Here is a 70,691-nt window from a genome sequence, read left to right on the forward strand (position 1 = left end):
TAATAATAAATATTCAAATTAAAAAAATTAATAATATAAATAATGACTGGATTATTTAGCACAATTAATTTTGTTAGTGAAATGTTACGACGATTCTAACACTTTATTATTTTGTAATTATCTTGTAATATGTATAAACTTTTATTATGTCATCCTAAAATGATTTTTGAACTAATCTTGAAGATTTTAACTATTTATTTATGTTGTTAAATTATTTAAAAATTATTTGTTTCGATATTTATTTCATAGGTTATATATTTAGAAAATACTAAAAGAAAGGCTACAAGCTTCTATCTTCATGGAGAATTAGGATTTTTTTAACATTCTTATTAAAAAATATTAAATTTGTAAAATTTAAGACTTTTATATTCAGTATTTTTTAAGTTATAATAAAGATTATTTTTAAATATATAATTTAAATTAATAAAAAAATAATATAATACGGTACAACACTAAATATAATATAATTAAAAATTAATACAGTACAATGTATCACCAAATAATATATAACATAATCATAATACAATATTAATACAACACAATATAATATAATATATTATGTCAAACGCACAATATATATATATAGATACACACGCATGCACACACGCACCTATAGGGTCAACCAAGTCGATCAAGGTCAAGGGTCTTTGGTCTTTTTATTATGCATAAATGTCTACAAACTTGAGAAAATTTCAAAAGAGAAGAACAAGACCCAAGTTGGAATGTTGAACTTTTGAAGATCTCCATTAAAGTGCTCACAACCATTCAATCTGTGGACTTTTTGTCCAATAGCTTTATGAAGCTTCTACGTTAAAAGACACTCTGGATTTTCCAACTTCCACAATGGGTTTGATGGAAAAGTTTCAATAACATGTGAAAGCTTTTTGTTGATAATATTGTTGGATGGTAACATCTGTCTAAATATATACAACTATAAGCTAGTTTGAGGTCTGTCAGAGTATAATGAAAAAAATCTATATTAATAAAAGTTAAATGATCGATTCCTCTTATAATTATTCACAAGAAATGTCATTAAATTAAGATGAATAAACTCTTATTTCGATAGAATTACAATTTTTTCTTAATCTAAACTCTCGTGAATTTTACAAGATATTGTGTCACGCGTATAATTATAAAAGTCTATGATAAAGATCTGATTACTTTTTACATCCATATATTTTAACCACCAATCACCAATTTATATTTTACCAAAGACTCTTGAAGAAAGTAAAATCAAATAAGAATTCTAATCATCTTACCCAAAACAAAAGAAAAACTTTTCAGAAAATAAAATATAGATGATTGAAACCCATTTGATATAGATCCCACCCTAATACTGCTATCCCAACCTGTATCAGTCAGTTAATTACGGCCAACAGAATCGAAGCCTTAATTTTCTAATAATGTACCATTGGAATATTGACTAATGAGGCCAACTGCCATATTATTGCCAAATGATGAGGCGTTATAAGCAAATTTAATGCAATCATACGGTATGTTCCATCTATTAACTATTATCACTATCAATAATTCTAGATGTGTATAAAATTGTAAGCTATTACGGAGCATGACATGACGCCATGATAAATCTCGAATACACCTCGTTTTCCCAAGTCATCTTCTCATTTGGGTATGTTATTTTGACATTTGAATGAACGTCAAAATTGAAGCAAGACTTGGCAGATTTAAAAATACAAAGTAATGTATTATATCATAATGTACAGTGTTACAAAGCTATTAACAATGAATAATGCCTAACAAAAGAATTAGGAAGTCACCCCGGTGAATCCTGGGAGCTTCATTACAAGCTCGAAATATGGTCAGAACTGATATCTGATCCGACCGTCGAACTCTTGATTCGGTATGCAAATGACTCGGCCAGTTCACTGGCGTGCCTAACGCTAAGGCGTGTTCCCTGTTGCCCAACAACTGTGGCTGCTATTCTAGCTGCTAATGCACCCATTCCTTTTAGGTCTGATACACCTCGTAATATACCGTACAAAATACCAGATGCGTATGCATCACCAGCACCACAAGTGTCCACAGGGACACATGGAGAAGGAGGAATATATACAGCTTCTCCTTTGACACCTATGTAAGAGCCTCTTGCCCCATCTGTGACTGAAACTAAGGGAACAAAGTGGCTTAAGTACCTTGTGGTTGACTCTGGGCTTTCCTTTGAAGAGAAGTGGCAAAAAGCTCTGGCTTCGTCACTGTTTGCAAACACGATGTCGGCATAGTTTCCAACAATTTCCCTGAGTGAAATCAGGACAAAAAAAATATTTAGCATATATTATATCTGATGAATGAAACCAAAGGAACTTCATACTATTGAGATCCTTCATTTCCTTCATATTGATAAACACAAGTCATCATCACATTGAATCAATTTAACATGCGCATCAAATACCTGGTATAAATGAATTACACAAACAGGACTATTCTGAAGGGAATGAAATTCAACCATATCAATACTCTCAAAACGTATATTGACATCTACCTTGACTGAATCTTGTTCCACCTCAATGCTATTAAGCCAAAAATATAGAATTGAGGATGTAAAAGGAAGTCCGAGGGATGAAGACACAATGGCCAAATGAAATGGAAACTGAGTCGTTTCACATTCCCTATGCATGTTTTTCTCTCTAAGACATGCAGTTTTTACTTTTTCTCTCACCTTATTCAGGGACGAGTCTCTAAGACAAGAAAACATTAAGATTCTGAAAAAGAAAGCCGCTCCATTGTTCTTCTTTATACACTTCTATTACCTAATGCTTGGACAAATGTGACATGAAGTTTCCTAGTAAATCAGAAAATCTACTTTGTTTGACGCAGCTGTTTTTGATAGCTTATTTAACTTCACGGATTCTATTAAAAACAAAATTTACCTTGGGGATATAAAAAACTCACATTGAAACAATTTTATGGAGGATACAAATTCAGTTAAACTCAAGTACAACAATCAAAACCATGTAATATTCATACCAGAAGTCATCATAATGTCTCTCAATGCACGTCACATCTGATGCTGTTACTGCAACCAGAGCGCCACTTCTGTGAGCTACTTCACAAGCTTTTGTAATTGTTCTAATTGTATCAGGAAGTTCAAACAAATAGCCTTCAACAATAAATATATTTGTCTTGGAAATAAGGTTAACCAAGCAGGGATCATAGTTGATAGTCGATGATGTACCCTGACACATTCAAAGAGCCAAATATATTAATATCTGATAGTACTAACACCATACACCATATAAGCATGCTACACAGAAGTATTAATTAGTACAAGAACTCATTGTTATTTATGTGGAAAAATTGCTAAGTGCCCTTAAAAAGTAGCAAATAGTTTACAATTTTCACAGACAACTAATGTAATTTACTTTATCACCAGCTCATTGGTGATGTAGGTAAGATGTTAAAAGAACATATTAGGGAAGAGAGATACCACAGAAGTTAAGAATAAATACTAACACCAAGTAGGAATGTATAGTGTTTATAGATATATATATATATATATATCTAAGTGTTAGTGGGTCCTTTCCCCACAAGAAGTAAAATTCCTTTGAACTTTGTGAGCTTCTTGTTACTCAAAAGCCCCTAACAAATTACAAACCAAACAGTTTATCAACAGAGAGCTTATGCAAGCCTACTACACAATAAAGAATCCAACTTCAATTAATAATTCTTATGTGGAAGGGAAAAATAATATTAAATAATGAAGAAGTACCAGATGCTATTGTCATTCGACATAAAAGCAAAGAAAATTATGCATGAAGTCATAAACCAATAGTTCTGCAAAAATCTAACTAGTTAAGGTTTGATAGCACCCATGAAATATAAATGTTGCTTAACTTGTTCTCTTCATAAAGATAATGTTTAAGAAAAGTGCAAATTTTAAACATGAAAAGACATTAATTTTTATTTCTAATACTTCTTTGAAAGCTGACCTGGTATGCAAGCATCGCGCGTTGAGCATCTGGAGTAGTGAGAACTATCACTGTTCCTGTTGTGCCGTCCTTGATGGGTTCAGAGCAAAATGCCACATTCGCCCGACGCAATTTTTCCCTGTAAAACAAATTAAAGACAGTAGATTTTAACCTAAATCACAGAACTGCAGTAGCAATGAAAGAAAAGGAAAAATAAAGAAAAGAAGAATATCAATTCTAAAGGATCAAATAGTTCAATGTTTAATACTAAACACGAATGTTAAATCAAACAAAGAAATGTTTTAGGACCCAGATGGAGTTACAACACCAGTATCATAACAGGAAGACTTTTAATTAATTGGGAATCAGTATAAAATGATAGATCATTTCGAGTCTCAAGCATCAATTAACTGAATGATTACTTTTTCAGCTTGATTCCCTCTTTAGCCTTATTAGAACTTCAAAAAAATTCTTCTCAGTAATTATCAATTGGAAGTTTTTTGCTTTGTTTCCCTTTGCAGAGGGCACCATATTTTAGTACCATTTTTTGTTCTCAATAATCCTCATGAGCTAGGAATTTCTATTGGCAAAAATTGGCAGAGCTTAGTATTGTCTTCTGTTCAAATTATTATTCTAGCAAGAGAGAAAAAGCAAGGGAAGAATAGTGAACTCTGCATCAAACTCAGTCTGGCATTGAGTTCAGATTATAAGTTGAAGTTACAGCTAAAAACAGCAAAATATATAGCATAACATAACTAGTTGACAACCAAATAGTTATAGTGGCAAGAGCAACCTAAGATCATGAGTGGAGGGCGGCAAATTTATGCCTCCCTAATATTTACAACACACAATGAAATTGCATAGCCCCAAAAGAGTTGCCCAAGCTACCAAACAATGGGTTTGTCAAGCTTTGCAAAATCATGCATCAATTTCCAGATGTATTTCTTATTCTTTTGAAAACCATACCTCTAATGCCTAAACAGAAAATTTCCTATTCTTTAGAACACAGTAGATGCCTAACAGTACTTCAGTCTTCCATTCAAGATTGAACTACCACCAACTATTTCTTTCTTAATCATGATTCCGTACCAAGAAAATTCTTTTAAACCTGCACAAGCCACTTTAATAAAGACATTATATATACACAATGGCGACTGCTACTACCATCTTGAATCCCCAGATTCTGGCATTGCCATAAGCATGGCATCCTGATAAAGGGAATAATAACATTGGACTCTACAAGCCATCTAAAGATGCGAATGAAAAAAATTACTTGTTATTTCTCTAGGCTGATGAGTACCCACAAAACACAAAAGATAAACATCGACCAGATGAGGTTATGAAAGTCAAACTGCAAATGCTTTATCTTAATTGCTCCTGACACAACTATAACTCTGAAGGTATCCAATACAAATTTATTCAAACTGAAGGGACTCTGAATCCCTTATTAACATCTTTCCTAAGAAGAAATTAAACCGCCACAACCTCACTACAGAAAGAAGTTTTCCACAAGCTCTTGTAATTAAGTTTTTTAAATAAAAAAAAATCACCAATTCAGCATATTCAAAACAATGCCTAACCTGTAGAAGCCACCCAATGGATCGCTCCCGACGCTGCCCGTCATGGCTACATTTAAAGCTGGGCCACCAATGGGCTTTCCCCCAAGCCTTGCCAAGGCCACCAGACTGTTGGAAAGAGATCCACCAGCAGCAGCCTTATAGCTGCAACCATCCATAGCACGCAAAACCCTGCCCCTCTCTTCATGATTTACAAGCTTCCTCGTTCCCTTCTCTAATCCCAGTCTCTCCAAAAAATCATCGTCAACCATGCCAGAAAAATCTACCTAAAAATACCAGTACAGACACGGAATGCCAAGATAAAATGATTATTATGTATAATACTATAACATCACATGTATATGTATCAAAGTTGGAGATAATTCTCCAATAAATGTGGGAACTATTCAACGGGTATAAGAAATATTGGCACAGAGCCTTCTGGTGAACTGCAACATTTTTATCTCATGCGGCATTTACATCAGCATCAAATAAAAATAACATGAATTTCTGGACCAATTAAACACCTGAGAATCAAACAGTTACAACCCCAAAGAAAAAAATGACAATTCCTTCACATGAATGGAGGTACTACTACAAAATTCAACCATTTTAATGTAAACAAGCACATTCCATGCATAAGATTCTAATAATAAAACCTTCTCGTGAACCCCATCATTATCTTAAACTTAGAACACCCCGGTTTGATATCCGTACTCTACACAAAGTTACTCACAAATGAATCATACCCAAACTATACCACTTAATATCCAAAATGCTCAATGTAGCAACTCAATTCAAATGATGACTCCAAAGACCAATTGTAATGCGAAATCAGCAACCCTTCGCCCATACCACATGGGGGAAAAAAAAAAAATAGAAAGCTTACCAAAGGCGCGAATATAAGAAGAACCAAGATTTGTAATTTGTAAACTTTATAAATATTCTAAATAGCTAGAGCATATAATATTTTTCACAAACAATTTGATTATTATACAGAACTAACAATCCAGCACAAAAGTTCAAAATTTTTATCTGTTATGTAGTACAATTTCTCCTACACGAATTCAAACGAAAATCCAAGCTTTTCATTTGACAAGAAACAAGATTCAAACTTCATAAAAAAAAAAAAAAGAAGCAAAATTACCATAGCCTGGCCCAGGCCTAAGACATCCCATCTCTCAGGCAAGACAGAAGCAGACCCACTGATCTCTTCATCATATTCGTCTCCATCATCATCAGCCTCGCTCTCATCTCCAGCTTCATCATCTTCCTCATAATTATCTCTCCCCAAATCCCCTCCCCCACCATTACTAGCCCAACAAACGGATAAAGACGACGACGACGACGACGGCGACACCCATAAAAACCCACCTCCCTTTTTCCCCATAAAGCCACCCCTCACCCGTTCTTTGCCAAGAGAAAATTTTCGAAAGACTAGTGCTTGGAGCTTTGTGCGGTGAGGATGGTGGTGATATAAAGAAGAGGGAGGATGATGAAGAGGGAATGTAGGAGAGGAAACAGGAAGAAGAGAGAGAGCCATTTTAGTGATTCTTCTGCGAAGTATTCTTGGATGTAGATTTCGTGTGCGTTATACGTTTGATGATTGACTGCTTCTTTTGGCTTCTCGCTTATGGTGGAGAAGCGTGCATGCCCATCCACAAAAACTTAACGTTCAGTTTGAGCCTTGAGAACCAAAAACAGAAACTACACGCCCTCTCTGTTTTGCGGCATTGAATTTTCAAATGGAGGAAAGGAGGAGGATAACGAAACTCTCTCTCTCTCTCTCTCTCTCTCTCTCTCTCTCTTTCGCTTCCTTAGCGTAAATCAATGCTGTCTATACGTGCCGGCTATTTATATTCTATTTTTCATTTTTTGGGAGAAAAAAAAAAGAGACAAGAATAAGGTGAAAATTAAGATGAAGAATTTTAATTTACCGGATTTATTTATTTATTTGCTAGTTAATAGGATATATTTTATTTCAGGTGGATTTATTTATTTATTAAAAAATACTGGATTTTTTTCATTTTATTTTTTATTCTTTGAATAGAAACAAATTTAAGTTTTTAAGTCTCTATAATGTTTGCAAAGTAAAATATTTTCAGAAACAAGTAAATTATTTTTATTTCCAATCATTTTTTGATGTCCTGCATGGATTCATCAACATCTTTTTCTTTCCTTTTTTTTTTTATCAACATAGTCTCTTTTCTTAGGTAGCGTTAATTTTTTTTTATCTAAAATCTAACTAAACTGGAATTAATTTGAATTCTGAATAAAATTAAATGTCTGAATCTAAATAACATGTTCTTTTTTTGTCTGAATCACTAAAAATATGTATGAATTTTTTTTTTAATTTAACAAAATTTGAAAACTACTATTTTTACATCTATACCCTTATAAATTATAATTGTCAAACAATTTATAACATCTCAAATAACATAAATAATATTTTCATAACATAATCATGCTCAATTGAATATAGCCTTTTAATATTTTAAATTAGTATATGTCAATCAATTCTATTGTTGTTTATGATGTTTTATCTGAAAAATATTCATTAAAAATTATAAAGATAAATAATACTAATTTGAAAAAAAAATATTCTAGCACTATATTATCATGAGTTATAAAGATGAGTAATAATGCTAATTACTAAACTTATTTGGGTATAGATGAAACTTAATTAATAAAATAATGATATTTTAGAGAATAAATTTTAATGATGCTATTTAAATTTTTTAGATTAAGAAAAAAGCTAAATATATTAGCTTAATAACTCAATAATTTAATTATTGAAAATTTTCGTTAAGTTGAAAAAAATTAACGAATTTACTGACTTAACTGATTATAATTAAGTCAATTAAGTTATTAAGTCAGACAAAATAAATAGCCCCTTAGTATCTACTTACTGAAGGCCTTTTGCTTATTTTTATTCTTTTTCTACTGATTGTTGGAAATTTATTGTATTGTATTCCTAAAGCAGAGTGTATGTATGTATTGTGAAGCAACTATTTAACTTTCCTACTCTTTATTTTTTCAATACAAATTAGAGAATATCACTATTACCATATCTAAATATCATAGAATTTATCAATAGTTTTTTTATTCTATCAGATTATAGTCAAATTAGAATCAAATTCGACTATACCTAGATGCTAAGCATATGTTAAGGAAGCAGAGAATATCGAATATATATATATATATATATATATATATATATGAGGAGCATGGGGTTTTAGAGGAATTTATTCATCATACTTTTCTTCGGCACCAATTGAAATAATAAGGATTCTTAATTTCATTCATCAAAGATACTTAATTGAAGTTTATATATATATATTTTTTAAAAGTTTGTCAGAACTCTTTTTAGATTTCTATTAAGTAGTAGTAAAATAGAAAAAGAAATAGTTGTTATTGAACAGATAAAACTTCTCCCATGAACTTCGAAAATAATTTGAAATTGATGAGATACTTAAATAACTAGAATAAAGTTATATTAGTATAAAAGGATTTTGATGATATTTGCTCTACAAAAATTTATATATAAGTGGATTAATTTCTTATAATTTTTTTGTGTGAGTTTATTTTCTTATAAATTTTGTGCTGGACTTTTGATTTTAAGCTTCTTCATTGAACTTTAATCGTAAATTTATGTTAACATAAACTTTGAAAAGAACTTTCATTAGAGGTTTTTTGAAAAGTCAAATAGATTTTTTAATTAAAATTATTTTTTAGTTAAATGATAATTATTTCTTCTCCTTACTCTTAAAAGATGGAAAGATCGTGAGTTTTCTCACTTTTATCGTATATTACGACATTTCATTTTTAATATATTTATGCACTTAATTTTAATTGTGAATTTATGACATGATATATATTTCTATAATATTAAAAGAAAACATATTTCACATTTTTAGTCGCAATAAATAGAAATAAGTTTGAAGTAGAAAATTAGTATATGTAGCTAATTTGGATTTATCAAGGTAACTTGACTTTTTCCTTTTCTCGATTGGAAAGGAGATCAGATAATTAAAAAGAAAAGAAAATTAGAAAATAAAAAAGGAAAAGGCACGAAGCAACCCATGGCGATGGGAATGGAACTTGGACACATCACCGCCACAAATCACCGGGTAATCTAAGCCGTCGCTTATACCGAGAAGACTTTTCTTGATTATTTATTTATTATTAAACTTTGTAATGAAAGCTTCACCAAAAAATAAAAAAAAAATAGATGGTGACAATTTGATTCTTCGCCGTCGCACTAAATAGAGGAGAAAATTAATTTTTTTTCTTCGTTTTTATAATTTATTAAAAAACGAGAGTTGATTAACTGTGACAAGTTAACTAAAGAAATCTTCCTTTAGTAAATCATTTATTAAGAAAAATTGATTGAAAGTGAAAAATAATAATAATAATAACTTAACACACACACACATCATTATACCTACAATAATCGGTCATATTATTAGTATTCATAATAAAAGAAAGTATTTGTCTATTTATATAATAGGTCGTATGGTAAGATATAAATTGGGTGAATTTGTGGCTATTGTTAATTTCTGTAGACATGTAAAAAATAATAATAGATCCCATCTGTTAATGAAGTGAATATAAATTCATTTGTAAGAGGTGATACTTATGATAAAAGAAAATAAAGAAGGTAGAAATATCTGCTTTAGCCTTTTGGTAGGTTAGGTTAATATATAAGAATGTCTGCTCGCAAAGCTTGGACGGTAATTGATGGGCTTGGTGGACTCTTTCGTATCCTGACCGGATCATTTAAGCCCGTAGCAGCTAGTGGACCCACGTGGCTCCCCTTGAATGGCCCACTTGTGCATATATGTTCTCGACCATGCCTCCCAACAAATCGTGATCTTGCTAATGTATTTACGATTCTGAAGAAGCTTCCTCATCTCTTCCCCACCTAGGCTAATATTTTAGAAAGATTTCATTTTGTAAGGAGAAAAAAAAAAAAAAAACCTAAAATAACAAAATTGTTACTTTTTATTTTATTTATTTTCTTAAAATATGGAGGGGTGAGCAAAGACCCATCAATATTTAACCTCCTATTTCATTTAGAAGTTAAGATTCGAATTCCTTAAAATTTTAACCAACTAAATAAAAGTACTTAATTAAATATCAAGGATGAGAAAATTAATTTTAAATTAACTGGAGGCTTGGCCGTAAAGTTAATAACGTACTTATGAGTACTATTACGGTGCTAAGAAAACATTAAAATTTGATTGCTTCTGGTTAATCGATGTGGATTTAATGACAAATTAGGATAAATTACTGTTGATTTTATTCTATCAACGAAAATATTGATCTTAGCCCACAAATTTTCACACTCACACATAAATATATTAGAGATACTCTATTAATCATACAATAAGAAATTATATTATGATAAATATAAATTTATTTTAAAAAATTATTATATAAGTAGTGATGATATTAAATTTAATTCCGCTTATCGTATATGTATTAATTAATTATATTATCTCGGATATAATATAAAATTATTTTTGTCACGCAACTCACACCCGTACGTCCCCATCATCCCAAGCCACATGTACGTTCTAGATTCAAAAAACTGCGACACAGCAATACATAGAGCTCACCCAATACAAGCCGACCAATCAAAATCTGTATTGTTTTCATTTGATTCAAAGCTCTTCACGAGCACTGTCTTCTCGCCAGAATTAACGAGACGGTGGTGGAAGAAAGAGAAATAAACAAAATTCAGGTGCGCGATCGATCGCAGCTCTATAAATTTTTATATTAATTTTTGCTTCGTCATTTTGTGTTTTACTAAATCTGAAAACTTATTCTTATTTCTCTCGTTTTATTTTGTTCCACTATTTTTACAGAATTTTGGAGGTAATTCGCATTACATTTGTAAGAGCTTTATTGTGAAATTTCTGTAAAATCTAATGAATTATGAGTTATTTTTTTCAAATTTTATTTAAAACTGTAAAATTCTGTGGGACTTTTACTGCAATTGAAGCAGATTTGAGCCGTTTGATCCCTTCTTGCTGATTGTTCGGAAGCTGTGAATAAAATCTCGTTTCTTTTATTATTAATTTTTTTTCTAAGGTGAAGTAAGTAAGTCTCGAATTAGATTCACTTGAATTTGACTTGTTTGAATTTATTATGGTTATTTTATTTTTCTCCTATTTGCAGGTATTTGAATTGGAGTAATTTTGTGAGGTTTTGAGTATTTTAGTATCAATGGACCATGCTGAACTTACCACAGAGCAGGTTAGTGATGTGATTTAATCTGTTGATTTGCTTGCTTTATTATCGTCAATGATTGCACATTACCATACTATAGGCATTTACATTTTTTATGTGTTCTGATTTTGTCAGAACGAACCAAATGTGCTCTTTTTTTTTCTAATTATAACATTTTATCTACACTCTTGTGAAATCAAATTATCAGCTGTCTAGTACAAGTGAGTAGGTGATTGACAAACATTAGTCACCAATTTAAAGTGGGTACGTACCGAACGGTTTAGTTGTTGTGCTTTCAGATAAGCAGAAGCACAAAAAGGCTTCTTTATAAAAGGAAAGCGTGAGTAACAAGTAAAAGATGGTTTGTAGTTGTGTTCATTACAAACTGTTTTCTTTCTGGGAACATGAAGTATTGGAAGTTGGCTTAATCTGGTAAATGTATGTGTTGTTGTTACTAGTTAGTTTTAGTTGGTGTTTGTTCAGAAATGAAAGTGAAAGGAAATGGTAGATTAGTCCTGCTCAATAATGCTAGTGTGTTTACTTGATGATGGCTAATGTAGCCGGATTCTATTTGCCGCTATGTTTAGTTTTTCTTGACTTTTGATTATTGTATTTTTGTTGAAATATTGTGTGATTTTGAAAAAAAAAATGTTTTCTTGTTACAACGGATTTAATTTAGTCAATCTGGATTTTGGTTAACATCTTCTTTTGTTCCATAGGTTCTGAAGAGGGACATCCCATGGGAGACTTACATGACAACGAAGCTGATTTCAGGAACAGGGCTTCAGCTGTTAAGACGATATGATAACAGATCAGAAAGTCACCGGGCTCAATTGCTGGATGATGTAATGTTGCGTGGCTCTTATATGTTCCATTCGTTTAAAATGTACCAGAAAGCTAATTTTGATGCCTGTTACAACTTTAGTAGAAGATTGATATGACTTACCATTTTAAATAGTCAGTAATGTTATTGACGAGTTAATTGACTCTTACAGGATGGTCCATCTTATGTCCGGGTGTTTGTTAGCATTTTAAGAGACATATATAAGGAAGAAACAGTGGAATATGTTCTGGCTTTAATTGATGAGATGCTGACAGGTAAGAGGAATGATTATGGTCTTTTGGATAGAATATGCATACTAGACAATTTACCTCTTTTCATTTCCTTTGTCAGCCAATCCAAAGAGAGCCAGATTATTCCATGATAAATCTCTTGCAAGTGAAGATACTTACGAACCTTTCTTAAGTTAAGCACTTATGCAAAATTGTTAGAATTTGAAATCATTGATCCTTTTACAGTTCATATCTTATCTTCTTTTCTTAACTAAAACGATATGTTATCTTTTCCAATTTCAGATTGCTGTGGAAAGGTAATTGGTTCATACAAGAAAAGAGCTGTAAGATATTAGCTTCGATTGTAAGGTACTTAAAACATGATCCATTTGCTCAAAGGTGCAATAGTTTGGAGGTTGGTATATTTTGTTACATTCAGTTACTGATTGTGCAATATTTTCCGTAATCATAGTGCTAGGCCAAAACCACAGGATCGCTTTTTTGCTAATGGGGAAGCCTCAAATTCAAAAAGCAAATCCACTACCATTGATGATGTTTTAAAATTATTGGTTGAATGGCTTTGTGCACAGGTTAGTATGTGGCTAGTTCCATACTTTGTCTTTCCTTCTCTCTTTCTTTCTTTCTGAAAAATTTGGGCCTCGGTTAGTGTTGGTTAAGGAACTATCAGGAAATTGAAAGCCTTCTTTAATGATGCATAAAAGAAGTTTGACGGAAAAATTGACTTAGTGTGCAAAAAATTTGAACATAAGGTTTTTAAATTCTTTATGGTGTTTATTTGGAACCTTCACCAGTGACTTGCCTTTTTAATAATATTATGTTGCATAGCCTGTCCAGACACTAGTTTTCTTTTCAATTTCCATTTTTTGTTTTGTTTTGTTTAGTAGTTAGGGGCATTCTCAGGCTTGGTATGGACTTTACAGAAATCACTGGGTCTTTAAGAATAGGAGAACAAGAATTTTATACACGTTGATATAGTGCTCGAAATTTGAGTGGTATAGATGTTCAGATTCTGAGCTCATTTAGGATCTTCTAATAATCCTGATCCTAGGTGTGATATTGAGAGTCTATCCTTCCTCTTTTTTTTTTTCCTTAGCCTTTCGCATCAAGTTTTTGCTCTTAAATATCAAATTGATCATGGACAAACCTTAATTCAACAGTCCTATCTTTCTGCCAAATCTTGTTTTTTTCCTTCTTAATTGATGTTGGAATATCAATCCTAAAGTCAGGTTTAATTGCCTGCATATTTCTTCTTGTTTTCAGCTCTTTGATTCTCATATTCTACATCTATTATCCCTAGCCCATTGAATGGTTGTTGTATTTTTGCTGGAACCGTTGTACTCTTTTATTTATTTATTTTTCTCTAATTAAAGTAATGTTGACATTTTACCACTCTTTTATAACTCTGGACTAGTTGAGAAATGCTTTTCTACGTAGAGTGCTTTGAAGTCTTGCATTTTCCTTTTAATGAATGCTCCATTTGTGTTTTTACAATTACATTTTCAATATCAGTTGTTAGGTATGTTTTTCGGTGATGGTATTGTCATACATGATAGTCCTGATGCCCTACATTGTGTGTAGCTGAAGAAGCCTTCCCATCCTAGTCGTGGCGTTCCAGTTGCTATCAATTGCCTTGCAGCATTACTGAAGGAACCTATGGTGAGATCTTCCTTTGTTCAAGCAGATGGGGTGAAGTTGTTGACCCCTTTAATTTCACCTGCATCCACACAGCAATCTATCCAGGTAATATTTCATATTCTAGATAGCTAATTTATATGTAGTTCAACACATAAGTGGGCACCCAATCCTGCAATTTTTTTTTTTGTTTTTGGTTTTTGGGGGGGGTTTTCAATTGCCGACCCTGCTAGTTAGCAGGTGCCATGCTGGGTTAGAATTTTGGTAAAACTCAGTATTTTTGTCCTGCAACCTTTTACTTCTGAACTCATAAATGAAATTCTCATTTCACTTGGTGAGCAAAACATTAATTGAATAACGGAATTATGTTATTGACATCTTTTTTTCTTTTTTTTTTTCCTCCTTGTAACAGCTTCTTTATGAAACATGTCTCTGCGTCTGGCTCTTGTCTTACTATGAACCTGCAGTGGAGTACTTGGCAACTACTAGAACCCTGCCACGACTAATAGATGTTGTTAAGAGTTCCACAAAGGAGAAGGTGAGATCTAGTTTCTTGGTAGTATTTAATGTTAGTAAAGGCTCACTGCTGCACAAGATGAGTGTCATCCACTTGAATACTATTAACTTGTTATACATACATATATATAAATATATATATTGGCTTGTGGTAGAAGTAGGCTATTTTCTTATCCAAAAGAATTCGTTCCTTTGTTCATATGGTTATTGAGATAGGCTTATCCTGCTAGGTTGTCAGGGTGGTGGTCTTGATCCTTAGGAACTTGCTTCCCAAAGGTAATTTTGCTGCTCAGATGATAGACCTTGGACTACCTCAAGTTGTTCAAAGTTTAAAAGCACAAGCATGGAGTGATGAGGTAAGAGAAGTTGCTCGCTGTTTAGTTTTTCTTTTTCGGCTGATTGCATAATTATTTAGTTAATAGATCGAGTAAAATTAAGGGAGTTGATGGCGCTGTTTGCTACTGATTGGTGCATTTGGTGATCATTTTATATGGATTAAAAATTTACTTCAGCTTCTGTGAAGTATGGTGTGGTAGAATAGTCAGTTGCTTGTGTGATGACAAAAACTACTGTTATTTTTGTTCATTATATGAATATTAGTGTTGTTTTGGTGCATAATTGATGATAGAAGGTATGCTTACCAGAGTCTTTTTACCCCATACTTGGGATCGGCTAGTCAATTATGATTTTGATACCATTACGCCCTATTATTCCTTTGTTCAGCATGGAATAGTTTTGTTTCAATCCACACTTTGATTGAAGCTCTGGCCGGCGAAAGTGCTGACTACTATTGCACGGACCTACACTATCTTTGACAACTTGAGACATTTATCCTGGGACAATGTTACCTCTAATGGCTGACAAATGCCTGCTTTATTTAATTCTCAAGCACCTGTCATCTGAGCAATGTTAACTCAATTAATTGTGCCTTTTTTATTACCACATTTTCTTTGGCCTTGAACCATTCAATTTTGCCAAGGCTTGACTCTTTTTCCTCATGATGAACTGAAGCTGTATACTGCTTTTGTGGAATCTTGGTATCCAACACAAAATGAAGATTTCAGCCTTCAAACTTATAATGCAAGATATTAGATTGAGTTTGGGTGGCTCCTGAATAATGCCAAAAAGAATTGAGTCTTGACCACCATTGCTGAATTTTGTTTAACCTATAACACAATGATGACTTCATCTTGCCACATTTACATATAATAGATTTCAATATCTTCTTAGGATTTACTAGAGGGTCTGAATCAACTGGAAGAAGGTTTGAAGGATAATATTAAGAGATTGAGTTCTTTCGACAAGTACAAGCAAGAAGTCCTCCTTGGCCATCTCGACTGGTCCCCTATGCACAAAGATCCCCTATTCTGGCGTGATAATATCACAAACTTTGAAGAAAATGATTTCCAGGTATATCTTTTCCCCATGGACAGTGTTTCTAGTTTTTATTTTTCATTTTTCTGCTTTAACTTCACTGAGTGACTTGGCATCATTTTGTATAAAGAAATACAAAGTTTCTGTAATACTAACGGATAATCTTCTCTCTCAGATTCTAAGGGTCCTCTTAACAATTTTGGATACATCCAGTGATCCACGAGCTCTTGCTGTCGCCTGCTTTGATCTGTCACAGTTTATCCAGTACCATCCAGCTGGGCGGGTCATTGTGACGGACCTCAAAGCCAAGGAACGGGTGATGAAATTGATGAACCATGAGAATACCGAGGTTACCAAGAGCGCCTTACTCTGCATCCAAAGGCTTTTCCTAGGCGCAAAGTACGCGAGCTTTTTGCAGGCCTGAATTCTCTTTGCATGGGGTCCAGTATTGTTTACAAAGGAAATGCTTGTAATGATTTGATTCCAGTTTGGCTGTGGTTAGGTTGTTTATTTATTTATCAATCATTGGAGGAATTTATGAATCAGGGGAACTCGTCTGTTGGATTTTTTTAAGTACTGTGAAGAATTAGTTGATTTTTTACCATATTTTGGAAATTTATTTTGTTTTTGAGATGAGGAATAAATTGATACCATCTCTACTGACCTTTGATATGAAAACTACTCGAGCGCATGATGTATATCTGTTTTTGTTCATTTCTGTATCTTGCTGCTGACTGAAGCTGGATTTTCAGGCTCGTTATTATCATTTATTCTTTTGAAGTTGCAAAATGAATTCTCAATATTTTCAGGGGAAATGCTTATAATTAGCGCGGAGTTAAACATTGATTGTGTACTGTAGACTTCCAAAAGGCAATTTATTTCCATTTATTTGAGTAAACTAAATCTCCGTGATGGTAGCACTTATTTAATCACTTATTAAAAAATTCTTTGAAAATTTGATGATTGTTGTTGAAAACATTTACTAATTGTAAATGCGTTAAATTACCCTTCCTTCTTCGTTTGCCGTCGTCACGATGACCGGAAAAGGTACCCACCCCACTCCCTCTTTTGATCATCATTTCGCATACACTTTTCTTAAATTTAATTTTTTTTTAAATTTTTTTCTCATGTACCCTTGTGATTCTTTTGCATTCTTTATTGGATGTTATTAATTATTATTAAAAAATTCTAAAAAATAAATAAAAATCACGGCAGCTAGGAGTTGAATGAAACTATGGACTCTTTTTGATATTGTGGGATTTGTGTCTGGGTGTGAGTGCACACATTTTGATCGGTAGCTAACTAATGGATGTCATTTTTCCATGTATCAATTTTCAGTTCATAATTTGTGTCTGAGTGTGAGTGCACAAATTTTGATCTGTAACTAATTAATGGATATCATTGTTTAAAATGTGAAAAATTTAGTTTATTCTATGCTAGTTTTTCATAACATGAGTTGGACTGAGCTCAGTCAGTTGATGCTCCATGTTTTTGATTCATTGAAGGTACTATGAATTGGGACCTGATGATCCGCCATATGCTGCCAAGTTTTACGACTGCTGCGGGGCCGAGGATGCTGATGCCTCTGGTTGTACCACTGGCTTCCATGTCTCTTATGATGATGATTAACATAATTTTTACCTCCTAATCACCTGTAACTATAGATTAAATTTGTAGATATCTCCGTGTCTCCTCCTGTGACCCACATCATTTCCACTGTTCTACCACTGTATAATTCAGGCCTTTCATCAGTTTATCTCTTCATTTCTCAACATTTTTCTTTTTTTTTTTTTCCTGGGGTTGATCTGGCATGAATTCGACATGTGCTGCTATGGCCAACTTTCGAGGGATGATGGTAAATCTAAACCCTTTTCCATAAACTTCTGCAATTAGTTGGTCTAGGGCATTTGAAGAGCTTATACTGGAAGCCATTGCCTTCCCACATCTTAAGTAAAGAGTAATGCTACTTTGACAGAAATAGGTTTACAAAATTTTGACATACTTATGAAATACTAAATTACCTTTTAGTTTATTTACAGATAGCGAATTGGGCTTTTTACATATTTTTGTAAGAATCAACCTAAACTTATATTCAGGAAAGAAATAACTGCAGAGGAGAAAAAAGTAATGAGGCGATAGAAAATTATGCCAAAATTAATAGTAAGGCATTTGAGATTGCAGTAGAACTTCTCAATAATCATATTATTAGGATCAATTGATTTTGTTACTATAAGGAGGTTAAAACTTTGTAGAGGTTTAGTTCAAAATTACTATCTTGACTTCATTATTCTTAGTGTAAGTAAGATAATTAATAAATAATTAATGAAGTGTGTCAATTCTATGAAGCTTCAAACATGCTTGAATACTTAAAAATATTTTGTCTTCAACAAGAAGGTGTGTATATTATTGAATTATTTTTGCAATATACAAATAATTATTATTATGTGGAGGCAATTTCAAAGATGTGATAACAATTTTAAAGAATAAATCATTGTCTCAAACAATTTTAAAAAATATTTTTTTCTATACTAAATCTTTTAAAGTAACAAATATGTTTTGCAATACACATATAATTATTATTATGTGGAGATAAGTTACTAAAGTCAGAATCTAAAACACTTATTACAATTAGAGTTAATTCTTATTTATAATTTACTTAAATTAAAGTTAAAATTTTTTTATCACTATAAAAGAGTTATTTCTATATAGATAATCACTATAAATATAGAGTATCACTATAAAAAAGTTTTACGATCAATCATCCGTCATAATAAGCACAAGAATGACAAGTTTTGATTCTCAAATAAATTCTTATAAAACACAACCATGGATTAAGATTGTCGGGAAATGGGAATGCAATACAAAGTAATTAATGACACAGTCTCAGTGTTTCACTTACACGTGAAGCAAACGAAACAAGAAGAATCTTAAGAAAAAAACACTCACCAGAACGCAAGGTTCAATCCCGGTTTACTACGTCAACCTCCATTCCTCAAAGAGATTGGAAACACGTCAACCTTCATCTCCACCAGTATTCACCTCCACGAATAAGAATTCTGCGCCCATTTGCACTATTTGAATCGAGTGGAAGCTTTTTAAGCGAATCGCAAACCCAAACTTGCAATACTTTCAGACGTGGGAGAGGCAAGGGCTTCCAGTAAATGCTCTTCAAACGGACCAGTCCTCCTAACTCAAGACGCTGGAGTTTTGCAAAAGGGCTGTTTATTATTCCCGTCATCTCAGGAATGTCATCAAACTCTCCAGCACTGATTATTTCTTCCATGTCATCGCAATAGCTTACGGAAATAGACTTGAGGTTTGGAGCAAAAACGAGGAATGTCAAGTGTTTCAAATTTCTGCAAAAGCGTACGGTAACTTTCTCAAGGCTGCGGAAAACATAAGGTTGGCGCGATTTTTGTACCATATCATTGCAGTCAATCTTCAGTCCCTTAATACAACCACAACTAAAAAAGTCTAATGTATTGAGCTGCTCTAGATCGGCTAAATCTGCAACATCGATCGACTCCTCCCTATCGAAGCGATGGAGCAAGAGAGCTTGAGTACAACTTCGTAACTTCTGTGAGCTCAAAAATGTTTGGTAAGCCTCAAAACTCCTGAAGGAGATCTCCAGTACCTCTAAATATTTCAAACCGAGCAATTCCTCTGCTACATTCTCATGCCAAGAGCTAAGTAAAAAACCAGTAGCAAACATTCTCAACACACGTAACCTTGAAAAATTAGATAACAGTTGCTGTGGAACTACAACTAACTCTTTTGCCCAGACCAAATTCAAACATTTAAGATTTACCAACGCTTTTAACTCTTCGGGTAACTCTGTAACGCTTGTATTTGAAATATCAAGGAGTTGTAGTGAAACCAACTTTGAGATCCCCATTGGTAACTGCCGTAGCGTTTCATTATCTGACATCTTCAAAACTGTTAGACAAGACATAGACTGGAAGAAGCCACCGGTGATCGTCCTCAACGGATTACGGTTAAGAAACAAAGTAAGAAGATGAGGGCATGTCGGAACAGTTGGTAGATTATCAATTGAATTTCTCATCAATGATAATCTTCTCACAATTTCCCATCCTCTGACATCTGCCTCCCTTAATCCGGAACCTGCATAAACCAAAAAGCCCTCCTTCTCCTTCTCAATCTCACAAGTTATCCACAATGCCATATCGCGGATGACGTCATGCATTTTTACTTGATCATCTTCTACCTCTTCCAATAAACATGCATGAACAAGAGTGCCCACGATATAGTATCCTCGGTTTTGTGTGCCAAACTTGTCTTCTTCCAAAAACCCCTCGCACATCCAGCAATCAATCAAGTCTCTTTTATCTATGCCGTAATCTTCCGGATATAAACAACAATATAAGAAACAAGATCTGATTGCATCGCTTGGCAAGCAATCATAGCTGAATTTTAAAAGAGGATATACCTCCTTTCCCAAACCTGTAAATTCGGAAGCTGATCTTCTTAAAACTTCAATCGCATATCTCCATTCTTCAGGAGTCTTTTTGTAGGCCATGGCTCGACCAATAGTAATAAGCGCGAGCGGCAATCCACCGCACTCCTTTGCCACAGTTTGAGCTAGTTGAGGAATACTATGATGACTCTCAATAGTTTCTTCCCCAACTTTCTCTCGAAATAGTTCCCAAGCATCCTCATCGGATAAGCATGCCACTTTGAACTTCGTTCGAGCTTCCATACCGCCACAAACATCAACGAAACGGGTTGTAAATACTACTGCACTATTCTTTGGAAGAGGGACACCAATCTTCTTTAGATCAACCCGCTCCCATAGATCATCCAACAACAAAGCAAACTTCTTCTTGCTTAAAGTCTTGAAGATGTCCTGAGCTTTCTCTTCGAGACTTTTGTCCTTCCATGAATCATTATATAGACCTATCTTTTTCCCGATAGTTTCTTGAATTTTTTCAAGCTGCAGGTCTTTTGACACCACAACCCAAATCACAGAATCAAAATCTGTTGGATTATCAACAAATTTATTATTGATTTGGGTTAACAGTGTAGTTTTACCGACACCGCCCATGCCGTATAGGCCAATTATACCAGCTGCAGGTTCTTGTACAAGACATCTCCAAACTTGTTCAAGTTGTGATTGCAAGCCTACCACCGTTGGCTCAGTAGGTCTTTCATCTGCCACAGATATTAATTCTGGATCTGGCGCGGCCACCTCTTCAAAAACTCCTTCCCCCTTTAAGGCCTTCACATCTCGCAGCCTTTTAGCAACTTTTCTACCAAACTTGTAGCTTGACTTGCAGTTCCTGGAGCAGTAGCCTCCAAGACACAATTTGTCAATTTCCTGAGAGCCACCATCTCTTCCCATGAGTTCATCAACTTCAGTTTTAAGAGTCTCCACCCTCGAAAGCCAAACCTGCACTTGGTTCAGCCTCTTCATTTTGTGTTGGTGTTCAGCATTGAGGACCCTCGTCATCACATCATTCTTTGCAGCGATTAGTTGTTCCAATTCAGTCGTCAAGGCAACAACATTATCTTTGAGGTCAGTTATATATGCCGCTTTGCCAAGAGCGCAGTCTGGGCAACGATTGAACATTGCGCCAACATCGCAAGAGATTTGCAAAATGTTACCCATAATGGATCTCACTTGTATGTATGAATTCAACCAAGAGAGAAACAAAGGAATTTAACTTCACCAGTTTGATGAACAGAAGCTGCTGTCGCGGATTAATTGAGATAGAACATTAGTTATTGAATAATGTAATCAGCTCTGTTTGTACCCAACTCACTAAAAAAAGTAACAAAAAGGAACATTAGTTATTGAATAATGTCCAATACGTATTAGCAAAGTGGGTAAGTTATATTTAATGTAACCTACGGTCAGTCTGTGAAATTGTATCTAGTCTCCTATGTTCTATGTTATTTATATTTTATTCATAAATATTATAAATATTTTGAAATATAAAATTCCGTTTAACCCCTTATACTCAATTTTATTTTATTGAAACCCTAGAGTATGAATTCCCCCCATAATTTTAAATTCTCAAAATAACCTCCATTTAATTAAAAAATATAATTATTTTTAAATAAATTATAATTATAATTATTATTTTATTATAATCATAAATATTTTTTAAAATAGATTATTATTATTATTATTATTATTAACAAGAATAAAAAGCATTATAATTAATTAATCTATTAACAATAATTAATAATATTTTTTATTAAATTGTTAATAATAATAATAATTAATGATTATCTAACTAATAGGAAATGTATTGCTAATGCTACCTTCGACTTTAAATACTCATTATCGGGTTTCAAGAGACCAATGAATGACAATTTCTGTCAAAATTTTAAGCTTGACCCAATAAAAATAATTTTACATTTAAAAAACTAGAAGTAAGAAAAATGTGTTTACATCCTCGAAGGTGTAACAACTTAGCAAAAAGCACTTAAAAATTACCGTTTAATAATGAGATGCCTACGAAACTATTATTTATCAAAGTAACAAAAAATCCTGAAAGTACTTGAAATTAAAAAGTATAGAAATATAAAAGAGTCTCCTACATAAATATGGACTCAATGTTTATTCCATTTTATTATAATCATAAATATGTTAATTATCAAAATTTCTGTCAAAATTTTTGTTTCCTCCTTTCTATCTTTCATATCAGCATTATTTTTGTCTTGATTATTGAATAGTTGAATATGTATGTGTGTGGGGGCATATAATATATAGTACTTAGATTTTGTTTAATTTTCTATTGTTAACTTGATTATTTGTGGCATTAATTTAATATGATTTACATCTTTTTGGTTGTAGTATTGATGAGGTTCCTTTATATGATGACCCAATTTTTTTTTTTTTTTTTTGGTCTTCATTTGTTTAATTATGAGAAAAATAAAATAGTAATAAGATTGGTCAATTTGGGTAAACAATTAATGAACTAATGTAGTATATCTCATCTCACTCCCCTAGCATATCATAAATTTCCAAAATTTGTCTTCAATCGATTAAACATAAATTTCAAAATTCTTTAAAAAAAAAAAAGCCAATACCGATCCTTTAAAGTTTAAAACATCCAAAAAGGAAAAAAAAAAAAAAATCATCTATTAGCATATGGTAAAAGCATAATTCGACTAAAGTTGGGACATGGCATGTGGTAGACATGTGGATTGATTGCTTGTGTTATTGAATCGTTGTATCATCGACTTCGCATTATTAATAAGCTTTTTAACTTTTATGATTTTATAATAAACAGTAGGGGTTTAAGTGTTAATAACCAATTGAACACATTTCAACGGTTGAACACTTTAACCCTCGTATCAAATGGCTGAACCAGAAAATGACAAAGTTTGGGGTACCGTGCAACTGTTGCACGGTAGGCGGACCCTATTGAATAATGTAATCAAGTCATGGGTAGACGGATGAATCCTATAAATCTATAGGCGGACCCTATAGATTGATTAGTCAAGTAAGGGAAATGGGTCCGTAACTTTCAAGCAAGACTTGACGTCCTGTCCCTTGCCTCCTCACCATACCATTAAAGTTTTGAAGTTAGGCCAATTAGATTAAAGGTGAGATGGAATGGATTTATGGAGTCGTTGATTACTGAACGTATTTGCCAATCTATTGGACGTATTAAAGTTCTTTCCCTTTCAACATTATTGAACGTATTTTGCAGGGAAACCTCCTCTATCTTTCTTCCCATTAACGTCCAATTAAGACTTTTGTGTATCCAATTAATGTCCATTAACTTGAAGATTGAAGAGGGCCAGCGTTATTTCAAAGTCAAGATTGGCTTATTAGCTTGCAGAATTCTTGATATGAGTTAAAAAAATAAATAAATAAGGTTGAAAAGGATTAGGATTAGCTTAGTTTTTATTGATCATTGAATTAATGGTTAGGATTTATTTTATATTTTACTTTTTTCATCTAATTACCAATCTAGTGGTCAGCACTGAATTGAATACTTGTCTAATTGAAAGGTAATGGGTAAAAGGTTTTTAAAACTTTAAATATTTTTGTGAATTTTTGAGCAGCAGCCAAATTCCAAGATTCTCAACAATTTTTGAGCCAATCCCAAAGGAGATTTAGTTTACTATACACATGCCACTTCTTAATAATTAAGATCTACATAAATGACTTTTAATTTTGTATGATGATCTCTTCCTCTTTGGAACAGATACTCAAATTTTATTCATCGTGACTGTGTTGATCAAAACCGATATTAATCAATCTTGTATTCAAGTACACTCAACCAATTCTGTTTTCTTACAGAATTGTTCAGAAATAAAGAACTGTAATTACCTCCAAAATCAAACAAATAATAACCAATATGTTATATTTTTTAATTGGTTTTTTTCCCCTTCAAATAATGGAGTCCATAGTGCAGTTTTGACTGGCACATGTACTAAGATATGAAAGTTAATGTACAAAATGGAAGAATAATAAAATCATGTCCGAAATTATTAATTCTCAGGTGCAACCTAAATTTAGATGTATCTTAATTCTTAAAAGGAGAAAAAAAAAAAGAGTCAATCATTGTTAGAGCTTCAAGAGCTTTGAGATCTTATTGGTTTATTTTATTATTAGTATTTGGCGTTTTTCGCTTTCAGGATAGTCGCAACAAATAGATTCTTGAAAGAGCGGTGCTATTGGCACCTTCTTAAAACTCAATTGAAACCCCATTTTCATGTTTATAGCTTTATTCTTAGTTAAAATTACACAAAAGGACAAAAGAAATTTAATTAAAATTTAATTTTCTTTTCTTTTTGTTACTAATTCTTCAAACCCAATAAATTACTTTATTGGGATTTTTGTTATTTTTGCCTTTAATTTCTTTTTTTTTTGTAAGTAAAATAAGTGCCCACTTGGTGAAGAAAATCCAATAATTTGATAAAAATCTAATAAATTTCTTGGACCTTTTTTTCTTAATTATTTCCAAAATCATTTTGGAACTAAAAAAAATTGAATCCCATATACATTAGATACTGAAAATAAAGAGTTTATGATGTGTGGGTATGAACTGCGAAGAGTTAAAAAGAAAATACGTACATGGATTGGGGTTTAATAATTTTGTATTTGTAGTTTTATGTAATTTTCTCTGGTGAAAGAGCTGTTAATGAAAACGGGGTTTCATAAGAATAACGAGGGGGTGCCAATAGTATTACTCTTCTTGAAAATCATATGAGAAAGACAAATAGCCCAAAAACAAAGTGCCTGTATCTTTAAATTTATTATAGAGTAGTAATTTTTATTTTTTTTTTAAAAATTGCTCTACCTTTTTTTTTTCAAAACCTTAACTAAAATATTAAAATTGTGAAAATTAGGAATCTGGTCAGGATGATATTCTGAGTCCCATTTTCATTTTCATTTATTGAAAATAAGTTGAACAACTGTTCGGTATAATGTTCTAATAAAATGAATTATGAAATAAAAAATACAGATTTTACTTTTGTTTACTCAAAAAGTTGAAGAACGACATTTTTATGGTTTTATTGAATTTCAAGAATGGAAGCCATTCTCTCATCTTTATCTTATATTAGCGTCCATGGTAATTAAAATGGTTTTTGTATCAAATTGATAAGATTGAAACATCTAATGCTACAATGGCTTTTGTGATTATTTTAAATTTGAAGTTAAAATTTGATAAAACTAATAAGTTTTATTGAGCAGAAGATGAGTGGAAGGACTTTTTCTATGATATTTAGCCGAACAAAAAGATAAAATAAAATGTTCAAGGACTTTAAAAAAATGTCGTCATATTTTGCTTGTACCAATGAAACAGTAGTTGTGAAAAAGGATTAAAATAATATTTTCAAATGAGATTTTTCTCTATACCTTATCATACCTTTTATTTGAATATCTTTCTTCGTATATAAATTTATGATTACATTTATCAGATGCTCTATAATATATTTCATTTACTGAAAATTTTTATTATTAAATGTAATGAACAATTTAATCTTTTTATAAGTGTTTACTGTGTGATACCAAAAAATAAATAAACTCTAAATAATCCATTGACATAAATATAAACTATATGTTTAAGTTAAAAAAAAAAGTTTCAATCCAATGCTACCGAACAAGTATTACAGTTTTTTTATTTAAAATATAAGTTTCAAAAACTCATACTGAACACATACTTATATTTAGAATACTAGTTTCAAAAACATCATTTTTATTTTTGTTTTTGTTCTATAAAAACATCAATTGACAATAATAAAGACAAAGAATTGAAAATTTTAATAAGAATTAATCTAACTACTCTCTTTAAAAGGAAAAAAAAAAGAAAAAAGAAAAAAGAAAATATCTAACTACACTCACTTTCTAAAAATATTAATACATATAATTACACTAAAACCCCTATACATTTTTATTTTACCAAATAATTATGTGATTAATATTTATTTATAAAATATAACAATTATGTGATTAATATAATATTAATTTTATAATCTCAACTCAATGGTCATATCAAGAGCATATTTAATTATTTTATTTTTAATCTACAATTGAGATGTCACACCATGGAGTTAAAGCGGTTGTTATCATTTTGTTTTCTGATTTAATTTCTATTTTAAAAATAATTTGAGACCCCGTGAGCATTCAACGAATGATTTGCGAGTTTGGAGGAGTCCATGCATATGGGGCCCACTGGTCGTTTGATGATTGATTATGTCACATGATTCCTGCCACATACGATTATTATCCACCCTTTATCTCTTTTTTTTTTTTCTTTAATAAATAACCCTCTTTACTCATTTCACTTCCAAATTCATGTTCATGCCCTTACACTATTGATTTATCTATTTTTTATTTTACATTTTTTTTTACTCTTCCTCATGTTATTGTCCCTTTCTTTTTCCTTAGCAGTAATGTTCCCAAATTTAATCGAGAAACAAAGATATAAATGATAGAACTTATTAGTTTGATAATTTATAAACTCGCAATAGATGATACTCATTTTCATTCCTAGATAAATGCAATACGGCCGTGTATAAAATACGTCGAGATTTGGGAAAAACGTGGCCCTAAGGCCTTTTTAGTAAGATTAGGGATTTCACTGAAATTTAATTCCTTTAAAATGTGAAGTTTACGTTTTGCACCCTTTGAATTTACAGTTTCTTATTTATGGCATCTCAATTTGGCTTCTCTCGAATATGGTCCACGTTAAACCAAAATTATAATTGCACCACTAAATATGACAGTACTGGAAAACTATTTGAAGTGGAAAGTTAGTGAGTTTCTATTTTTTTTTAAGGATATATTTTAAGTATTATATAGATAAAAATTAACTATCTACCTAAGTAACCAAGCGAGCAATTTAAACTTTAGACCTCTTTTACATCAACGGATTATGTTTGGCAGACTCAATTTGTCAATAACTAGATATATGTTACGACAGACTCAATTTGGGGCAGATTCTAAGGTAAGGAAATTGAAAATGCCTATTTTCGAAGGTGAGGATGCCTATGGATGGGTGTATAGGGTAGAGCGCTATTTCGCCATCAATGGACTCTAAGAAAGGGAAAAATTGATGGCGGCGGCGTTATGTTTGGAGGGAAAGGCCCTTGCGCAGTTTCAATGGTGAGAACAACGAAAACCGTTGAGGTCATGGGATGAGTCTAAAGATCGGCTATTGGAGAGGTTTCAGGGCACTCAAGAGGGAGATTTGCATGAACAATTTTTTACTTTGACCCAGGATAGAATGGTTATGGAGTATAAGGAGAAGTTTGAGTTACTATTAGGGCGTTTATGGGGAATTCCAGAGGCGGTATTGGAAGGAAATTTTATGAAGGGACTGAAGCCAGAAATCCGAGCCTCGCTACGCTTGCTAAGGTCGAGAGGGTTAGGGGAGTCAATGGAGTTGGCACAATTGGTTGAGGATAAGAGCACGATAGAACGGGTTAATAGGAGCAATTCAGTCAATTTTTCATACCAAAACAACACGCCATTGGTAGGACAGAAAACCCAGACTTTGGGGTTCCAGCGAGAGTTCCAAAGTACACCACTAGGAGGCCAGAAAATGCAAATGGTGGATTTATAGAGAGATTCCCAAAGGGATTGGGATAGTGGGGCACGACTGGGGGTGACTTTCGAACGCCTCATGGAGACAGAGATTCAGGATAAGAGGGCGAAGGGGTTGTGCTTTCGATGTGATGAGAAATTTTCACCAGGGCATCGATGTAAGGATAAATCACTACAAGTCCTGACTGTGTGTGATGAGGAAGAAGGCTAGAAAGAAGCTGAAGAAGAAGACGCAGTAATTTCCTAGATTTCACCTTGAGGACAATGTGTCTTTTTGGGAGGAGAGTAATGTTTGACCAATGAAAATTTAAATGCAATTATAAAGAGGCAAGGGCACTTTAGTAATCTTAGAGACGGAGACAGTTTAATAATTTTATTATTAATTAGGGTTTAAATATAAATAAAAAATTATGGAGTCACTTAGAATTTATTAGTGTTGTTTTGGTGCATAATTGATTTTGATACCATTACGCCCTATTATTCCTTTGTTCAGCACGGAGTAATTTTGTTTTCATCCACACTTTGATTGAAGCTCTGCCGGCGAAAGTGCTGACTACTATTGCACGGACCTACGCTATCTTTGACAACTTAAGACATTTATCCTAGGACAATGTGACCTATAGTGGCTGACAAATGCCTGCTTTATTTAATTCTCAAGCACCTGTCATCTGAGCAATGTTAAATCAATTAATTGTGCCTTTTTTATTACCACATATCTTCTTTGGCCTTGAACCATTCATTTTTGCCAAGGGTTGACTCTTTTTCCTCATGGTGAGCTGAAGCTGTATACTGCTTTTGTGGAATCTTGGCATCCAACACTAAATTAAGATTTCAGCCTTCAAACTTATAATGCAAGATATTAGATAGTGTTTGGGTGGCTCCTGAATAGTGCCAAAAAGAATGAGTCTTGGCCACCATTGCTGAATTTTGTTTAACCTTTAACACAATGATGACTTCATCTTGCTACATTTACATATAACAGATTTCATTATCTTCTTAGGATTTACTGGAGGGTCTGAATCAACTGGAAGAAGGTTTGAAGGATAATACTAAGAGATTGAGTTCTTTCGACAAGTACATGCAAGAAGTCCTCCTTGGCCATCTCGACTGGTCCCCCATGCACAAAGATTCCCTATTCTGGGGTGATAATATCACAAACTTTGAAGAAAATGATTTCCAGGTATTTCTTTTCCCCATGGACGGTGTTTCTAGTTTTTATTTTTCATTTTTTCTGCTTTAACCGCACTGAATGACCCTGCTAATATCTGTATCGTCTCGTTCAGCATCATTTTGTATAAATACCTACAAAGTTTCTGTAATACTAATGGATAATCTTCTCTCTCAGATTCTAAGGGTCCTCTTAACAATTTTGGATACATCCAGTGATCCACGAGCTCTTGCTGTCGCTTGCTTTGATCTCTCACAGTTTATCCAGTACCATCCAGCTGGGCGGGTCATTGTGACAGACCTCAAAGCCAAGGAACGGGTGATGAAATTGATGAACCATGAGAATACCGAGGTTACCAAGAGCGCCTTACTCTGCATCCAAAGGCTTTTCCTAGGCGCAAAGTACGCGAGCTTTTTGCAGGCCTGAATTCTCTTTCTATGGGGTCCAGTATTGTTTACAAAGGAAATGCTTGTAATGATTTGATTCCAGTTTGGCTGGTTAGGTTGTTTATTTATTTATCAATCATTGGAGGAATTTATGAATCAGGGGAACTCGTCTGTTGGATTTTTTTAAGTACTGTGAAGAATTAGTTGATTTTTTACCATATTTTGGAAATTTATTTTGTTTGTGAGATGAGGAATAAATTGATACCATCTGTACTGACCTTTGATATGAAAACTACTCGAGCGCATGACATATATCTGTTTTTGTTCATTTCTGTATCTTGCTGCTGACTGAAGCTGGATTTTCAGGCTCGTTATTATCATCTATTCTTTTGAAGTTGCAAAATGAATTCTCAATATTTTCAGGGGAAATGCTTATAATTAGCGCGGAATTAAACATTGATTGTGTACTGTATACTTCCAAAAGGCAATTTATTTCCATTGATTTGAGTAAACTAAATCTCCGTGATGGTAGCACTTTTTTAATCACTTATTAAAGAATTCTTTGAAAATTTGATGATTGTTGTTGAAAACATTTACTAATTGTAAATGCGTTAAAAATTATTTGATTCATTTAGTATCACTAATAGTGATTTAATTTTTCATCTTGATTGAACGATGAATTTTGTATTAATCCGGAAAAGTGCTACTGTTACTCCAACCACGCGTCGCTTAAAGGTTCATGTAATTTGAGACGACTTGTCGTCTATGTTTTATTCCGGACCGGTTCACGCAAACTTTAAAGCTTTCGAGTACTCGCGGAGCGGCGATCGCTAATCCCTCAAAAGAAGACACACAAGGAATGGAGACTGAGAAAGTAAAGGAGAAGGAGAAGGAGAAAGTGTGCAAGAGGTGTAAGCAAACGTACACAGCTTCATCAAACAGCTCTTCTTCTTGCCGCTTTCACCCTTCCTTCTTCGTTTGCCGTCGTCACGACGACCAGAAAAGGTACCCACCCCACTCCCTCTTTTGATCATCATTTCGCATACACTTTTCTTCAATTTATTTTTTTTTAATTTTTTTCTCATGTACCCTTGTGATTCTTTTGCATTCTTTATTGGATGTTATTAATTATTATTAAAAAAATTCTAAAAAATAAATAAAATTCACGGCAGCTAGGAGTTGAATGAAACTCTGAGGCCAGTCCAGTTTGGTAGGATTCTTTGATTTACAAAGCATCGAGTAATCAGATTTGCTGGGCATTCATTTTGCTTTGTTATTTTTCCATGTATCAATTTTCAGTTCATAATTTGTGTCTGAGTGTGAGTGCACAAATTTTGATCTGTAACTAATTAATGGATATCATTGTTTAAAATGTGAAAAATTTAGTTTATTCTATGCTAGTTTTTCATAACATGAGTTGGACTGAGCTCAGTCAGTTGATGCTCCATGTTTTTGATTCATTGAAGGTACTATGAATTGGGACCTGATGATCCGCCATATGCTGCCAAGTTTTACGACTGCTGCGGGGCCGAGGATGCTGATGCCTCTGGTTGTACCACTGGCTTCCATGTCTCTTATGATGATGATTAACATAATTTTTACCTCCTAATCACCTGTAACTATAGATTAAATTTGTAGATATCTCCGTGTCTCCTCCTGTGACCCACATCATTTCCACTGTTCTACCACTGTATAATTCAGGCCTTTCATCAGTTTATCTCTTCATTTCTCAACATTTTTCTTTTTTTTTTTTTCCTGGGGTTGATCTGGCATGAATTCGACATGTGCTGCTATGGCCAACTTTCGAGGGATGATGGTAAATCTAAACCCTTTTCCATAAACTTCTGCAATTAGTTGGTCTAGGGCATTTGAAGAGCTTATACTGGAAGCCATTGCCTTCCCACATCTTAAGTAAAGAGTAATGCTACTTTGACAGAAATAGGTTTACAAAATTTTGACATACTTATGAAATACTAAATTACCTTTTAGTTTATTTACAGATAGCGAATTGGGCTTTTTACATATTTTTGTAAGAATCAACCTAAACTTATATTCAGGAAAGAAATAACTGCAGAGGAGAAAAAAGTAATGAGGCGATAGAAAATTATGCCAAAATTAATAGTAAGGCATTTGAGATTGCAGTAGAACTTCTCAATAATCATATTATTAGGATCAATTGATTTTGTTACTATAAGGAGGTTAAAACTTTGTAGAGGTTTAGTTCAAAATTACTATCTTGACTTCATTATTCTTAGTGTAAGTAAGATAATTAATAAATAATTAATGAAGTGTGTCAATTCTATGAAGCTTCAAACATGCTTGAATACTTAAAAATATTTTGTCTTCAACAAGAAGGTGTGTATATTATTGAATTATTTTTGCAATATACAAATAATTATTATTATGTGGAGGCAATTTCAAAGATGTGATAACAATTTTAAAGAATAAATCATTGTCTCAAACAATTTTAAAAAATATTTTTTTCTATACTAAATCTTTTAAAGTAACAAATATGTTTTGCAATACACATATAATTATTATTATGTGGAGATAAGTTACTAAAGTCAGAATCTAAAACACTTATTACAATTAGAGTTAATTCTTATTTATAATTTACTTAAATTAAAGTTAAAATTTTTTTATCACTATAAAAGAGTTATTTCTATATAGATAATCACTATAAATATAGAGTATCACTATAAAAAAGTTTTACGATCAATCATCCGTCATAATAAGCACAAGAATGACAAGTTTTGAGTCTCAAATAAATTCTTATAAAACACAACCATGGATTAAGATTGTCGGGAAATGGGAATGCAATACAAAGTAATTAATGACACAGTCACAGTGTTTCACTTACACGTGAAGCAAACGAAACAAGAAGAATCTTAAGAAAAAAACACTCACCGGAACGCAAGGTTCAATCCCGGTTTACTACGTCAACCTCCGTTGGAAACAGAGACGAAAAGCATTTTGAGTGGCTTCATCCTCCCATTGAAGCCTTCTCCACCAGTATTCACCTCCACGAATAAGAATTCTGCGCCCATTTGCACTATTTGAATCGAGTGGAAGCTTTTTAAGCGAATCGCAAACCCAAACTTGCAATACTTTCAGACGTGGGAGAGGCAAGGGCTTCCAGTAAATGCTCTTCAAACGGACCAGTCCTCCTAACTCAAGACGCTGGAGTTTTGCAAAAGGGCTGTTTATTATTCCCGTCATCTCAGGAATGTCATCAAACTCTCCAGCACTGATTATTTCTTCCATGTCATCGCAATAGCTTACGGAAATAGACTTGAGGTTTGGAGCAAAAACGAGGAATGTCAAGTGTTTCAAATTTCTGCAAAAGCGTACGGTAACTTTCTCAAGGCTGCGGAAAACATAAGGTTGGCGCGATTTTTGTACCATATCATTGCAGTCAATCTTCAGTCCCTTAATACAACCACAACTAAAAAAGTCTAATGTATTGAGCTGCTCTAGATCGGCTAAATCTGCAACATCGATCGACTCCTCCCTATCGAAGCGATGGAGCAAGAGAGCTTGAGTACAACTTCGTAACTTCTGTGAGCTCAAAAATGTTTGGTAAGCCTCAAAACTCCTGAAGGAGATCTCCAGTACCTCTAAATATTTCAAACCGAGCAATTCCTCTGCTACATTCTCATGCCAAGAGCTAAGTAAAAAACCAGTAGCAAACATTCTCAACACACGTAACCTTGAAAAATTAGATAACAGTTGCTGTGGAACTACAACTAACTCTTTTGCCCAGACCAAATTCAAACATTTAAGATTTACCAACGCTTTTAACTCTTCGGGTAACTCTGTAACGCTTGTATTTGAAATATCAAGGAGTTGTAGTGAAACCAACTTTGAGATCCCCATTGGTAACTGCCGTAGCGTTTCATTATCTGACATCTTCAAAACTGTTAGACAAGACATAGACTGGAAGAAGCCACCGGTGATCGTCCTCAACGGATTACGGTTAAGAAACAAAGTAAGAAGATGAGGGCATGTCGGAACAGTTGGTAGATTATCAATTGAATTTCTCATCAATGATAATCTTCTCACAATTTCCCATCCTCTGACATCTGCCTCCCTTAATCCGGAACCTGCATAAACCAAAAAGCCCTCCTTCTCCTTCTCAATCTCACAAGTTATCCACAATGCCATATCGCGGACGACGTCATGCATTTTTACTTGATCATCTTCTACCTCTTCCAATAAACATGCATGAACAAGAGTGCCCACGATATAGTATCCTCGGTTTTGTGTGCCAAACTTGTCTTCTTCCAAAAACCCCTCGCACATCCAGCAATCAATCAAGTCTCTTTTATCTATGCCGTAATCTTCCGGATATAAACAACAATATAAGAAACAAGATCTGATTGCATCGCTTGGCAAGCAATCATAGCTGAATTTTAAAAGAGGATATACCTCCTTTCCCAAACCTGCAAATTCGGAAGCTGATCTTCTTAAAACTTCAATCGCATATCTCCATTCTTCAGGAGTCTTTTTGTAGGCCATGGCTCGACCAATAGTAATAAGCGCGAGCGGCAACCCACCGCACTCCTTTGCCACAGTTTGAGCTAGTTCAGGAATACTATGATGACTCTCAATAGTTTCTTCCCCAACTTTCTCTCGAAATAGCTCCCAAGCATCCTCATCGGATAAGCATGCCACTTTGAACTTCCTTCGAGCTTCCATACCGCCACAAACATCAACGAAACGGGTTGTAAATACTACTGCACTATTCTTTGGAAGAGGGACACCAATCTTCTTTAGATCAACCCGCTCCCATAGATCATCCAACAACAAAGCAAACTTCTTCTTGCTTAAAGTCTTGAAGATGTCCTGAGCTTTCTCTTCGAGACTTTTGTCCTTCCATGAATCAGTATATAGACCTATCTTTTTCCCGATAGTTTCTTGAATTTTTTCAAGCCGAAGGTCTTTGGACACCACAACCCAAATCACATAATCAAAATCTGTTGGATTATCAACAAATTTATTATTGATTTGGGTTAACAGTGTAGTTTTACCGACACCGCCCATGCCGTATAGGCCAATTATACCAGCTGCAGGTTCTTGTACAAGACATCTCCAAACTTGTTCAAGTTGTGATTGCAAGCCTACCACCGTTGGCTCAGTAGGTCTTTCATCTGCCGCAGATATTAATTCTGGATCTGGCGCGGCCACCTCTTCAAAAACTCCTTCGCCCTTTAAGGCCTTCACATCTCGCAGCCTTTTAACAACTTTTCTACCAAACTTGTAGCTTGACTTGCAGTTCCTGGAGCAGTAGCCTCCAAGACACAATTTGTCAATTTCCTGAGAGCCACCATCTCTTCCCATGAGTTCATCAACTTCAGTTTTAAGAGTCTCCACCCTCGAAAGCCAAACCTGCACTTGGTTCAGCCTCTTCATTTTGTGTTGGTGTTCGGCATTGAGGACCCTCGTCATCACATCGTTCTTTGCAGCCATTAGTTGTTCCAATTCAGTCGTCAAGGCAACAACATTATCTTTGAGGTCAGTTATATATGCAGCTTTGCCAAGAGCGCAGTCTGGGCAACGATTGAACATTGCGCCAACATCGCAAGAGATTTGCAAAATGTTACCCATAATGGATCTCACTTGTATGTATGAATTCAACCAAGAGAGAAACAAAGGAATTTAACTTCACCAGTTTGATGAACAGAAGCTGCTGTCGCGGATTAATTGAGAATTTGAGATAGAACATTAGTTATTGAATAATGTAATCGGCTCTGTTTGTACCCAACTTACTAAAAAAGTAACAAAAAGGAAAATTTTGAAAGGTGGAATGCAGCTGGCAAAGGAAAAATCAAAGGGCATGCTTCCCACGTCAAGATGGTGGTGGTGGTCACCATCTTTGTGTTTCCTTGACCTTATCCAATATTCATCATTTTTGGTCCCACACCATGTGCTTGACAGTTGTTTCGATTTTATCTCTTTTTATTCCCCCTTTCTTTGTTTCTTTCTTTCTTTCTTTCTTTCAGATCAGCATTTTTGTCTTGGTGTGGGCATATAATATATAGTACTTAGATTTTGTTTAATTTTCTATTGTTAACTTGATTATTTGTGGCATTAATTTAATATGATTTACATCTTTTTGGTTGTAGTGTTGATGAGGTTCCTTTATATGATGACCCAATTTTTATTTTTTTTTGGTCTTCATTTGTTTAATTATGAGAAAAATAAAATAGTAATTAGATTGGTCAATTCGGGTAAACAATTACTGAACTAATGGAGTATATCTCAATCTCACTCCCCTAGCATATCATAAATTTCTAAAATTTGTCTTCAATCGATTAAACATAAATTTCAAAATTCTTTAAAAAAAAATTCGCCAGTACCAATCCTTTAAAACATCCAAAAGGGAAACAAAAAAAAAAAAAAAAAACAAACTCATTTATGGGCATATGGTAAAAGCATAGTTTGATTAAAGCTGGGACATGACATGTGGTAGACATGTGGATCGATTGCATATGTTATTTGAGTCGTTGTATCATCGGCTTCACATTATTAATAAGTTTTTTTCCCCAAATTCTTCTAAGAATTATGCGTATATTTTTTAGCATAATTGTTGGCTGATCAGAAACTCTCGAAAGCTGGCCTATAATTTAGATTAAACCAACAATTAACATGAGAAGTTAGGCTGGCAGGACAATGGGAACCAACTCAAATCTGGTTCCATTAGCAAGCAGCAGCCAAATTCCGAGATTTTCAACAATTTTGAACCAATCCCAAAGGGAGATTTAGTTGAGTATACAAGATTTCTCTTTGTCACTAGCCGTGCATGCCGCTTCTTAATAATTAAGATCTACATAAATGACTTTTAATTTTGTATGATGATCTCTTCCTCTTTGGAACAGATACTCAAATTTTATTCATCGTGACTGTGCTGATCAAAACCGATATTAACCAATCTTGTATTCAAGTACACTCAACCAATTCTGTTTTCTTACTGAATTGTTTATAAATAAAGAACTATAATTACCTCCAAAAGCAAACAAATAATAATCAATATGTTATATTTTTTTCATTGATTTTTTCCCCTTTAAATAATGGAGTCCATAGTGTAGTTCTGACTGGCACATGTACTGAGATATGAAAGTTAATGTACAAAATGGAAGAATAATAATATTCTGTCCGAAATTATTAATTCTCAGGTGCAACCTAAATTTAGATGTATCGTTAAAGGAGTAAAAAAAAAAAAAAGAGTCAATCATTGATAGAGCTTCAAGAACTTTGAGATTTTATTAGTTTATTTTATTAAGAAAATTATCATTTGTATACCCTTAGTTTATTTCATTATAAAAAATACTACAATACTTTGAGGGTGTATCAATCGTCCACCCAAAATTGATAAAATGTATCAACTGACTACCAAATCGTTAGTTGCCGTTTAAATATGATGACACTAGGAGGGCAATTTGGTCTTTTCATATGATACAAGTGATAATTTAAGGGTATACAAGTGACAAAAAGAGAAATTAAGGGTATACAAGTGATAATTTTTAAGGGTAAAATCATCAATTCACTGTAATTCTGTTAACTTTCAAACGACAACTAATGGTTTGGTGGTCGGCTGATACATTTTGTCAACTAAGGGTAGACGATTGATACACCCTCAAAGTGTTGTAGTATTTTTAATAATAGAATAAATATAGGGTATACGAATGATAATTTCCCATTTTATTATTAGTATTTGGCTTTTTTCGCTTGCACGATAGTCGCAACAAATAGATTCTTGAAAATCATATGAGAAAGACAAGCAGCCCAAAAATAAAGTGCCTATATCTTTAAATTTATTAATTTTTATTTTTTAAAAAAAAATTGCTCTACCTTTTTTTTTTCAAAACCTTAACTAAAATACTAAAATTGCAAAAATTAGGGACCTGTTCAGGATGATATTTTGAGTCCCATTTTCATTTTCATTTACTAAAAATAAGTTGAACAACTGTTCAGTGTAATGTTTTAATAAAATGAATTATGAAATAAAAAATACATATTTTACTTTTGTTTACTCAAAAAGTTGAAGAACGACCTTTTTATGGTTTTGTTGAATTTCAAGAATGGAAGTCATTCTCTCATCTTTATCTTAGTTTAGCGTCCATGGTAATTAAAGTGATTTTTGTATCAAATTGATAAGATTGAAACATCCAATGCTGCAATGGCTTTTGTGATTATTTTAAATTTGAAATTAAAATTTGATAAAACTAATAAGTTTTATTGAGCAGAAGATGAGTGGAAGGACTTTTTCTTTGATTTTTAGCCGAACAAAAAGATAAAATAAAATGTTCAAGGACTTATAAAAAAAAAAAAAAAAGTCCTCATATTTTGCTTGTACCAATGAAACAGTAGTTGTGAAAAAGGATTAAAATAATTAAAATAATTTTTTCAAATGAGATTTTTCTCTATACTTTATCATACCTTTTATTTGAAAATCTTTTTTCGTAAATAAGTTTATGATTTCATTTATCAGATGCTCTATAATATATTTTATTTACCGAAATTTTTTATTATTAAATGTAATGAAGAATTTAATTTTTTTATAAGTGTTTACTGTGTGATACCAAAAAATAAATTGACTCTATATAATTCATTGACATAAATATAAACTATATGTTTAAGGTAAAAAAAAAGTTTCAATCCAATGCTATCGAACAAATATTACAGTTTTTATATTTAAAATATAAGTTTCAAAAACTCATACCGAACACATACTTATAGTCTTATATTTAGAATACTGGTTTCAAAAACATCATTTTGATTTTTATTTTTGTTCTATAAAAACATCGATTGACAATAACAAAGACAAATAATTGAAAATTTTAATAAGAATTAATCTAACTACTCTCTTTAAAAGGAAAAAAAATATCTAACTACACTCACTTTCTAAAAATATAAATACATATAATTACACTAAAACCCGTATAAATTTTTATTTTATCAAGTAATTATGTGATTAATATTTATTTATAAAATAAATATTAATTTTATAATCTCAACTCAATGGTCATATCAAGAGCATATTTAATTATTTTATTTTTAATCTACAATTGAGACGTCACACCCTAGAGTTAAAGCGGCTTTTATCATTTTGTTTTTTTTTATTTAATTTCTATTTTTAAAATAATTTTAGACCCTGTGAGCATCCAACGAATGATTTGCCAGTTTGGAGGAGTCCATGCATATGGGGGCCCACTAGTCGTTTGACGATTGATTACGTCACGTGATTCCTGCCACATACGATTTTTATTGATTATCCACTCTTTACCCCTTTTTTTTATTTAATAAATAATCCTCTTTACCCAACTAGTCAGGCTTTTCTCGAGTGGCCAACGGTTCAAGCTTAGGGATGGTAATTGTACTCGTAAATCTGTAAATTTGTCTAAATTCATCTGTCAAAATTCGTCCGTTGTGGGTAATTTTATTAGTTGCGGGCGGGTTTAATATTATAAATTAAAACCCGCACATGAATGGGGGTGGGTTTGATATTAATCTTATATCCGGTGGATACCCGCATGGATATCCATTAAACCCGCAATATTTTTTTCAAATATTTTTAATTTAATTTAAATCTAAAAATGTATAAAGAAAATAATGTCATTAATTAAATTACCAAATAACCAAAGGCTCAAAGTTGTGTATGTGTGTATGTGTGTATGTGGCCTATATCATATTCTAAAATCATAATCTAAAGAAAACTAAAGGCATTTTCCTTCGAATTAATATTTGAAAATATTAATCTTAATTATTATTATAGGCATTGTGTTGGATGGGTGCTTATGGTGGTGAATAAAATGAATATCTTCTCTTGGAGCTTGTTTTAAATGATAATATGAAATGTAATTATTATTTTTAGATATTAGTTTGTGTTTTTTAAATGGATTTGTGTAATTTATACTTAAATTTGAGAATTTATGTTGAATTGATGTGGAAATTTTAATTTTTCATTTACATTATTTAAATATAAAATTGAGTATGTTATATGGAATTTGAGGTTATTATTATAAATTTATATATTAAACATTTGTGATTTTAAATACGGAAACCCGCAAAAAATCCGCCGGATACCATTGCGGGTTTGGTAATTGTTAAAACCCGCTGCGGGTGGGTTTTTGTAAAAAAATTAAAACCCGCTGCGGGTTACCGGTGGGTTTGGTAGTTTAAATTTTGTGCGGGTTTGGGTTTGGTAATGGCAAACCCGCTACGGGCAGTGCCCATTGCCATCCCTATTCAAGCCCCGGGATGTATATAGAGATTTTCTTTTAATTATGCTATATAATTAAGTGAATGCTGTGTTTTATCTTTTGAAAAATGAGTAGAATAAATATTCTTTGAATAGTGATAAATTAATTTCAATAATTGACTGATTGTAAATATTAGTTGTAATTTCATACAATATGAGTTGTAATTTGAGTGTTAATATCATGTAATTAAAAATAAAAAATAATCTTCTTTACTCATTTCACTTCCAATTTCATGTTGATGCCCTTACATTATTGATTTATCTATATTTTTTTTATTTTACACATTTTTTTTGGACTCTTCCTTTTGCTTTTTCTTTTTCCTCAGCTATAATGTTCCCAAATTTAATAGAGAAACAAAGCTATAAATGATCAATTTATTAGTTTGATAATTTACAAACTCGCAATAGATGATACTCATTTTCATCCCTAGATGAATGCAACATGGTCGCGGACAGAATACATCGAGGCTCGGAAAGAACGTTGGCCTAAGGCATTTTTAGAAAGATTAGGGATTTAACTGAAATTCAATTCCTTTAAAATGTGAAGTTTACGTTTTGCACCCTTTGAATTTACAGTTTCTTATTTATGGCATCTCAATTTGGCTTCTCTCGAATATGGTCCACGTTAAACCAAAATTATAATTGCACCACTAAATGTGATAGAGATGAAAAAATATTTGAAGTGGAAAGTTTGTGAGTTTCTATATTTTTTTAAGGATATATTTTAAGTATTATATAGATAAAAATTAACTATCTACCTAAGTAATCAAGCGAGCAATTTACACTTCAGACCTCTTTTACATCAACGATTTATGTTTGGCAGACTCAATTTGTCAATAACTAGATATATGTTATTACAGACTCAATTTGGGGCATATTCTAGGGTAAGGAAACTGAAAATACCTATTTTCGAAGTTGAGGATGCCTATGAATGAGTGTATAGGGTAGAGCGCTATTTCTCCATCAATGGACTCTAAGAAAGGGAAAAATTGATGGCGGCGGCGTTATGTTTGGAGGGAAAGGCCCTTGTGCGGTTTCAATGGCGAGAACAACGACATCGTTAAGGTCATGAGGTGAGTCTAAGGATTGGCTATTGGATAGGTTTCGGGCCACTCAAGAAGGAGATTTGTATGAATAGTTTTTTACTCTGACCTAGGATAGAACGGTTATAGTTTGAGTTGCTATCAGGGCGTCGAAGGGGAATTCCATAGGCGGTATTGGAAGGGAATTTTATGAAGGGACTGAAGTCAGAAATCCGAGCCTTACTATGCTTGATAAGGCCGAGAGGGTTAGGGGAGTCAATGGAGTTGGCACAAATGGCTAAGGATAAGAACACAATAGAACAGGTTAATAGGAGCAATTCAATCGATTTTTCATACCAAAACAGCATGCCATTGGTAGGATAGAAAACCCAGACTTTAGGGTTTAAACGAGAGTTCCAAAGTACACCACTGGGAGGCCAGAAAATGCAAATGGTGGATTTAAAGAGAGATTCCCAAAGGGATCGGGATAGTGGGGCACGACATGGGGTGACTTTCAAACGTCTCATGGAGACAGAGATTCAGGATAAGAGGGTGAAGGGGTTGTGTTTTTGATGTAATGAGAAATTTTCACGAGGGCATCGATGTAAGGATAAATCACTACAAGTCCTAACTGTGTGTGATGAGGAAGAAGGCCGGGAAGAAGCCGAGGAAGAAGACGCAGTAGTTTCCAAGATTTCACCTTGAGGACGAGGTGTCTTTTTGAGAGGGGAGTAATGTTAGACCAAAGAAAACTAAGGTGCAATTACAAGGAGGCAGGGGCACTTTAGTAATCTTAAGGGCAGAGACAGTTTAATAATTTTATTATTAATTAGGGTTCAGGTATAAATAAGAGATTATGGAGTCACTTAAGATTTATGTTGGGTTTTGTCTAGTGTTAAGAATAATTAAGAGTTTGGGAGAGATTGACTTACCTCTTGTAGGTCAAGATTGTTATTTATTTTTATCAATCAATAAAAAATCAACCCTAATTTAACTCTAAGTCATATCATAACGGAATTTGTGTTATTGACCTCTTCTTTTTTCCCTTTTCCTTCTTCTTGTAACAACTTCTTTACGAAACATGTCTCTGCGTCTGGCTCTTGTCTTACTATGAACCTGCAGTGGAGTACTTGGCAACTAATAGAACCCTACCACGACTAATAGATGTTGTTAAGAGTTCCACAAAGGAGAATGTGAGATCTGGTTTCTTGGTAGTATTTAATGTTAGCAAAGGCTCACTGCTGCACAAGATGAGTGTCATCCACTTGAATACTATTAACTTGTTATACATACGTATATTTAAATATATTTATATTGGCTTGTGGTAGAAATACGCTATTTTCTTATCCAAAAGAATACGTTCTTTTGTTCATATGGTTATTAAGATAGGCATATCCTGCTAGGTTGTCAGGGTGGTGGTCTTGATCCTTAGAAACTTGCTTCCCAAAGGTAATTTTGCTGCTCAGATGATAGACCTTGGACTACCTCAAGTTGTTCAAAGTTTAAAAGCACAAGCATGGAGTGATGAGGTAAGAGAAGTTGCTCGCTGTTTAGTTTTTCTTTTTCGGCTGATTGCATAATTATTTAGTTAATAGATCGAGTAAAATTAAGGGAGTTGATGGCGCTGTTTGCTACTGATTGGTGCATTTGGTGATCATTTTATATGGATTTAAAATTTACTTCAGCTTCTGTGAAGTATGGTGTGGTAGAATAGTCAGTTGCTTGTGTGATGACAAAAACTACTGTTATTTTGTTCATTATATGAATATTAGTGTTATTTTGGTGATAATTGATGATAGAAGGTATGCTTATCAGAGTCTTTTTACCCCATACTTGGGATCGGCTAGTCAATTATGATTATGATACCGTTACACCCTATTATTCCTTTGTTCAGCATGGAATAATGTTGTTTCCATCTACACTTTGATTGAAGCTCTGGCTGGCAGAAAGTGCTGACTACTATTGTACGGACCTACACTATCTTTGACAACTTGAGACATTTATCCTACGACAATGTTACCTATAATGGCTGACAAATGCCTGCTTTATTTAATTCTCAAGCACCTGTCATCTGAGCAATGTTAAATCAATTAATTGTGCCTTTTTTATTACCACATATTTTCTTTGGCCTTGAACCATCCAATTTTGCCAAGGCTCGACTCTTTTTCCTCATGATGAACTGAAGCTGTATATTGCTTTTGTGGAATCTTGGCATCCAACACTAAATTAAGATTTCAGCCTTCAAACTTATAATGCAAGATATTAGATTGTGTTTGGGTGGCTCCTGAATAGTGCCAAAAAGAATGAGTCTTGGCCACCATTGCTGAATTTTGTTTAACCTTTAACACAATGATGACTTCATCTTGCTACATTTACATATAATAGATTTCATTATCTTCTTAGGATTTACTGGAGGGTCTGAATCAACTGGAAGAAGGTTTGAAGGATAATACTAAGAGATTGAGTTCTTTGGACAAGTACATGCAAGAAGTCCTCCTTGGCCATCTCGACTGGTCCCCCATGCACAAAGATCCCCTATTCTGGCGTGATAATATCACAAACTTCGAAGAAAATGATTTCCAGGTATTTCTTTTCCCCATGGACGGTGTTTCTAGTTTTTATTTTCATTTTTTCTGCCTTAACTTCACTGAATGACTCCTGCTAATATCTGTATCGTCTCGTTCAGCATCATTTTGTAACTAATGGATAATCTTCTCTCACAGATTCTAAGGGTCCTCTTAACAATTTTGGATACATCCAGTGATCCACGAGCTCTTGCTGTCGCTTGCTTTGATCTCTCACAGTTTATCCAGTACCATCCAGCTGGGCGGGTCATTGTGACGGACCTCAAAGCCAAGGAACGGGTGATGAAATTGATGAACCATGAGAACACCGAGGTTACCAAGAGCGCCTTACTCTGCATCCAAAGGCTTTTCCTAGGCGCAAAGTACGCGAGCTTTTTGCAGGCCTGAATTCTCTTTCTATGGGGTCCCGTATTGTTTACAAAGGAAATGCTTGTAATGATTTGATTCCAGTTTGGCTGTGGTTAGGTTGTTTATTTATTTATCAATCATTGGAGGAATTTATGAATCAGGGGAACTCGTCTGTTGGATTCTTTTAAGTACTGTGAAGAATTAGTTGATTTTTTACCATATTTTGGAAATTTATTTTGTTTTTGAGATGAGGAATGAATTGATACCATCTGTACTGACCTTTGATATGAAAACTACTCGAGCGCATGACATATATCTGTTTTTGTTCATTTCTGTATCTTGCTGCTGACTGAAGCTGGATTTTCAGGCTCGTTATTATCATCTATTCTTTTGAAGTTGCAAAATGAATTCTCAATATTTTCAGGGGAAATGCTTATAATTAGCGCGGAATTAAACATTGGTTGTGAACTGTATACTTCCAAAAGGCAATTTATTTCCATTGATTTGAGTAAACTAAATCTCCGTGATGGTATCACTTATTTAATCACTTATTAAAGAATTCTGTGAAAATTTGATGATTGCTGTTGAAAACATTTACTAATTGTAAATGCGTTAAAAATTTATACAATATTGAGAATTCAAACAGCTCCATGTCTCCTCCATTGACACACATCATTCCCCACTGTTCTACCATTATATAATTCAGGTCTTTCATCAGTTTATCTCCTCAATTTTGAACATTTATTATTATTATTATTATTTTTTCCTGGGGTTGATCTGGCATGAATCAGACAAGTGCTGCTATGGCCAAACTTTCCCGGGATGGTAAATCTCAACCCTTTTGCAGAACTCTTAACTTCTGAAATTAGTAGGTCTATGAAATTTGAAGAGCATATGCTGGAAGCCATTGCCTTCCCACATCTGAAGTAAAGAGTAATGCTACTTTGACAGAAATTGGTTTACAAAATTTTGACAAACTTATGAAAGACTAAATTACCTTTCAGTTTATTTACAAATTGCGGATGATAATAAAACAGGGGATGATGATTTAGGGTTTTACATATTTTTGTCAAACTGCTAGACAACTAAGCTAAAATTATCAATTTTATGTTGTGTTAGTAAATAATCAATAATGATTTTTGCAATACGAAATAATTAATATTTTGTTTAGGCAATTTTAAAAATGTGATAACAATTTTAAAGAATAAATAATTATCTCAAATAACTAAAAAAAATATATTAAATCCTTAAATTAACAAATATATTTTTGTAAAAAACTTATAAATATTTTTATGTGGAGCCAAGTTATTTAAGTTGGGAACTAAAAATTTTATTATAATATAAAGTTTATTCTTATTTATAATTTGTCCAAATTAAAGTTAAATTTTTTTTATAACTATGAAAGAGTTATTTCTATATAGATTATCACTATAAATATAGAGTCACTATAAAAAAGATTTTACGATATTGATTCATAATCAATCATCCCTCATAATAAGCACAAGAATGACAAGTTTTGAGTCTCAAATAAATTCAACCACTTACACGTGAAGCAAACGAAACAAGAAGAATCTTAAGAAAAAAACACTCACCAGCATGCAAGGTTCAATCCGGGCTTAGCCCCTCTAACCACAGTTCGTCAAGAGATTGGAAACAGAGACGAAAAGCATTTTGAGTGGCTTCATCCTTCCATTGAAGCCCTCTCCACCAGTATTCACCTCCACGAATAAGAATTCTACGCCCATTTGCACTATTTGAATCGAGTGGAAGCTTCTTAAGCGAATCGCAACCCCGAAATTCCAATTCTTTCAGACGTGGGAGAGGCAAGGGCTTCCAGTAAATGCTCTTCAAATTGCGCAGTCGCTCTAACCGAAGACGCTGGAGTTTTGCAAAAGGGCTGCTTATTATTCCCGTCATCTCAGGAATGTCATCAAACTCTCCAGCACTGATTATTTCTTCCATGTCATTGCAATAGCGTACGGAAATAGACTTGAGGTTTGGAGCAAAAACGAGGAATGTCAAGTGTTTCAAATTTCTGCAACTGTCTACGGTAACTTCCTCAAGGCTGCGGAAAACATAAGGTTGGCGCGATTTTTGTACCATATCTTTGTAGTCAATCCTCAGTCCCCCAGGCCAATCACAACCAACAAAGGATAATGTATTGAGCTGCTCTAGATCTGCTAAATCTGCAACATCGATCGACTCCTCCCTATCGAACTCATCGAGCAAGAGAGCTTGGGTACAACTTCGTAACTTCTGTGAGCTCAAAAATGTTTGGTAAGCCTTAAAACTCCTGAAGGTGATCTCCAGTACCTCTAAATATTTCAAACCGAGCAATTCCTCTGCTACATTCTCATGCCAAGAGCTAGACAGTCCGTAAGGTGATCTAACACCAATAGCAAACATTCTCAACACACGTAACCTTGAAAAATTAGATAACAGTTGCTGTGGAACTACAACTAACTCTTTTGCCCAGTCCAAATTCAAACATTTAAGATTTACCAACGCTTTTAACTCTTCTGGTAACTCTCCAACGCTTGTTTTTGAAATATCAAGGAGTTGTAGTGAAACCAACTTTGAGATCCCCATTGGTAACTGCCGTAGCGTTTCATTATCTGACATCTTCAAAACTGTTAGACAAGACATAGACTGGAAGAAGCCACCGGTGATCGTCCTCAACGGATTACGGTTAAGAAACAAAGTAAGAAGATGAGGGCATGTCGGAACAGTTGGTAGATTATCAATTGAATTTCTCATCAATGATAATCTTCTCACAATTTCCCATCCTCTGACATCTGCAGGTGCCTCCCTTAATCCGGAACCTGCATAAACCAAAAAGCCCTCCTTCTCCTTCTCAATCTCACAAGTTATCCACAATGCCATATCGCGGACGACGTCATGCATTTTCACTTGATCATCTTCTACCTCTTCCAATAAACATGCATGAACAAGAGTGCCCACGATATAGTATCCTCGGTTTTGTGTGCCAAACTTGTCTTCTTCCAAAAACCCCTCGCACATCCAGCAATCAATCAAGTCTCTTTTATCTATGCCGTAATCTTCCGGATATAAACAACAATATAAGAAACAAGATCTGATTGCATCGCTTGGCAAGCAATCATAACTGAATTTTAAAAGAGGATATACCTCCTTTCCCAAACCTGCAAATTCGGAAACTGATCTTCTTAAAACTTCAATCGCATATCTCCATTCTTCAGGAGTCTTTTTGTAGGCCATGGCTCGACCAATAGTAATAAGCGCGAGCGGCAATCCACCGCACTCCTTTGCCACAGTTTGAGCTAGTTGAGGAATACTATGATGACTCTCAATAGTTTCTTCCCCAACTTTCTCTCGAAATAGCTCCCAAGCATCCTCATCGGATAAGCATTCCACTTTGAACTTCCTTCGAGCTTCCATACCGCCACAAACATCAACGAAACGGGTTGTAAATACCACTGCACTATTTTTTGGAAGAGGGACGCCTACCTTCTTTAGATCAACCCGCTCCCATAGATCATCCAACAACAAAGCAAACTTCTTCTTGCTTAAAGTCTTGAAGATGTCCTGAGCTTTCTCTTCGAGACTTCTGTCCTTCCATGAATCAGTATATAGACCTATCTTTTTCCCGATAGTTTCTTGAATTTTTTCAAGCTGCAGGTCTTTTGACACCACAACCCAAATCACAGAATCAAAATCTGTTGGATTATCAACAAATTTATTATTGATTTGGGTTAACAGTGTAGTTTTACCGACACCGCCCATGCCGTATAGGCCAATTATACCAGCTGCAGGTTCTTGTACAAGACATCTCCAAACTTGTTCAAGTTGTGATTGCAAGCCTACCACCGTTGGCTCAGTAGGTCTTTCATCTGCCACAGATATTAATTCTGGAGCTGCCGCGGCCACCTCTTCAAAAACTCCTTCGCCCTTTAAGGCCTTCACATCTCGCAGCATTTTAGCAACTTTTCTACCAAACTTGTAGCTTGACTTGCAGTTCCTGGAGCAGTAGCCTCCAAGACACAATTTGTCAATTTCCTGAGAGACACCATCTCTTCCCATGAGTTCATCAACTTCAGTTTTAAGAGTCTCCACCCTCGAAAGCCAAACCTGCACTTGGTTCAGCCTCTTCATTTTGTGTTGGTGTTCAGAATTGAGGACCCTCGTCATCACATCATTCTTTGCAGCGATTAGTTGTTCCAATTCAGTCTCCAAGGCAACAACATTATCTTTGAGGTCAGTTATATATGCAGCTTTGCCAAGAGTGCAGTCTAGGCAACGATTGAACATTGCGCCGTCGCAAGCGATTTGCAAAATGTTACCCATAATGTATCTCACTTGTATGTATGAATTCAACCAAGAGAGAAACAAAGAAATTTAACTTAACCAGTTTGATGAACAGAAGCTGCTGTCGCGGATTAATTGAGATAGAACATTAGTTATTGAATAATGTAATCACCTCTGTTTGCACCCTACTTGCTAAAAAAGTAACAAAAAGGAAAATTTTAAAAGAACTAGGAATGTCCAATGCGTTTTAACAAAGTATTCTAAACTTAAACTTGTAGCTTAGTTAAAGTATTCTTGAAACTTGAGGAAAGAATCCTGGTCGTTTTGCTTTGGTACAAGGGCTTTTTCACTCTTTTATGTTTTTTGTTGGCGCTTGTAACTGAATATTAGAACTTTAAAGTGCCGCTGGGCGCTGGCGTTTAAAAACGAATAATTATACTTTTCTGTCCAAAGTTTCGAGGGCTAATCATGATAATTGAGAAATACTGGAATACCATAATGTCTTCCCTACTCCTGGAGCACTAGTTGATTCGGTGCTCTCCCAGCCAATGAACATGAGCCACATCATGCATAATTTTGTGCAGTTCAAGCGAAACAAATTATCCTATTTATTATCATATGTATGCTTCAATCGATGTAGTAATATTCATACACACATAACAAATTATCCTATTTCGTAATTCAAAATTAACCAAAATCTCGTGCTGAACAAAACCTATATCTCTATTTTTTTTTCTTTTTCTTCCGATTTTGTTGCACAATGATTTTCACCGGCCTAAATTTTACTAATTCTCATGTATACTTAAATTTTTGGCCTTACAAAATTGTAAATTTTGCAATTGCTCAGGGCCTTATATAACATAATTGCTTGCATGAGTTTGACATATAAGCAAAAATGTGAAGGAAGAATGAGGTGCAAGAAGCAGTTCAATCGGGTTTATTTAGCAAGCCGCAGCCGAATCCCAATATTCTCAACAAAGGAAGAATGAGGTTGCAAGAAGCAGTTCAATCGGGTTCATTTAGCAAGCCGCAGCCTAATCCCAATATTCTCAACAATTTTGAACCAATCCCATATGATGGTAATTAGTTTAATAAACAAGACTTTTCTTTGTCATTAACTGTGGATGCCACATAATAATTAAGATTCACATAAATGACTTCCAATTTTGTATTACATTCTCTTTCTATTTGAAGTAGATCCTCAAGTTGCACACTTGCACTCACTGTAACTGTGCTGATCAAAACTGGCCTTGAAAATTTTATCATTTTTTAAAAAGAAAATTTAAATTGATATAATCTAAATATATGCAGGATCATTAAAAAATGTCCATTAATTCAATAGTTTGATTGTTGAGATTAAGTGTGTGTGTGTGTATATACTAAAAGATTTCTTTAAAAATTTAAAGATTATAGTTATAAACATTTATTAATTACGAGTTTAAGATTATTTAATTCATATAGTATTAGTGCTATAAACTTTCATTTTCATTAAAAGGAATTTTAAAAAATAGTTAAATCTTGATTAAACCTAAGATGGTATAGATAAATTTTCTGTTAAACGATGTCGTTTGAAGTTTAATATATTTAGCAGATATAGCTTGCTCAAACAGCTCCTCTTCATGCCGCTTCCAATGCTTTCTTCTTCATTTGCCGTCGTCGCGACTACCAAAAAGGTACCCATCCCTCTTTTGATCGTCATTTTGCATACCCTTTTCTTCAATCTGATTCTTTCTCTTAGTGTTTTTTTTTTAAATAATAATTTCATATACCCTTTTGATTCTTTTGGATTGTTTTTGTGGATTCATTTACTTTGTTAATTTTCATTTGGGTTGGTTATTATTGGATGATTTAGAAATGCTAATGTACTATGGCAATAATCAGATGCTGTTCATTGTGCCATTAGCCTGCTGCTGATTAAGTTTTCAGGAGTTCATGCTGAGATTCATCCGTCTGGTCATGTTTATATTTATTTTGAAAACTGTTAGACAAATTGATAATTACAATAAAATGAATACACACATGTTGCACAACAATGGAGGAGTGTAGTTTGAAGACTATCAGACAAATTGATAGTCACACCAAACAAATACACACATCGCATAATATCATTGTATGGTTGCTCCATTGTGGTTATGGTGGTTTTAATCGCAGAATGCTATTTGCCACAAGCACCAAGACTATTGATGGCATTTCGTTTTGTACCGATAATAAGTCAACAGATTTTTGCATTAATCTTCTGTTTCTACTTTTTTTTTTTTTTAAATGTATAACACACGCACTCTAGTGAGACTCGAATCCATGACCTGAGTTTTAAGAAGACTGTTCCTTAACATTCAGATATCATTTTGTACCTAGAATTTGGTCCATTATTTTCTCTGTTTAGAGTCTCTCAGGTCTTGTCTGTAAGATGGTGCATGGTAGTACTGTTTGCATGTTGAAGAAACATCAATAGGTAGGTTGGATGAATAATTGTATTGCCCAGTTAAAGCAACTCTTTTTTTGAGTTAGACTGTTGATAACACATTTGAAAGCTGGAATTTTCTACTTGTTTCCTAAGTTTTCAGTCTACTTTCTGAGGTTTATGATTATTTCACATCCTCTATTAGGTCTTTTTTTTGCATTATAAAGCTGTATTAGAGTCCTTGCAATCAATGTACCTTACATTGATTGTAAAGTAGCAAAATCCTTACTACTTTTGGACTCCCCTTGATATTGCAGAGTTTGTGTGTCAGTGTCCCCCCTCCCATTTTTGGGTTGGTTGTTGAAGAGTCTGACCAAAATCAGTGTTTTGTTCTGTTAGGATCCCCTCTGGATGCTGTATCCGAGACCCAGTCCTTGGTCCAGCCAATGTAGTTAATTTCCCAGTTGGGCTATGAAAACCACTGCACATATGATGCGTTGCTCCAAGATGGGGAGTGTGAGACTGGTAGAAATACTAAAAGTGTGCCCCAGCCCTACAATTGTCATAGTTTTAGACATTTTGAAGAAATGAATACTGCAGTTTTAATTATTTAATAGTGATATGGAAACAAACTACTGTACTGAACCATGTACTTGACAATCTTTCTACATCGATACACATTACTGTAACTGAATTTTAAGAAGTCTTTGGAGAACTCAAGGGAGTGCATCCTATATATTCTATAGCATCTAGGGATGTCTGCAGATTGTTGACTTCATCTTGTCATAGTGTCTTATAGTCAATAAGATGTGCTAGTAATTAAATAAATTGTTCATTTTTAAGACCATTGTTTCGGTTAAAGAAATTATTGAAATGAGTTAGGAGTTTTGGTAAAATTGACATGCTGTAGAGCAAGCGTGAAATAATCAGTGCCCCATCAAGAGCAATATTGATGGGTTGATTACAAATTGAGAATAAATGACGGCGGTCTTCTTGTTTTAATGGAAAAATGGAAACAAAATTAGGATGAGGGAGAAAAACCTACAAATAGTCCATGAGGAGAAGGAGAGAGAGAGAGAGATGCACTGCAAATTTTCCATATGGAGATGTATTTTCAGGTTATTTACCCCTTATTTGTGATTGTTGTTATTGAAGAAAAACTTATTGGCAAACATTAATTGCAGAAACTTCCAGACAATTTGAAATATTGATTGGTAAACTAATTAATGAATGTCATTGCTTGCAATTTCCCTGTCCCTTAAAATGAATAAAAACGTTTCCTTGCAAGTGGATTCTGAGACTTTCTGTTCATATATGCTTTTCATCACACTGAGTGTTGGACAGAGCTCAGTCGGTTGATGTTTAATTTCATGCTTTTGATTCATGACCTGCCTTATGCTGCCAAGTTTTACGACTGCTGTGGGGCCGAGGATCCTGATGCCTCTGGTTGCACCACCAGCTTCCATGTCTCTTATGATGATGATTGATGTAATATTCTCTTCCTAATCACCTATATCTCGAACGTTCATTAAATTTGTAGATATCCCCATGTCTCCTCTCTCGACACACATCATTCCCTGCTGTTCTCCTGTTATATAATTCCAGTCTTCATCTCTTAAACTTTCAACTTTCATCTTTTGTTTTTTTCCCCCTGGATTGATCTGACATGAATTTCAAATGATGATCTGAGAGGTATGAACCCTTAGTCACATATTACATTCATGCTACCGAGTCGTTTTTGGAGCCAAAAATAGGTCATGTGCCTGCAATTGGCCCAGTCCATAATTGTTTGCATGAGTTTGATATGCGAAAATGTGAAAGGTAGAATGCAGCTGGCAAAGGAAAAATCAAAGGGCATGCTTCCCACATCAAGATGGTGGTAGTGGTACATCTTTGTGTTTCCTTGACCTTATCCAATATTCATCATTTTTGGTTACTCTGCAATTTTTCGCTGTACATTTTGATCCCACACCATGTGCTTGACAGTTGTTTCGATTTTATCTCTTTTTTTTTTTTTTTTCCTTTCTATCTTTCAGATCAGCATTTTTGTCTTGATTCTTGAATAGTTGAATATGTATGTGTGGGTGGGTATATATAGTACTTAGATTTTGTTTAATTTTCTATTGCTAACTTGATTCTTTGTGGCATTAATTTAATATGATTTACATCTTTTTGGTTGTAGTGTTGATGAGTTGCCTTTATATGATGACCCAATTTTATTCTTTATTTTTTTTGTCTTCATTGGTTTAACCATAGAAAAATAAAATAGTAATGAGATTGGTCATTTTGGCTAAACAATTAATGAACTAATGGAGTATATCTCACTCCCCTAGTATATCATAAATTTCTAAAATTTGCCTTCAATCAATTAAACATAAATTTCAAAATTCTTTTTTAACAAAAAAAAAAGCCAATACGGATCCTTTAAAGTTTAAAACATCCAAAAAGGCGCAAAAAAAAAAAAAAAGAGTCATCTATTAGCATACGGTAAAAGCATAATTCGACTAAAGTTGGGGCATGGCATGTGGTAGACATGTGGATTGATTGCATATGTTATTGAGTCGTTATATCATCGGCTTCACATTATCAATAAGCTTCCCCCCCTCCAAAAAAAATCTTCTAAGAATTATGTGTATGTTTTTTAGCATAATTGTTGGCTGATCAGAAACTCTGTCAAGTAAGTAATTTAGATTAAACCAGCAATTAACATGAGAAGTTAGGCTGGCTGGCGGGACAAATGGGACAAACTCAAATCTGGTTCAATCAATTAGCAAGCAGCAGCCAAATTCCAAGATTCTCAACAATTTTGCCATTAAACTCAAATCTGGTTCAAAACTTATATTTGGAAAAACTCATGTTGAACAGATACTTATATTTGGAATACTAGTTTTGTTAAAACACCAAATGGACAACAATAAAGACAAAGAATAGGGAGATTTAATAAGAATTAATCTAACTACTCTCTCTAAGAAGAAAAAAAAAAGAAAAAGAAAACATCTAACTACACTCATTTTCTAAAAATATAAATATATATAATTACACTAGAACCCGTATAAATTTTTATTTTGTCAAGCAATTACGTGATTAATATTAATTTTATGACCTCAACTCAATGGTCATATCAAGAGCATATTTAATTATTTTATTTTTAATCAACAATTGAGATGTTACGCCCTGGAGTTAAAACCGGCTGTTATCATTTTGTTTTCTGATTTAATTTCCATTTTAAAAATAATTTTAGACCCCGTGAGCAATGCAACGAATGATTCGCGAGTTTGGAGGAGTCCATGCATATGGGGCCCACTGGTTGTTTGATGATTGATTATGTCACACGATTCCTGCCACATACGATTATTATCCACCCTTTATCTCCTTTTTTTTTTCCTTTAATAAATAATCCTCTTTACTCATTTCACTTCCAATTTCATGTTCATGCCCTTACACTATTGATTTATCTATTTTTTATTTTACACATTTTTTTTTTACTCTTCCTCATGTTATTGTCCCTTTCTTTTTCTTTTCTTTTTCCTTAGCAGTAATGTTCCAAATTTAATTGAGAAACAAAGTTATAAATGATAGAACTTATTAGTTCGATAATTTATAAACTCGTAATAGATGGTACTCATTTTTATTCCTAGATGAATGCAACACGACCGCGTACAGAATACGTCGAGGTTTGGAAAAAACGTGGTCCTAAGACATTTTTAGTAAGATTAGGGGTTTAACTGATATTTAATTCCTTTAAAACGTGAAGTTTACATTTTGCACCCTTTGAATTTACAGTTTCTTATGTTTGGCATCTCTCTAATATGGTCCACATTATACCAAAATTATATTTCCACCACTAAATGTGACAGTATTGAAAAACTATTTGAAGTCGGAAAGTTAAGTGAATTTCGATTTATTTTTTAGGATAGTTTTTAAGTATTATATAGATGAAAATTAACTATCTACCTAACTAATCAAGCGAGCAATTTAAACTTTAAAGCTCTTTAATATCAATGGGTTTTCCTCATCTAATTGAAAAGATGTTGAAATAAATGATTCTATTATATGCGCCATAAAAATGATACTCTCTTTATGAAAAAAAAATGGTAAGAAAACAAAAGAAGAAGAATATTCAAGCACACTATCGTTTCTCTAGGGTGTATGTAATAGAATGATTAGTATAGAAAGAGAGAAGTTAATTGTCCAACTTGCCGTGAGAATTTGGCTATCAATTCAAATAAATAGTAATTAAATTTGTCAGTTTAGTTAATTACTTCTACTTGTAAATGTCCCATCTCAAAAAGATATATTTTATCGGTTAATACATATTGTCAATGCAACCGTCCCTTAAACTAGAAACGTTGAGAGTGATTACTTCATTGCTACTTTGAATGTTTCTTACTATTAGCCTTAATAGTTAGTGATACATATGTTGCTTTCAAATTTTACGTATCAAATTGATAAGATTAAGACCTTTAGTTTTTTAATTTTAAATACTTGAGAGCAAATACATTTTCTTTTGAAATGGGAAATTTTTTTTCTAAATATGTTGCGAGTCAATTCGTTCTGTTAAACTCAAATATTTAAGGCAGCTTTCAGGCAATAACATAAGTATCTAAATATAATTTGTTCGATTATTTTATTATAATTAAAAATATGTTATCACCTAAACTACCTAATATCAACATTATAGAGTTTTGTTGGCCTAAGCTCAAGCAACATATCGAATTTAGTAATGAATGTACAAGAGTAGATTATTAATTTTGACAATGAGATAAATCCATATGGTAGCTAGATATAACTATTCCAAAAGATAAGAGAGTGAGCTGCCAAATCCCATTAAGCATGCATGAACAAGTTACATATAAATCATTATTACTATTAAGATTTTTGTTCAATCTCTACTTAGGGTAAGTCCCACCTAACACCAAATGATGGCTATTGAAATCGCTACAACTGGAAGAAATATGCTAGAAGGTTTGTTGGTTGCTAGTCAGCTTCTCACCTTACCCAAAAAAATATTTGTTACACTACTAATTCTTTTTCCATGTCCAATTAGAAATAAAAATTGCTTGTTACGCCAGGTAAAGCAAATGGGATTCACCCACATCATCTGCCGTATAAGTTATGGCTTTTGTTAATGTCGACTTTATTAATAAATAATTAAATTTGCACTGAGGTCGAATTTTGGGGCTCCAAAGCTGATCGTACACTTAAATCTCGTCTATTAAGAGTAGGGCTTTGTTTTCTTATATCTATGGAATAATGTCGAAAATCTTTTTTTTTTATTTTTATTTTTACCTTTTAATCATGTACTGTTAGATCACCGGCGGCAATGATGACTTTAAAGTGGATCACTACTTCAAAAATTCTCCCTAATATTTCTGTTTCACTTTTATCCATCAATTTAATTCGTGAAAAAATTATTAACATTTTTGTAAAATCATGTAATCCTGACAATAAGTTTAAGAATTTGTCCATGTCACAGTTATTTTTGATGTTCTAAGCGATGCGGATTAATATAGTTTGGGGTGTAACCCAGGATGATTAAATTAAAGGAGTAATTAATCTAACATTTAAGCTAATTAATAGAATAATTAATGATATGTTTCAACTGAAAAAACGAAAGCAAGTAGAACGCAGGGTGTGTGCTTTTTTCATTCTTTTTATTTTTTTTTGGTGTATTTGAAAAAATGAGAAACTTTAGTTTAATCAATTAATTCTTTTTGATACTTCATCGTAAAAGACTATATAGTATGAAGGAAATGTCCAAGTTTCGGTTTCATTGTAAATTTGATGGGTTTGTATGTGATATTACTATCATCACGATGCAAGTAATAATTTATATTCAGTGTTAAATTTTTTTTTTTTTTATACATATAAATTTCTCAAAGGGAGTTAAGATAAGACAAATCGAAGGTAAAATATTCTAGAAAATCGTATGCTAATATCTTAAATTTGTACTTAATAAAATGAACTTGTTTAATATATTACAACCGTCACAAATTTTTATGACATATTCTCTGCTGTAAACATAAAATGAAATTGCCATAACATAATTAAAAAAGAAAAGGAAATTTATAAGAAGTGTGTAACTTGTAAGATAACACTTTCTTTGTAAAACATGTAACACTGTATTAGATAAGAAGAAAAGGGTGATTCAAATAGAGAAAGAGGGCACATGTTTACATGGAAACAGCCATGTGTCTTCCCCCTTTTCCTTCCTCAAAAGCAGGGTGGTGCCCTAAGAAGGTAGAAATGCACACCTCTCAGTCTCTAATTGTCTCTGAAAAAGTTATGCCAATTTGCCTTTGTCAGTGTATAACTATAAATAAAGAACTACTCAGGGGCATTCTTGTACTTTCACCGCCTCATTGCTCCCTGCACTCCACCTTAAAAATAACACTCTGATTAAAAGAATTTTAAAAAAAAATATCTATGCTCAGAGAGAGAAAGAGAGAGAAAGAGAGAGAGTGACTATAGTGTGTTGTACATACAATAACTGCAACCTGTGTCGTGTTGTGTCTGTGGTCAGCCACTTCAAAGACAGAAAACACCAACCAAAATAATTTGGTTTTTTCTTTTTTCCTTTCTCTATGCTGTAAATTTCTTTCTTTGTTTTTTTGTTTTTGGGCTCACTCACCTCACTTAACTGCTTCAGAGTCTTCAACTTTATTGTTGTGTTTGCTTTTGGTATTGCACAAAACAAAATTTTTGAATCTTTTATCATAATCCCATGATCTGAAAATACAAAAACTGAAACTTGGAACTCCCAATCCCGCATCCACATTTACATTAAATCCTTATATTCTCTTACAAAAATGTCAGCATTTTAGCAGTAGCCATACACAGCCACTCTCACATTTTACACATTTTTAAAGTTCTCTCTTTCCTCTTTATCTGCTTACCTATCTCATCACCTCAGTCATGGCAACCAAATCCAAGTAAGTATACTCACTGTTTCTGTCTGGATCTGTTTCTTTTTTTTTTCTTTTTGAATTTCTTTATCTGGGTTGTGTTCATTTTTGGTCTATTTTTGTTCAAAAAGAAAAAAAAATTGTTCTTAATTTGTTTATGATCTGTAGGTTAGGATTTTTTTTTTCTGTTAAAGTTACAATTTTGCTTCAGTTTTATTTGTAAACTCTGGAACAAATTTTGATTTTGATTTTTTTTTGTCTATATGAGTTTCCCTTAATTTGCTTAACTTTTTATCCTAATTTTAATTTTTGTGTTCTTTTTGTGATTCCCTTAATGGGTTGGATCTGTTCTTGAAAAAGATGTGTTGTTCTTTCAAATTATGACACTAGAATTGTATGCAAAGTTTCTATTTTTGGCATATACTGCTTGGATTCTGTTTTGAGTTTTGGCAAGAGTTATATTTACATATATGGCATTACAAATTCTATGTAATGGGTTCTGATTTGGTAGATAAATGACAAAATTTTGAACTTGATCAGATCTGCTTTATCTGAAACTCCTAGCAAAGCTTCCCCAGCTACTCCAAGAGTGAGTAAAGTTGGAAAGGGAGTGACTAAGCCAGAAACTGATTCACATTCTCCCCTGCAAAATTCTCGGCTTTCTATTGATAGATCCCCGCGGTCTATTAACTCGAAGCCCTCAATTGAACGTCGATCCCCCAAGGTTGCTTCAACCCCACCTGCTAAGGTTGCTATTACCCCATCAGCTAAGGCCGCTACACCACCAGTGAAGGCTGCTACCCCACCTGAAGTAAGTTTTAGGAATTGATAATAAAGTTTGGTGCCTTTGTTTTTCAATATTTGGAGTTTGTTTGGTTTGTTTTGAAAAGTGCCATTTTGGAAATTCCCATAAAGTTTGAAAATGAAGTTAAAGTCTTTGGGATTGCCGTGACTAAATATGATCTATTTGTATGGAATACGACCATTAAGCTGCTTTGGTCACTGGAAATTGATATTCTAGCATGAAATGGTTGTCTTTTGAACAAAGCTCTTGTGCTTGTCAGTGTGAGAGTTTTGATGTCACATGAATTGAAAATGAAAATCAGAAGGAAAAGAGAGCTCTGAAGTGTATTTTCTTTAACATAATTTGGTTTTGTCGGACATGAAAGATTGTCCTTAGGAATAGAAGCAAACATGTCTTTATACTGAAATTTATGCAAATTTTGATCTGCATTATTATTTGGTTTTGATTTTCAGAAGTCCCAATCACGGCTTGTAAAGGGATCGGAATTGCAGGCTCAATTGAATCTTGTTCAGGAAGATCTTAAGAAAGCAAAAGAAAAGATAGAATTAATTGAGAAAGAGAAGGTGCAAGCTATTGATGAGCTAAAAGAAGCACAGAGAGTCGCTGAGGAGGCAAATGAGAAACTGCAAGAGGCTTTGATGGCTCAAAAGCGTGCCGAGGAGAATTCTGAAATTGAGAAGTTCCGGGCTGTTGAAATGGAACAGGCAGGAATTGAGGCATCCCAGAAAAAGGAAGAAGAATGGCAAAAAGAGATTGAAGCAGTGAGGAACCAACATGCTTTGGATGTAGCTTCTCTCTTGTCTACTACGCAGGAGCTTCAGAGGATTAAGCAAGAACTGGCAATGACAACTGACGCAAAGAACCAGGCATTGAGCCATGCCGATGATGCCACTAAGATTGCTGAGCTTCATGTTGAAAAGGTGGAGATTCTCTCATCTGAGTTGACCCGGTTGAAGGCCTTGCTTGATTCACAGCGTGAAACAGAGTCCATTAAGAATAGGGAGCTGGTTTTGAAGCTTGAGGAGGAGATAGATACTTTAAAGGAAGAACTTGAGAAATCTAGAACTATCGAAAAAAAATTAATGGAAAGAGAAGCTTCTATTGAACAGCTTAACATTGAGCTAGAGGCTGCAAAGATGGCTGAATCTTATGCTCGTAATTTAGTGGAGGAGTGGAAAATCAGGGTGGAGGAATTAGAAATGCAGGCTGAGGAAGCACATAAGTTGAAGAGATCTGCTTCAGAGTCCTTGGATGCAGTCATGAGACAGCTGGAGGGTAACAATGATAAATTGCATGATGCAGAATCTGAAATTGCTGCTCTTAAAGAGAAAGTGGGATTGTTGGAAATGACAATTGGAAGACAGAAAGCGGATCTTGATGAATCAGAGCGTAAGCATAGTATGGCTAAGAATGAAACTTCTGAAATGGCAAAAACGGTTGAGTCTTTGAAGTTTGAGCTGGAGACTGTGAAGGAGGAAAAAGCTCAGGCTTTGAACAATGAGAAGCTTGCAGCATCTAGTGTTCAAAACCTATTGGAAGAGAAACACAAACTCATAAATGAATTGGAAAATTCCAGGGAAGAAGAGGAGAAGAGCAAGAAGGCAATGGAAAGCTTAGCTTCTGCCTTACATGAAGTTTCTGTTGAAGCAAGGGAAGCCAAAGAAAAGCTTTTATCCAGTCAAACCGAGCATGAAACTTATGAGGCGCAGATAGAAGATTTAAGGATAGTCCTGAAAGCAACAAATGAGAAGTATGAAAGCATGCTTGATGATACAAAACATGAGATTGGTCTTCTTACAAATACCATTAAAGAAGCCAAAGATGAATCCAAGATATCCAAGGCTGAGTGGGAGCAAAAGGAACTTCATTTGGTGGATTGTGTAAAGAAATCTGAAGAAGAAAACTCTTCACTGGAAAAAGAAATAAATAGGCTGGTCAACCTGTTAAAAGAAACTGAGGAGGATGCTTGTGCCACAAAAGAGGAAGAAGCTCAGCTGAGGGATAGCCTAAAGGAGGTTGAAGCTGAGGTGATTTATATGCAGGAAACTCTTGGGCAAGCAAGGGCTGAGAGCATGAAACTGAAGGAGAGTTTGTTGGACAAAGAAACCGAGTTGCAAAGTGTCATTCAAGAAAATGAGGAGCTCCGAGCTAGAGAAGCGGATTCTGTTAAAAAGGTTGAAGAGTTGTCTAGTTTGCTTGAAGAAGCTATGGCCAAGAAGCAAACTGCGGAAAATGGTGAGCTTACAGACAGCGAAAAAGACTATGATCTCCTTCCCAAGGTTGTTGAATTCTCTGAAGAGAATGGACATGCAAGAGGAGAAGAGAAGCCCAAAATGGACCTTCCAGTGCAAGAATGCAAGGAACAGAATATGGAAAATTCCAAAGAAGAGACAAATGGCATGACTGATGAGACTGTTGAACTAGCTGCTGCCAAGATTGATAATGTCAATGGAAAGCTGAAGGAAGATGAAAGCAAAGAGAAAGAAGATGATTCAGTAGAAGTTGAATTCAAGATGTGGGAGAGCTGCAAGATTGAGAAGGAGCTTTCACCAGACAGAGAGCCAGAACCAGAATCCTTCGAAGAGGAAACAAACTCAAAGGTGGAGGGCAGTGAAAACTTTGGTCAGATTAATGGGCTATCTTCTTCAGAGAACATCGACGATGGTGGAAGCTCACCGTCAAAGCAACAGCAGCTGCAGCAGAAGAAGAAGAAACCTTTCATCCGAAAGTTTGGAAGCTTACTGAAGAAGAAGCAGGCTACCACCCCCAAGTAGAGGAAGAAAATCACTTTATGGCCTGACTTAGCCTGACTAGCAGGCAGGTATATTGGATACTATCTTGCAACTTATTGTGTTTGCTTTATTGTTTTTTTGCATCTGATTTTCAGAATAGGTTTAAAATGGAAAGGCTTGTATTATGTTTAGTTTTCCTTTTAAGGGTCTTTCTTTTTCCCTCTTTTTTTTTTAAAATGTGACTCCCCATGGCTGGGAGTTTCTTCTATGTGATGGAGATTCTTTGTTCTTAATTCTTTTTCCCTGCCCTTCTTATCTAAATTTCATGAAGAGGAGTGGTATTGTGTAACTTCTAATTGTATTTTGATTTGCTGTCAATTATTTCTACACAGAATTTATATGTGACCTACCTGAGGCTATAACTTAGACTGTGAGCACTTATTCTACTTATTCTTGTCTATTAACTACTAATCATTCACATGTATTTACTGAGGAAAAATTCAAATTTTGCAGGAGATCTTGATCAATGTTATTATCTTTAGATTGTGAGCACTTACTGGAGTAACTATCAGTTTTTTGATTCGTAATAAGATCAGGAAACATCTAAAACAGATTTAATGCTGCACACATGCTAAGAAGAATTTCCTGAGCTTGTCTTTTGGCAACGAGTTCAGATATGAATTATGTAAGAGTGAGTAAAAGCTACTTTTTAAAAAATTACTTTGTGGTGAACATTTTTGACTTTGAAGTTGCCATTCCATGTAGTACTATGAGGAAATGATTAGCTGCTCTGAAAAGCTCATGTGAATGTGATAATCACTTTGACTACAGGAAGATACAATAAATTAGGCCATATTTGTACTGTTTAACTCCTAAATTAGAAAATGCACAGTTAAACAGTCAAAATAAATGCTCTTCAAGAAGAGACAAAAGGAAAGATGCTTGGACTTGAAGATTTCATAACAAAATGCTTTAGGCAAAAGAATACTGAGATGGAGCTGGGCCTGGGCCCTTTTTGGTAGTGGGTTACATCACACTGTTGCCATTTCATTAATGTTGCTTAATCTTCAGCGAAAGTTACCAAATTTCTGCTCTTTTTCATATGATTCTTTTTTGCCCCTTTGTGTTTATTATTTTGGCTTCTTGTGAAAAATTGGCTCCAAGCTGCAACTTGAAATTGGTTTTGCAATTTAGGACTCGTAAAATTAAGCGCCTTGTAATATATAAATGGGAAAAGGATAAATACACCCCCAACGTTTAGATAAATAGACAAAAACTCCCCTGACGTTTTAAAAAAAGATATTTACATTCCCATTCACTAACGGAAACATTTACTTTTAACAAAAATAGTAATTTTAACATATAATTACTGTTATATCCTTATAGCACATAAAAAAATAATTGTTAATTGTCCAATATATCCATATATTGTTAATAAAATTACAAATATACCCTCATTACCCAATTTCTCTATTTAATTTTTTATCAAATTCTCTCTTCAAGCCAAATAAATTTAATCCATTATCAATTTTTATGCTTATTGGATATGTTATTTAATACAATTAAGATAAGATTTTTGTGATTATTATTATAACCAGCCTTTTTTATTTTGTTGATTATACAAGTTTAAATGATTGACATGTAGAGAATTGTTATTCTTATGGCATTAATAACTAATTTTATTTTTATTTTTTAGTAATTGATTAAATTTATTTGGCTTGAAGAGAGAATTTGATAAAAATTTAAATAGAGGAATTGGGCAATGAGAGTATATTTATAATTTTATTAACAATATATAGATAAATTGGACAATTAACAATTATTTTTTTATGTGCTAAAAGGGTATAACGGTAATTATATATTAAAATTACTATTTCCGTTAAAAGTAACTGTTTCCGTTAGTGAATGAGGATATAAATGTCTTTTTTAAAATATTAGAGCAGTTTTTGTTTCTTTGTTTAAAAGTTGGAGTTTGTTTTTCCTTTTCCCGATTTAAATCAAGATCCAATCTGATGCAGAATTGAAAATTCCTTTAATAATAATAATAATAAGACCTGTTGGGCTATTCTCTTTGTAAACCTTTGGGAATCCCATTGGGAAAAGAAAAAGAAAAGTAAACCATCGTTGCCATGGCTTTTGACTTGAACTTTGCCCGAGTCTGGAAGCTGCCATCCCCAAGACCTCCCACGCCTTCAAATGACCATTATATGACAAACCAAAACATTTAACAGTCCCATTTTTCCAACAAATTCCAATACCAGAGTCAATAGAAATGCAGGGTAAGAAACAGTGGAAAACAGGGGAAGTTATAAAAGATCAAGTCATGGCAATTGAGATCAGAATTTCCAGAACCAGAAGCATCAGCTAATGCAAAAGCAGAGCAATGAGGATGGCCATGTGTGGCATGTGTATGAACAGGACCTACTAACCTCCCAGGCTCCCATGACCTTCAATAGTGTTGAGTAATGTCATGATTTTGAGTTGGGTATTGATTTATTGACGAGAAAAGTTGATCAATGTGATTCAAAACGAGAGAAACGGCGACATGAAAGTGTGTGGAATATGTGCATGAGATTGGCTTGGGTTGACAAGTATGTGTGTGGTACTGTTATATGACCTAAATAATGACATTATGAGTTAACATCTTCATTATTCAAGCAAGTTGAAGTTTAATTAGGTTTTACATAATAATAACAACTCAGTGGAAAGTGACAGTATGACACGCTACTAGAATTCAATGCATATAGCTATCTTTTCTATCTTTTTTTTGGAAAAAAAAAAGATAATTTCATCAAGTTTTCTTAATCTTTGTTTGCACTATGACTAGTAAACCACCATACAACATATTATTTTAAATATACTAATTAGTCAATTAACAAGATCTAAATTAACAAGAGCAAAACAGAGCTCATTATTATTATGCGCAAGTCTAAAAGCATAGAGCTGCACAGTTGATCCAATTTGGAGTTGATTGGCGGCGTTGCACACAACTTCTTTATGCCAACTCGTAATGAGATTTAAAGTAGTAGAGCTCATTTTCCACTTCTTCAACGTCACTTCCGTCACCTTGTTTAGACATGGCTCAATCAGTTTAACATTCTCTATAGGTTTTTCTCTATCAACAACCCACTGCTTCTCCTCTGGCTCAAGAAAATTATTCTCTATTTGTTTAAAGGGAATTGATAATCGGTTGTTTTGGTTAGTTGTGTCACACCAAAACAATTGTTTCTGAATGACTCGCACAACTTTTGAACCACCCATCTCTTCAATCTTGTTCTTGAATCTTTCCGGTATCTCGGGTCTTGCCACTATTACTTGTGATGCTGACGCGGCAGTTCTGTTCTTATTTTTATTAATATTAGCCTTAGTAGTGATCTTTCTCCTTTGTTTCTGCTCTTGTACAATAATATTATTATTATTGCTGGTGGTGGTGGTATGAATTTGATCAAAGCATCTCTTCTTATTTCGATGATCATGATCGTGATCAGCTTGGGGTTGAGGGGGCTTGCTGTGGCTGCATGACCCGCTTCTACTTCTTTTAGGCACATGGTCAAAGCCCCAGAGGCAGCAGCTGGGATCATTCTTGGTCTTATTACTTGCCCTTGCAGCAGCTTCTGCTCTTACTTCAACTAATCGGTAAGCAAATTCTCTGACGATTCTCTCAGTTAGCAGTCTCTCTTTCAGTTCCTCATTGCCTTTAGCAGCTTCATCTGCCTCTCTAGCAAGATGCTCAAAGGACCCTCCATCATCAACGGGAATCATCATAATTGAAAGCTAGGGTTTGTTTATCAATAATGATAATCCTGGAGTTTTTTCGTATATTGGTGGCTACTTATAATTAGGTACAAAATCAGTAATCCTAGTTCTGCGCAAATTGGGTTTCAGGAAAAGTCCATGAAATTACTTAACTAGCTATGCTTCCTACTAAAATAAAGTGGAGAGTATTAAATCTAATTATACTAAGATTATTCGGAAATATTCTCCTGATGCAAGCGGGTATACTTCAAATTACCTCAACTTTTATATGATGATGGTTTGGAATGATGGAGGCCGTTAACTAATTTTGGCGCCAGGTTATGTAAATTAATTTGAATTTATACAATAACAAACAGTGTATTGCAATTGCACTGTATTTTCTCTCCATTGCCCTAATTGCATTAATTTTATAAAGCATAAAATAATGATCCTAGAACGAATAAAACATCAAGAAATTGTCGTTAGTTTCAAGAGAAATAGGGAGGGACGTGGTACCGTGAAGCGCAAGTAAAGGACTTGAATGAAAGAAAGCGGCAAGGAAGGTTTCTAAACCGTTTCCTATGAAACCGAAAGAGAAGCAAAGAAGCGATATAACAACAATGCTAGGCGTGTACTCAAGCAATCCCTTTAGCAGCAGCAGCAGGCAGCAGGCAGCAACAGCAACCAAGAAGATCTGATCCGTAGTCCCAATTCCAATATATTAATGGCGGAAGAAAATCAAGTTGACGTGAAGGAGGGGGTGGCAGGACTTGCCCCTTTCGATTCTACTAGAAAATAGTAGAAGAGGAAGAAGGAGGAGGAGGTTGTAATAATACAAGAAGATGATCCTGTTTCTGTGGACAAACTGGTCGAGAACGCTGAAACTTCAACAGTCTCTGATAATGATTATGAGTATGAGGATCTTCTTAGCGGGGTCTTTAACATTCTCCCGAGAGAATAATCCTAAACTCGCTGTCGAAGGAGATAGGCGGAGGGGTACTCTTATCATCAGACTTCCACAAGTTCTTCGTGAAGGACCAAAGAAAACTGTTCGAGTCAGTTGCAGGGATCACTGCAAGGCCATGCATCGGCAGGCGGACCATGTCATGGCATTCTTGCTCGCTGAAGCGGGGACGACTGGATCCTTGATGCACAGCAAAGATTGGTCAAAGACTTTGGAAGATTACTGCGGCAATATGCCGATGAATATGTTATTTGCATAGGTGCAAAAGTTCTAACACTATGCTTTCAAAGGAGAATCGTCTCTTGTTTCTCGGATGCGAGATCCGCACCATCGGTTGCTCCTATAAAACCTGGTTTCGAGTCTCGTGTTGTACGGGTGGGCAAATTCGGTTTGGATCGGTTTGAGACATATTATCAAACCGACCCAAACTTATCGGTTTGAAATATTTCCAAACCGATATCGACATAAATTTTTTGTAAACCGAACCGATCCAAACCGACTGGATCGGTTTGGATCTTCGGTTTGAGTTTATTAGCAAAATGTCCACTTCTTTTATATTGTTGCATTAAAATTATTTGTTATTTTTTTTTTCTGTTATCCGAATTGATACTGCTTTTATATTTGTTCACAACATAATACATTCTAATAAAGAAATTCTCCCCATGTTCAATCAAAACGAACTCACAAAATTCGTTCACAACAGAATACATTCTAATAAAGAAGTTCTCCCCATGTTCAATCAAAACAAACTCACAAAATTAAAATAAACTTGAACAACATTTGACAATCAAAATATTGTGCATCTTGTCGTCAAAACTTATGACCCAATTGCTTTTCATTTGTCAAAATCTGCATAAAATGACAAATATAATTAGTTAGAAAAATAATCAAACAAATTATCATCAATTATACCAAAATCCATTTTAGCTTTGACTAAAATGAAATAAAACGGTAGCAAGAAAAATAAAACCAAAACATACATCAGGGCTCAGGTTCCGATTTGTGAAATTATTACAATGAGACTTGAGAATGAGCGATTGAGATTGAGAGAGTTGGGAACGACATGAGGTGAGAGCTTCTATAATTAATAAAGATTAAAAAATTAGTTATGGAATTAATTAATCAAATAAATTATCATCAATTATACCAAAATTCATTTTAACTTTTGACTAAAATGAAATAAAATCTTAGCAAGAAAAATAAAATCAAAACATACCTCACGAGACTTGAGAATGAGCGATTGAGATTGAGAGAGTTGAGAATGATAGGAATTAGGAAGCACTGGAGGTGGAGGTGGAGGCGGAGGCGGAGGCAGCTGTGAGTGTTGGAAAATTAGGTTTGTGTTTTTGTTTTTATAGTAAGAGGTATGCTATTGTGTATGAAAGTGTACATTTCCTTTGTTAATAATCCAATACTAAATTGACACATCATATATCTTAAAACTTTTTAAATTTTGGATTGGATCGGTTTGAATCCATTTGGAATTCTTCCAAACCAAAATCCAAACCGAGTGATGTCGGTTTGCAATCGAATAAACCGAAACCAATGTTTTTACTAATGAAACCGATCCAAACCGATCCAAATGGTCGGTTTGGATCGGTACGGTTAAAATATGCCCACCCCTATCGTGTTGGCCCCAGGAATTAATATAGTTGGAACCTGATCTCGCTGTTGTTGGCCGCCTCGAAGCTGTTTTCATGTTTACTTTGCATTTTATAATTATTGAGTATTCTGATTTTGACTAAATATAGAAGACCCCTTATCACTAGAATGAGTATATATCCTTTTATTACTGTTGTGTGAATGCTCAAATTAAAATTCCTCTTAACCTTAGAAGTTAAGACTACTTTTCAAACAAGAAGAAAATTTAATGTATAAGGGACCTTGAAGAGTAGGTTATTCTCTATCCAAGTAGACTGAAACTGCCTCTTCACTTCGGTCAATTCAAACAAGAGCTTCTTATACCATTTAGAGTGGAGCTAAACGTTGGGAAGGCTGAGAGAACCTGAGAGAAATGGCAGCTTGTGCTGTCGTTTCGCGCGTGTTCTCGTGGCCCCACCCCCCACGTTACTTTCTCTTTTCTTTTTAACTTAACGTTTGTTGCAGTCAACTCATCTCTCTAGCACCAGAAACTACCGTATCTTCTCCCTCCCCTCAATTGCATCGGCATCATCGGCACTCTCTCTCGTCAACGGCATCGTTACCGACAACCACCTCTTTCTCTTCAGCTCGTCACGACAGACACCACAAGTCCGGTTCGTCACTTCGTCCGGATCTCTCCATTATTCCAAATGTGTTTCCCCTATTTTTTTGTTCTGAAAAACCCAAACAAATGAAGAACAACACCTGTATTGATTTCGATTTTTTGATTCCAAGTCAAAGGGGTGCTTGGCTTTTAATTATACAAGATAGAAGACGAAACCAAATTTTGATGTTGATGAAGAAGAAGAAACAAAATTGACAGGAGGAAGAAGAAGATAATTGTTATGATGATGTTGTTGATGAAGAAAATGAAATTGACGATGGGGAGAAGTAACGAAGAAATTGCAGAAGAGAGAGAAAGAAAAAAGTGAAGAAGAAGAAGATAAAAGAAGAAAAAAACAAAAGAGAGATAAAATAATATAAAAACAAAAGAGAAAATACTTAAAGTAAAGTGGGAGTGGGGTCAAGAGAACACGCGCGAAGCGGCAGCACAAGCTGCTGTTTCTCTCAGTCTTCCCGATGTTAAACATTTTCCTACCATTTATACATCAAAGAGGTAATATGACAAAATCTGGCCTCCAACAAGAAAACTCTGGCCTTCAACAAGCATATCATTAATTGATGATGAGCACTATATAAAGTATTCAACAAACCCTTCAGTGTTCATCATAATCACTAGACTTTCCAACGACCAACCAAGCTTATGATTATTTAAAGCTCCAAGGTGTCCTTTTTGTATGTGCATTAGATTGAACAATATTGAGGCATTTCACAAATTTACTTCACTCTGTTGATTGCTCTTATTCCAATCCCTCTTCTACATGCTAATTAAACTAATTGAGAACCCTTTGAAGCAATAATAACCATCAGGCTTGGTGCTGGAAAGAACGGATGGGGACAAATCATAATCAATCTACTCAAGAAAATATTTTTCTCTCGACGATTCAGAAGGGCGATATACCATACGAGAAAGCAATTTATCTATGCCCTCAGGAAGAAATGAGTGAGTAACTTTTCAGTGAATGGGAGTTGGTTACGGGGAGAAATTCTTGAGCTTTTGTTAAGTGTACCTAAGGATCTCTTTGGTAATTTTGGCCACACGGCGCTTAATTAATGGTTGTCTTCCCTCAGGTGAGGATACTTGTGTGATTTGCCGGGTAGTCCTAAGATGATGACATGCTTAGGTTTGGGAGGCAAAGATGATCACGACGTTATTTAGGAATTTTAAAATTCTAAACTTTAATTATTTTAGGACCTTCCATTTTAATTAGAGTCAATTATGGTATTCTATTATTTTATGACTTTATATTTTCATTAGAGTCAATTAAGGATGAGATTTAGTTAACTTAGGAAAGTACTTTTTATTTTTATTATAATTATGATTTAGTTTCTCATTTTTAAGTTAATTTACAGAAAATATATTTATTTCTATTATAATTGTGATTTAGTCTCCCTTTTTAAGTCAACTTAAGAACTTTTTTAGACTCAATTATTCTATAAATTTTTATTCAAAAACTTATTTTCTCTATCTTTTTTAAATTCCACTTTGTCAAAAGAAACCACCAGTCACCTTTTTGCTTTTATTATTGTACACGTGGCAACCTCTCAAGCTTATGGTCTTGCTACTTTTTGGGATGCTGTCAAGTTGGAGAGGATAGCCGACATGGCATTTTTCCATTGCCCAACCAAGGAGTCTTCATTCTCATTGGCCCCTCATCCTTAGCCAAAAGATAGATATTTTCGATTTCTCACATAGTGGCGTGCACTGTTTATGCACGGGCTCCAACCACCAAAATCTGACTTTTGATAATGACCTTTGATTGTTGAATATTACCAAAACTGGCCTTTTTCTTCGAGGAGCTTATTTTTTAATTTCCTTTGAACTATCCTGACGTACTGGACAAACGAAATGGCTTTACTTTATTGACTCCTCTTGCCACGTGTCTCTGTGTTATTGGTCCACATTTGCACCCACATTTCGCCCACAAACAAGTACTAAATAAATACACCTCACAACCACTGGGGCTTAGCCCAAGTGGCTAGAGCCACTCCCTCACATTTGTGAGGGAAGTGGTTCGAGCCTCCGCAGACGCATTGCAGGGGTTTAATTTAAATGTCCTTTTTTGGAGTCTCAGAGCTTGAGTGAAAGCAGTCTTTCTCCCAGGCGGGAAGTTGACGTCCCTCGAATATTTGAGAGGGTTAAAAATCTGAGCGGTGCCATATCAGCATTGATGTTAACAGGTCTCAATATATATATGATTGTACATATCAGTTATACTCTCATGTAATATGAGTTGTAATTTGAGCAATAGTCTCATGTCATCAAAAATAAATAAATAAATACACCTCACAAGTATTTTTATAAATTGGTTTACTAAAATTCTACTTACATTAATATTTGAGAAGCTAGTATATGACATTGGTATATTCCAACAACATACTATATATCAACATTATATACAGAATGAGAGGGAACCATTAACTTCTAAACTATAATTATCACTTTTACTAAATACTTTGCCTTAGAAGCCACAGCTACTAAACAACAAT

General features: G+C 34.0%; 10 protein-coding genes and 1 pseudogene across 11 annotated transcripts; 7 read left to right on the forward strand and 4 right to left on the reverse strand.

Annotated features, from left to right (window-relative positions):
- Window positions 1–1,682: 1,682 nt before the first annotated feature.
- Window positions 1,683–7,306, reverse strand: LOC18043261 (uncharacterized sugar kinase slr0537). The gene is made up of 5 exons (XM_006437376.2): window positions 6,630–7,306; window positions 5,507–5,769; window positions 3,948–4,065; window positions 2,986–3,194; window positions 1,683–2,255 (listed from the first exon to the last, which is right to left on the reverse strand). The coding sequence occupies exons 1-5, from the start codon at window positions 7,023–7,025 to the stop codon at window positions 1,802–1,804; spliced, it is 1,440 nt and encodes a 479-aa protein (XP_006437439.1). The 5' UTR covers window positions 7,026–7,306; the 3' UTR covers window positions 1,683–1,801.
- A 3,745-nt stretch (window positions 7,307–11,051) lies between these two features.
- LOC18043262 (V-type proton ATPase subunit H) lies at window positions 11,052–16,990 on the forward strand. 2 transcript variants are annotated; one of them, XM_024186395.1, is made up of 13 exons: window positions 11,052–11,228; window positions 11,353–11,362; window positions 11,666–11,743; window positions 12,436–12,561; window positions 12,712–12,814; window positions 12,891–12,963; window positions 13,073–13,138; window positions 13,242–13,359; window positions 14,369–14,530; window positions 14,835–14,960; window positions 15,169–15,294; window positions 16,169–16,348; window positions 16,488–16,990. In XM_024186395.1, the coding sequence occupies exons 3-13, from the start codon at window positions 11,714–11,716 to the stop codon at window positions 16,734–16,736; spliced, it is 1,359 nt and encodes a 452-aa protein (XP_024042163.1). In that variant the 5' UTR covers window positions 11,052–11,228; window positions 11,353–11,362; window positions 11,666–11,713; the 3' UTR covers window positions 16,737–16,990. The 2 variants fall into 2 exon arrangements, with proteins under 2 accessions (XP_024042163.1, XP_024042164.1); XM_024186396.1 differs by lacking the exon at window positions 11,353–11,362.
- Window positions 16,991–17,324: 334 nt separating this feature from the next.
- Window positions 17,325–18,201, forward strand: LOC112099294 (the record flags this gene model as incomplete). Its single annotated transcript, XM_024186636.1, has 2 exons — window positions 17,325–17,359; window positions 17,818–18,201. Coding segments are annotated over 2 exons (159 nt in total), but the record flags the coding sequence as incomplete, so codon positions are not given.
- A 915-nt stretch (window positions 18,202–19,116) lies between these two features.
- On the reverse strand, window positions 19,117–35,787 carry LOC18044592 (disease resistance protein SUMM2). The gene is made up of 2 exons (XM_006437382.2): window positions 32,842–35,787; window positions 19,117–19,295 (listed from the first exon to the last, which is right to left on the reverse strand). Exons 1-2 carry the CDS (start codon window positions 35,502–35,504, stop codon window positions 19,286–19,288), a joined length of 2,673 nt encoding a protein of 890 aa, XP_006437445.1. The 5' UTR covers window positions 35,505–35,787; the 3' UTR covers window positions 19,117–19,285.
- LOC18043263 (disease resistance protein SUMM2) lies at window positions 19,332–22,074 on the reverse strand. The gene has a single exon (XM_006437379.2). It carries the CDS (start codon window positions 21,936–21,938, stop codon window positions 19,332–19,334), a length of 2,607 nt encoding a protein of 868 aa, XP_006437442.1. The 5' UTR covers window positions 21,939–22,074.
- LOC18043264 (V-type proton ATPase subunit H) lies at window positions 29,234–30,219 on the forward strand. Its single transcript, XM_024186363.1, has 2 exons — window positions 29,234–29,523; window positions 29,689–30,219. Exons 1-2 carry the CDS (start codon window positions 29,422–29,424, stop codon window positions 29,935–29,937), a joined length of 351 nt encoding a protein of 116 aa, XP_024042131.1. The 5' UTR covers window positions 29,234–29,421; the 3' UTR covers window positions 29,938–30,219.
- On the forward strand, window positions 30,660–31,630 carry LOC18044591. Its single transcript, XM_006437381.2, has 2 exons — window positions 30,660–30,902; window positions 31,364–31,630. Exons 1-2 carry the CDS (start codon window positions 30,757–30,759, stop codon window positions 31,485–31,487), a joined length of 270 nt encoding a protein of 89 aa, XP_006437444.1. The 5' UTR covers window positions 30,660–30,756; the 3' UTR covers window positions 31,488–31,630.
- A 5,843-nt stretch (window positions 35,788–41,630) lies between the features above and the next one.
- On the forward strand, window positions 41,631–44,430 carry LOC18044593 (V-type proton ATPase subunit H). Its single transcript, XM_006437383.2, has 5 exons — window positions 41,631–41,745; window positions 42,303–42,391; window positions 42,584–42,709; window positions 43,584–43,763; window positions 43,904–44,430. The coding sequence occupies exons 1-5, from the start codon at window positions 41,631–41,633 to the stop codon at window positions 44,150–44,152; spliced, it is 759 nt and encodes a 252-aa protein (XP_006437446.2). The 3' UTR covers window positions 44,153–44,430.
- Window positions 44,431–45,657: 1,227 nt separating this feature from the next.
- LOC18044594 (probable disease resistance protein At5g63020) lies at window positions 45,658–48,436 on the reverse strand. Its single transcript, XM_006437384.2, has one exon. It carries the CDS (start codon window positions 48,434–48,436, stop codon window positions 45,719–45,721), a length of 2,718 nt encoding a protein of 905 aa, XP_006437447.1. The 3' UTR covers window positions 45,658–45,718.
- Window positions 48,437–57,245: 8,809 nt separating this feature from the next.
- Window positions 57,246–61,533, forward strand: LOC18044595 (WEB family protein At3g02930, chloroplastic). Its single transcript, XM_006437386.2, has 3 exons — window positions 57,246–57,730; window positions 58,244–58,514; window positions 58,961–61,533. The coding sequence occupies exons 1-3, from the start codon at window positions 57,714–57,716 to the stop codon at window positions 61,280–61,282; spliced, it is 2,610 nt and encodes an 869-aa protein (XP_006437449.1). The 5' UTR covers window positions 57,246–57,713; the 3' UTR covers window positions 61,283–61,533.
- A 4,166-nt stretch (window positions 61,534–65,699) lies between these two features.
- On the forward strand, window positions 65,700–66,380 carry LOC112099161 (annotated as a pseudogene).
- The last annotated feature ends 4,311 nt before the right edge of the window (window positions 66,381–70,691 follow it).

Source organism: Citrus clementina, unplaced genomic scaffold, assembly GCF_000493195.1.
Source record: "Citrus clementina cultivar Clemenules unplaced genomic scaffold, Citrus_clementina_v1.0 scaffold_4, whole genome shotgun sequence".
NCBI lineage: Eukaryota > Viridiplantae > Streptophyta > Magnoliopsida > Sapindales > Rutaceae > Citrus > Citrus x clementina.

Coding starts and splice junctions, on each gene's coding strand:
- LOC18043263 (XM_006437379.2), bottom strand. CDS start 21,938: ATGGGTAACATTTTGCAAATCTCTTGCGATGTTGGCGCAATGTTCAAT.
- LOC18044595 (XM_006437386.2), top strand. Junction 58,515..58,960: donor AGGCTGCTACCCCACCTGAA/GTAAGTTTTAGG, acceptor TTTGATTTTCAG/AAGTCCCAATCACGGCTTGT.
- LOC18044592 (XM_006437382.2), bottom strand. CDS start 35,504: ATGGGTAACATTTTGCAAATCTCTTGCGATGTTGGCGCAATGTTCAAT.
- LOC18043261 (XM_006437376.2), bottom strand. CDS start 7,025: ATGGCTCTCTCTCTTCTTCCTGTTTCCTCTCCTACATTCCCTCTTCAT. Junction 4,066..5,506: donor CCATTGGGTGGCTTCTACAG/GTTAGGCATTGT, acceptor TTTGTTTTACAG/GGAAAAATTGCGTCGGGCGA. Junction 2,256..2,985: donor AGACATTATGATGACTTCTG/GTATGAATATTA, acceptor GATTTCACTCAG/GGAAATTGTTGGAAACTATG.
- LOC18044593 (XM_006437383.2), top strand. CDS start 41,631: ATGGTGGATTTAAAGAGAGATTCCCAAAGGGATCGGGATAGTGGGGCA. Junction 41,746..42,302: donor TAAGAGGGTGAAGGGGTTGT/GTTTTTGATGTA, acceptor ATGAACCTGCAG/TGGAGTACTTGGCAACTAAT. Junction 43,764..43,903: donor TCGAAGAAAATGATTTCCAG/GTATTTCTTTTC, acceptor CTTCTCTCACAG/ATTCTAAGGGTCCTCTTAAC.
- LOC18043264 (XM_024186363.1), top strand. CDS start 29,422: ATGCAAGAAGTCCTCCTTGGCCATCTCGACTGGTCCCCCATGCACAAA. Junction 29,524..29,688: donor TTGAAGAAAATGATTTCCAG/GTATTTCTTTTC, acceptor CTTCTCTCTCAG/ATTCTAAGGGTCCTCTTAAC.
- LOC18044594 (XM_006437384.2), bottom strand. CDS start 48,436: ATGGGTAACATTTTGCAAATCGCTTGCGACGGCGCAATGTTCAATCGT.
- LOC18043262 (XM_024186395.1), top strand. CDS start 11,714: ATGGACCATGCTGAACTTACCACAGAGCAG. Junction 12,815..12,890: donor AATTGATGAGATGCTGACAG/GTAAGAGGAATG, acceptor TTCCTTTGTCAG/CCAATCCAAAGAGAGCCAGA. Junction 12,964..13,072: donor ACTTACGAACCTTTCTTAAG/TTAAGCACTTAT, acceptor TTCCAATTTCAG/ATTGCTGTGGAAAGGTAATT.
- LOC18044591 (XM_006437381.2), top strand. CDS start 30,757: ATGGAGACTGAGAAAGTAAAGGAGAAGGAGAAGGAGAAAGTGTGCAAG. Junction 30,903..31,363: donor CGTCACGACGACCAGAAAAG/GTACCCACCCCA, acceptor GATTCATTGAAG/GTACTATGAATTGGGACCTG.